Source organism: Myotis yumanensis, unplaced genomic scaffold (assembly GCF_028538775.1).
Source record: "Myotis yumanensis isolate MYYU_CA2020_CCGP unplaced genomic scaffold, mMyoYum1.0.hap1 SCAF_7, whole genome shotgun sequence".
In the NCBI taxonomy this organism is placed as follows: domain Eukaryota; kingdom Metazoa; phylum Chordata; class Mammalia; order Chiroptera; family Vespertilionidae; genus Myotis; species Myotis yumanensis.
This window is the reverse complement of record NW_027223758.1, coordinates 6,563,182-6,633,115: the sequence shown is the minus strand read 5'-3', so window position 1 is coordinate 6,633,115 and position 69,934 is coordinate 6,563,182. Positions and strand designations below refer to the sequence as shown.

Genomic DNA, 69,934 nt, shown 5'->3' with positions numbered 1-69,934 from the left:
GTGGTGGAAAGTGAGACCAGCCATAAAACCAGGAAACCACAAGGGTGCTTTTGTTTCCCTTTTATGTAAATCCGAAGAAACCCGTATCTCTATATGCACTGACGAGGTTAACTGTAAAGGCAGGGTGGTTGCGGGTGTGGAGGAAGATTGTGGAAAGGGCTATGGGTGAGCCCCGGTGGATGCTGGGAGGCGCCGTGCCGGGACCGGCCACCAGGTGGCTCCCGCTCACCAACCCGGGCGCTGGCCCACCTCCCCCTGGCCCCTCCGATTGAGGGGGGACCTCCCACCCATCATCTCCCCAGGGAAACCCGCGTCCATCTGGCACGACCTCGACCTCCGCTTCTCCCCCGTCCTCTCCTCCTCAGGCTCCTTAGCTCTTCCCAGGGTGCAAGCAGCAAGCCCAGGCCTTGACCCTGATGCCTGGCCTCTGGGGCTTGCCGGCCAGGCTGAGGGCGAGCTTCCTCCTGAGGGTCCAGTTGGCTTCTGGAAGGACCACTTGGGTTTCGGTGGCGACGGCTGGCCACCGGGCAGTGTTTGGATGGCCCTTCCTGTCCCCACTGCCCCATCCCGAAGCCACGTGTGGCCTCCGCCCTGGCTCTCTGCGTGGTCCCCGGAACCTGCGCAGGAGCCACTGGGAAAGGCCACGCGCCTGGGAGGTGCCGCCTGGACAAGGGTTCTGTCTCGCCTTCTTCTCCAGGGCAGGCCCTGCTTCTCGCTGTGGGTCAGGACCGCTCTGAGTCTTAGTTTCTTCAACTGTACAACAGAGATGATAAAGAAGAAGAAGCATGTCTATCTGATACTCAGTAGGTTCTCACAAGTTAGAAAATGTGCTGGATGCATCTCTACCATATAACTTTGGGCAAAAGAAAAAAAAGGCAATAGAGAGAGAGAGAAAGAAAAACAATTGAACATGGGTGGGTTCCAACTTCCCTAGCATTGTACAGCACGTCTAGAATTCATGGGTGCCATGAACCTGCTGTGAGCGTCTCACCACACTGAGTGGGATTCTCACTTTTGAAGATTTGGATTATCTTTTATTTCTCTTCTCAGTTTAAGAGATTTTCAAGGTAATTTTGATTTTAAAGATGGTCTTTAACCCAAATATTAGTGGCTTACCCCATCCAGACCCTTCTTTCTTTTTTTCTCCTCAAACAGTCTGATAGGTGGGCAGTCCAGGTTTGGTGTGGCACATCATGAGGTTAGGACCCAGGCCCCTTCTATCTTGTTGCTCTGCCATTTGTGGCCTCCATTCCAAGATTGGCCTTGAGTTCTAGAATGGCTGCTTAAGCTCCAGCCATCACATCTGCATTCCTTCCAGCAGGAAGAAGGAAGGGGAAGAAGGACATGTATCTCCCTTTGAAGATAACTTGCAAGTTGCACACACATTTCACTGACATCCCATTCAGTTCATGTCCTGGCAAGGGAGGCTGGGGGAAAATGGTCTTTATGCTGGGCCGCAATGCACCCAGCTAAAATTGGGGCTTCTAGTACTTAAAAATACGGGACAACAGATATTGGAGGATACCTAGCTATCCCTTCCATTGAGAGGCTCAGGTGTTCCTCCGTGGAAGGAGCGAAGGTACCTCCTCTGTGCCTTTAGGTGTGGCCATTCGTGGGGCCTATTTATTGATAGGTCCGAGTTCAAGGGCAGTTTCCACACTCTCAGAGCCTGCCGCCCAGGGTGGGAGGCAAAAGGGGAGAGGAAGGGAGACAGGGACACTGGTGCCCCCTTACCCCCCTAGGAAGGGCCTCAAAGGCCACAGGAGATCCCAGATGGCACCACAGACTGCTGGATCCCAAACCTCCTTTTGCCCTGAAAAGCAGACTCATTTTCTATGGCTTGTGTTTTTCTAGAAACTGTTGGGAACTCTCTGCCCAAAGCAGATGCTAATGACACGTTACTGATCTCGAGTCTTTAGATGTCTCCCTCGCTCTCTTTTCGAAGAGATATGTTTACCACACATCGTGTTGTTGAAACCCAGTCTCCTTTCTCCCGGGCAGCCTGGATGTTATCTTCACATTTCTCCTGTGCATTCATCTCAAGGGTCAGAAGACACCCAATGTGGGAAATGACATGTCTTTGGTCAAGGGCAAAGGTCAGAGAGCTGGAGGTGGCCAGAGGGGATTGCACAAGGTTCCAGGAGGTAGAGGAGGAGGGAGAGAAAGCTAGAACAAGCAAAGCTGCTGTATTGAAGGCTCTGTTCGCTGCCCTTCAAGACAGAGCTCGGTCACCCATGTCCCCAGAGTCAGGCAAACCTGGGGCTCTGGTCCTGGCACCCCCACCTTTTAGCTCTGTGCCCAGAGCAAGCCACTACTCGTTCTGAGCCTCAGTTGTGGGGTTGTTGTTCAATGAGATCATGGCCTGAAGGTGCTAGCAGAGCACTGAGTACGTAGCATGTGCTCATTACACAGGAGCCAGTTATGTCATTATAGGATTTGCAGCTGTCCCTCTCTCAGGTGACGGAGCAGTCCCATTTATTCAGCGGGTCATTCACCAAATGATTTCGTGCCTTCTTAATCCCAGGCCACACCTTGGGCCTGTCCCGGGAAGGGGGAGTGGAGAAAGTCCCCCTCACTGGTTCCTGGTTCCACTTCCCACTCTGGCTGCAGAAGAGGCCACATTGCCCAGTCCAGGGATTGACAGGTGGTTCAGTTTGAGTCCCAGGTCCTCCCATCCCCAACTCTCAGCAGTGATGGATAGGCAGGTGGATAGGCAGGTGGTACTGAGTTAGGGAGCTGGGCAGGGCAGGGAATAAGCTGTGGTAGTAACTTGAGATTTTTCCCAGGGGCAAAGGAAGGGGAACTGGAGGATTTTCACCTCAGGGGAGATGGGGATTTGGAAAGGTGTCCTAGGGCTGAAAGTGGGCAAGGGAGAGGGGTGTGGCCAGCACTGGGCTGCTCGGGCTCCTTCCTCTCCCACCAACTCTTTTCGGAAAGCCAACAAATATACTGGAATAAATTCACATCTTTTATTTTTATAATCAAACTAGAGGCCCATTGCATGAAGAGATTCATGCAATAGGCCTTCCTTCCCCTGGCTGCTGGCACCAATTTTCCTCCAGCACCCGGGACCCAGACCTTTGCTCTAGCCACAGCGGGGAAGGCAAGCCTCTTCAGTCTTCAGTCCAGCCTGAGCCTTCAGTCTTCGCTCCGCGCCTGCACATGCAAATTAACCACCATCTTTGTTAGGTTAATTTGCATACTCATCCTGATTGGCTGGTGGGCATAGCAGAGTGACACCAATTTGCATGTTTCTCTTTTATTAGTGTAGATGATTTCTAAAAATAATTTCATTTCCAAAATTATTTGCCTACAAGAAATTCATTTAATTACAATTAGCCACAAATTCTTCACTGAGTGTCCAGGAGTCTTGGGAATTCTCTCAAAGTGGGGCGACTTCACCTGTAAGTTTGTTTCAAACAATTAAGTGTAATGAAATTTTTTATGATGATTAAATGAAACAATTAGTGAACTTGACATGTTAGGTTTTCTAGGCTTTTAGTTAAACACGTATAGATCCCGAATGTGCAATGCTTCCCCCACCCCTATATTTTGCAGCTCAAACATTTTCAAAGGCGTCTGGAAGCCAGAGGTGCTAAGACTGCCACTCCCAGAATGGAAAATGAAGGAAATGGGGAGACACATCATAAGAGAGAGGAGTCCCTGGGGTTGTGGCCCGGGGTGAGTACTGGTGGTGGTTTCAGAGGGGCAGGATTAGAATCTGGATTAGATAGCCACAGCGCCAGCCAAATGGCTCCTATGCTTGATGGCTCCGCTGGCCACCCCTGTGAAGAGCAGGCTGGAGAAGCCGAACACCATGGATCTAAAACAATCCGGTTTTAAACTTGTTCACTCAATCAAGTTAGATGCTTTTAAAGACAAATTTAATTATTCTGAGCTCAATGAAAGCCTTTTAATAAGCTGAACACCATGATTTCAGTCTCTGCCCGCAGGGCCACCAGTCAAGGCAAGGAGGGAGCACAGAGGGGAGGGAGGGGAGCTGGTGGAGGGGATGTGGGAGGAAATGTGGGGGAGGGGCACAGGGTCCCAGCAGGAGGCCCTCATGCACACACACACACACACATGTGCACACACAGATGGGCATTTGTTTTAGAAATGTATTTGCACATTTAAACCCATCATTTGTTCCAAAGCATCTGATTGTGAAGCTTTTTATAATATTTTGTTTTATTTTTGGAAGCAGCTCTTTTTCTTCGGGACAACTGTACAGAGTGCGAAGGAAAACGCGAGCCGCTTGGCAGACGCCCTGTGTGCTCTGCCTCCCTTGCTGGCTCACACTTTCCTCGCGCTCTGAGCGTCCTGTCGATGCCTGCGACAGGAAGCCAGACACACATGCTGAAACAATTTCAACAAATACCAACTCAGAACCAACTCCCAGGGCTGGTGCAGGCGCTTCTGCCTCCCCGCTGGTGCGAAGGAGATAGCTCGGCTGCGCAGTGCGAGAGCTGCCCTGTTTATAAACAGCTTTCTTTTTCAGCATTAACGCATTCACTTGTCCAGTGTAATGGCCTCTGCTGTTTTTATTTTTAAGATATATTTTTATTGATTTCAGAGAGGGAGGAAGAGGAAGAGAGAGATAGAAACATCAATAATGAAAATCATCGATCGGCTGCCTCCTGCATGCCCCCTGCTAGGGATTGAGCCCAGAACCCAGGCATGAGCCCTGACCAGGAATCGAACTGTAACCTGGGTCATAGGTCAACACTCAACCCCTGAGCCATGCCAGCTGGGTGGCACTTGCTGTTTTTAGCTACTTAACACACAACCTCCTTCTTCTGGTAAAATTGCCCCAATTTTCCCTTTTTATTGATTGATTTTAGAGGGACAGAAGAAGGGAGAGAGGGGGGAGAGAGAAAGAGAGAGAGAAAAAGAGATAGAGAAACATTGATTTGTTATTCCACTTATTCATGCATTCATTGGTTGATTTTGTAGGTGCCCTGCCCAGGGACTGAACCCACAACCTTGGCATATGAGGATGACACTCTAACCAACTGAGCTGCCCTGCCAGGACTCTCAATTTTCCTTTTGAGAATCACTTCTCTCCCTTCTCAATCCATGTGGATGGAAGGGAGCTGACCCCACCTCCAGGTTCAGGACAGGGCATGTGACCCAAACCTGGCCAATCAGAGCACTTGCTTCTGTGGCTCAGTTTAGGGATGGGCATGTGATCTAAGCCAAGCCAATGGGATTTAATTCTGGGACTTTTGGTGGAAGAATTGGAAACCAATTTCTTCTCGTTTGATTTAGAGCTGTCAGAAATGAAGTGGGGAGAAGACGCCACCAGGACAGGAGAATCTGCTTGAAAGGAGAACCAGTAGACAGATGAGAAGCTTGATGGTGGGGGACCGACACCTTCCTAACGTTGCATGTGCACATCTGTACCTGGTGGTGTGTGATCTAGCCCAGCTCTGGCCTGTTGCTTTTCAGTTACAAAAGTCAACAATTCAGACCTAGTAAACACGTTCAATAGGGTTGCAGGATACAATATCCTATCTAAAGGATAAAGAGGGAATATGCAAACTGACCATTACACCATCACAGATATGGTGGCACCCACAGCCACAAGATGGCGGCGCCCAGTCCCCTCAGCCCCGCCGGAGTCCCCCAGTCCTTTCAAACCCGCTGAGGGGGTAGCAGGCGTGTGGTGCAGCTGGACCCACCCTCAGCCCCGCAGCCGCCCAGGGCCAGCCCGAGGTGCAGGCAAGCCTCGGATGTTGGCTGTCCAGCCACGCAGGGCCGCCTGAGGCTCAGGTAACCAGGGCCAGCTGAGGCTTGTGCAGTGGCAGCAGCAGAAGTGTGATGGGGGCGTCGCCTTCCCCTGATCACCAGGTCGCCTCCCACCCCTGAGGGCTCCCGGACTGTGAGAGGGGGCAGGCCGGGCTGAGGGACCACCCCTCCAGTGCATGAATTTTCATGTACCAGGCCTCTAATCATCAAATAAAAATCAACTGCATTCTTACAGACTAGCAGTGAAAGATTCAAAGTAAAATTTGAAAAAAAAATTCCATTTACCAAAGAATCAAAAAGAACAAATTACTTAGAAATAAATTTAGCAAAAACCCCCACCACCAACCGTTCAAGACTTATACTGAAAACAACAGACCATCACCGAAAGGAAGTTGAATAAATTCTACATAAGTGGAAAGGTCTCCTGCACTCATGAGTCGGAAGGCTTAATATCCGGAAGGCAGCCATAGTCCCTAAACTGACCTCTACAGGTTCAAGGTCATTCTTATTGATACCCCAGCTGGCTGTTGTGCAAAAACTGAAAAGCCAATCCTCAAATTCATAAGAATCCTGGGATATGCAAAATGATCTTGAAATATGAGAACAGAATTGGAGGATTCGTGAAAGTTCCTGCAAAGTTACCATAACAAGGATTGGGTAGAGCTGACATAAGAGACACAACTCAGTGAAATCGAATTGAGAGCCCAGAAATAAGCCCTACCACTGTGGTGGGTTGATTTTGACAAGGATGCTGAGACAACTGAACAGGGCAAAGAAGAGTCTTCAACAGATGATGCAAGGAAACCTGGACACCCATGTGCAGAAGAAAGGATTTGCACTCCTTATGCCAAGTGCAAAAATTAACTCAAAATAGATGGAAGACCTAAATAGAAGAGCTAACCCTAGAAACCTTAGAGGAAACAGGTGTAAATTTGCATAACCTTGAGTTTGGGCAATGGTTTCTTCAATATAACACCAAGAAACCAATCTATATAATGAAGAGCCAGGGTCATAACCACCCAAGGCTTGACCAGATCAGAAGTCAGTGCTGGGTCGCTTTGGGAGCCCCGACCCAGCACTGACTACCAAGGGGGCTGTGGATCAGGCCCAGAGAGAGGCCTGCAGAGAGAGAGGCAGGGTCTGATCCGTAGCCTCTGTGGCAGCTGTTGATCAGAACTTGCCTCTCTTTCTCTCCTGGCCTGGCCAACAGCCGTGTCTCCATTTCTCTCCAGGCCTCCACTGGGGCTGCTGATCAGCCCTGCTTTTCTGATCAGGCCCTGTTGATAGGCCCAGAGATGCTGACTGGCATAGAAACTGAAAAGTCAGAACCAAATCTGGGTGAATGTAAGTAGCCAATGGCTGCCTAGGAGGCTGAGCTTTTGACACTGACTGGCATAGAAACTGACCAATCAGAACCAAATATGGGTCAACTGTAAGGAGCCAATGGCTGCCTAGGAGGCTGAGCTTTTGACACTGACTGACATAGAAACTCACCAATCAGAACCAAATCTGGGTGAACTGTGAGGAGCCAATGGCTGCCTAGGAAGCAAAGCTATTGACGCTGACTGGCATGGAAACTGACCAATCAGAACCAAATCTTGGTCAACTGTGAGGAACCAATGGCTGCCTAAGAGGCAGAGCTTTTGATGCTGACTGGCATAGAAACTGACCAATCAGAACCAAATTGGCCATTAGAGGAGGGCAGTTGGGGCGAGATCAGGCTGGCAGGGGAGGGCAGTTGGGGACAAGATCAGGCTGGCAGGGGAGGGCAGTTAGGGGCAATCAGGCAGGCAGGCAGGTGAGTGGTTAGGAACCAGTAGTCCCAGATTGTGAGAGGGGTGTCCGACTAGTGGTCAGACATCCCCTGAGGGGTCCCCAATTGGAATGGATGCAGGCTGGGCTGAGGGAACCGCCTCCCCTCACTTGAATTTTGTGCACCGGGCCTCTAGTAAATAAATAAGTAAGCTGGACTTCATGAAAATTAAAAACTTTTGTGCTTCAAAGAACACTCTCAAGAAAGTAAAAAGAAAACACAAAGAATGGGAGAGTTTTCCTGCAAACTATATCTAGCAGGGATCTAGTATCCAGAATACAGACATATTACAATTCAACAATAGAAGACAGGTCACCCAAATAGAAAATGGGCAAAGGGCCCTGGTGTGGCTCAGTTGGTTGGAGTGTCATCCCTGTTGGGGCACATACAGGAGGCAACTGATCAATGTTTCTCTCTCACCTCCCTCTCCCTCTCCCTCTCCCTCTCCCTCTCCCTCTCCCTCTCCCTCTCCCTCTCCCTCTCCCTCTCCCTTTCCCTCTCCCTCTCCCTTTTCCTCTCTCTAGATTCAATTAAAAAAATGGGCAAAGTGTTTGAATAGTCGTTGCTCCAAAGAAGAAATACAAACATTCAATAATTAGGTCAGCGGTTCTCAACCTGTGGGTCGCAACCCCTTTGAGGGTCGAACGACCCTTTCACAGGGTCGCCTAAGACAGTGGTCGGCAAACTGTGGCTCGCGAGCCACATGTGGCTCTTTGGCCCCTTGAGTGTGGCCACAAAGTTTCAATTGCACTGTACGTGCGTGCCCTCACGTGGTATTTTGTGGAAGAGCCACACTCAAGGGGCCGCAGTTTGCCGACCACTGGCCTAAGACCATTGGAAAACACATATATAATTACATATTGTTTTTGTGATTAATCACTATGCTTTAATTATATTCAATTTGTACAATGAAATTGGGGGTCACCACAACATGAGGAACTGTATGAAAGGGTCACGGCATTAGGAAGGTTGAGAACCACTGAATTAGGTGAAAACATGCCCGCCATCGTTCATCCTCAGGGAAATGCAAGTCAAAACCACAATGAGATTCCACCTCACCCCCACCAGGATGGCCTTAAAAATAATACTTTTAAGAAGGGAAAGAGCAGATGCTGGTGAGGGTGTGGGAACTGGGGCCCTCATACATGCTGGTAGGATGCGAATTGGTGCCGCTGATGAGGAAGACGGTTTGGCAGATCTTCAAAAAGTTAAATATAAAACTGCCATGTGACCCAGCAGGCCAGTTCCTCTCTGAGGATGAGAAGTGGAACATATGTCCGTACAGAAACTCGTACATGAGTATTCAGAGCGGCATTACTCGGACTAGCCAAACGTAGAGACTACTCCAAGTTCATCAACTGAGCAATGGATAAACGACTGTAATAATCCACCCATACAACGGAATGGTATTCAACCGAGAAGTGTATTGATGCTTGCGACAGCATGAATGGGCCTTGGGAAACACTAGGCTAAGGAAAAGTAGCCAGACACAGAATATAAGGAAAAGATCACATATTGCATGACTCCACTTACAGGAAATGTTTGAAGTAGGCAAATCCGTGGAAACAGGAAGTGGATTGTGGCTGCCTGGAGCTGGGGAAGGACTGGAATGGAGTGAGGTTTTATTGGGGATGATGCGAACGTCCTGGAATTCGATCTGGGGATGGCTGAACAATGTTGTGCCTATACTAAGCCCACTGGATGTTAAAGGTGAATTTCAGAGTATGTAAATTTTATCGCAATTTCTAAAAAAAGAGAACTTTTTTTTACAGAGAACTTCTGTTTCCGGTTTGAGGTGCAAACAGCCTGGAAGTCATCACTCTTATTCTCACAAGAAGAAACAGGTGGACCAACTAAAAACCAACAACTTTTCTTTACCCACCAGAGAATGGAGGCCATGGGACAAGCCTCCACCTGAAATCTGCAGACGATTGAGTGCAGACGGTCACAGCTGAGCTGCGTCCGGGCGTTGGAGTGGGGCCCTGCTCATTGGACCGGCTCTGAGGGGAAGCTTCGGCCCTTTTCTCGGCCGCATTCTGATGGCCTGTGCCATGTTCCTAACCATTTCTCGGTGCCCCACTCCATACCAGGCCACACCCACCGCCCTCCCTGGTCCTTGTGCACGGTGAGGCTCAGCCTCCCCTCCAGGGCATCGCTTTGCCCGTCAGCGCCGCCCTGCCAAGCCCCCTGGCGTCCTGTGCTCACGCAGCCGCCTGGCTCACCCTCTCCCTCCTTTCCTTCCTCGTGCCTCTGAGCGCAATAATGCAGCCGTCGGCAACCTCCCTCTCGCTTCTGACAGCCCACTCTCGCCGTCTCAGAGTGGTGGTGTGGTCCCAGGTGAGTTCTTTGAGGTCTGGCGTTGGGCCTGATGCACTGGTACCCCAGGAGCCTCCTCAGCGCCCCAACGAGCAGCCACCTTCTGTCATGACTTAGCATTACGCTTGTAATCTAATAGATGCTCCCAAAACACCAGCTGTTCTGAGTTCAGTCATTATTCTGGACGGATACGGCTGCACTGCTTGGGCTGTTCTCAGAAGTGTGTGTGTGGGGTCTCCTTCCCATCGGAACCCAGGGCTCCCCTCCCCGCTGGGAAAGGCTCCTCTGTCCTGACTCCCTGGGGGAGGTGCTGCCTGTGTGCTCAGCCCAGGACCTACAAACCGGCCCAGAAGCTCCAGGGGACTGGGTTACAGGAAACCCTTCCTGGGAGCTTGTTAGTAATAAATGCGGCTCACATTTGCATGTGGCCGGCACCCTTCTGAGGACTTACCGTATCAGACACCAAGCGCGACCAGCTCACAGGTTCCGCCATCAACCCATTCTACAGATGAGGTGGCTGAGGGTCAGCAAGGGAGGCACTGGGGCTCCAGAGCCCCGCTGGGCACTGCGCTGCGATGCCCGCCGTGCTCCTAGTACTGAAGCATAAATAAGCTCTTAGGTTCCCCCCAGTCTTTGTGATCTGAGGTTTGTGTGCACCAGAGAGAGGGAGCAGGTAGTGCAGACACGTGCTGAGTTCTGTCCCCACGCAGTGGGCAGCTTTGTAAGCCTGTGGTCCAGAAGCTTAGGGAACCTTGGGGCTGAGACCAAACTGGTCATCGCTGCAGGTTATGGGCTGTTTAGGCTGATTAAACAACAACACTTAGACATGAAAGAGAAATAAACACGAGTTTCTGTCGTGGGCACTGTGGGGCTCTGTGATCCACTTCCTGACTCCCTGGTCTCCCCTGGGAGACAACCGTGATACATCCCTTCAGACAGGGGCCCGTCTGAGTTTACTGCTAGAAGAACCCTGCCTCAGACAGTTTCTTTCTTGCAGACCTTATCAGAGCTTTTGTCATGCGTTGGTGATTTAAAAATTTTCCCAGGAGGAAAGGTAGGTAATGTTTTGGAAATTCCTTTAACCCAAACACCACCTCTCTTGCTAAAACCACCCGCCCGAGCTCGCGTTAGCACTGGGCTCCCTGCCCTAAAGCAGAGGAGCAAGGAATTGGCCAAGGTCTCACGGCCCCTCAGCTCCGTGGGACCCTGGGGTTGTTGCCGAGGGCGGTGGGGGCAGGGGAACGACCAAAGAAACAAACCAGCCTCATTCCAAAGATTGTAAAATTTATTGTGTAAGTATTGCAGCTCTTCAGAACGTCATCCTTGCCACTAACGATTATTGATAACAACAAGCAATTTCATCAGGCCCGTGGACTGGCATCGAATACAACGGCTGCCGCAGCAGCGGTGTGAGCACGGCCCGAGTGACATGGACAGTTTGCAGTTTAACGAACTCGTGACACAGGGCGGCAAAGGCGAGCAGTTCCCGCGCCAGGGACACCAGTGGGTGCCGCCATCCGCACGCCACCACGGAGTCAGGCGGCAAGGGGAGCGCGTGGCCTTCGCAGCCCCACAGTCCCAGCAACATCTGAAATTCTTTCCTTGTCATCGGGATGTTCTATGGACCTGGAAGCTTTGCGCTGCGTGTAGGAAAAAGAAACCTCTGAAACGTAGAATTCACAGACAAGACAGACAAGGACAGGGGCGGCTTCGGTGCTCGCCTGGCCCTGGTGCACGCTGGACGGGGAAGAGGTCACTCTTAGCTCTTTGCACAAACACTGGGCTTTGAGGGAACATGGACGGCTCACGGTGGACTTTGCTAAGTCCGTGTGCGTGAACCGGGCTTTGTGGGAACAGGATTCGGGGGATGTGATGATTGACAAGCAGGAAAACAGTGAGCATTACAGACAGCTGAGCTCCACCGCCTTTTCTGAGCCCAACCTGGTTCCCCTCCAACCAGCCTCTTCTAAAGACCCCCAACTCTCTATGGCAACAGGGGCCTCCTGAGGGGTGCACAAAGGCTTTTCAAAGATAACAGCCTGACAGTCGGCACTTAGACCAGCGGTTCTCAACCTGTGGGTCGCGACCCCTTTGGGGGTCGAACGACCCTTTCACAGGGGTCGCCTAAGACCATCGGAAAACACATATATAATTACATATTGTTTTTGTGATTAATCACTATGCTTTAATTATGTTCAATTTGTAACAATGAAATTGGGGGTCACCACAACATGAGGAACTGTATGAAAGGGACGCGGCATTAGGAAGGTTGAGAACCGCTGACCTAGAGGAAATCATGCCCCCCGCACCCCTGCTCTGAGGTCCACAGAGAAACCCAGAGCTTAGCTACGGCGCCAACTTCTGGAAACACACACCGTTCTCTTGAGATGCACGCCCGCAGGGGTCACCTGCTGGGCACGAGCCCGGGGACAGGCCGCACGGCGACCTGGCCTGCAGCCCTGACTGGGGCTGATCAGGGGCGAGCTCTGCCCTCCAGCCGGCTGAGGTCGGTGGCCCGGCTTCCTCCTAACTTCGAACGTACAGCAGATCAGACTGCGCCACCAGCAACGAGGTTCAGAGGACGTGGGGGGCTGCGCACTGGCTTTTGGCTGACGCTGCTCACCCCAAGGAGGCCCACTTCCAGGTTCCCACCCAGGGGGGCAGTAAGCACAGTGCTGGCCAGGAAGGCTGGGGCAGGAGGGGTCGCCCGGCCCAGGGAGGACGTGCAGGGCGGAGGGCAGGTGGGCTGGGACGAGGGAGGACAAAGGGAGGTTTGAGAAGCAGCAGCCCTTTGCGGGCCAGGAGCGGGAGGCCGGTCCGGGCGAGCCAGGCACCGCCAGGAACACCAGCCCGGCGACCGAGCCCAGTGTTTCCTCAGTAAGGCACTAGGGAGACTCCGCGGAAAGGCTCCCTTTAAAACTGTTCCCTACAAATTGTCCCTGTCCTGTCAGCACAGACTGCAGGGGCTTCTCTGCTCGTCCTTTGAAAAGAACCCTCTCTGAGGGCAGCAAGTTTCAGGCTGAAGACCCACGGAGAGGCAGGTGCTGTGGTCAGGGCGGACACCTCTGCCAGGCTGGCCGAGGACGCAGTGGCCCCTGCCTGGTGCTCGCCTGTTTGTAAAATTTGTATATAAACAGAGTTCAAATGGTCAGAACTTCAAAACTGTTCCCAGGTTTTCATTTTTCAAGTAATAAAATAGTTGCTTAAAAACAATAGTTATTGCCTCCTATCTTTCTCTTATGTCAGTCGGCTAGTTGGCATTCTGCCGAAAATGAGGACATCTCCGTGGGGTGGGGGATGGGGGGCTGCTCTTCCGGCTGGGGGGTCACCCACCATGGAGATTAGCGAGTCCTCACCCGGAGAAAGGCCTCCAGCTCCAGCCACCGTCGGCGGCAGATGCCAAGGGACCCCCACTCCACTTCCTGCCACTCATCTCTACTCACACACACGTGTGCCCACGCACACCCACGAGGCGTCTCCCCACACACAAATCTACTCTGTGAAACCCCGGTGAACAGGAGTCGTGTCTGAGGAAGATGCTTATGGAAACACAGGGAAAGAAACACACGGACCAGGACTGTTTCCAGGAGGAACGGGGATGGAGAGAAGGCAGGGGTGGGGAACCTCTTTCCATTCACGGGCCGTACAGAATCACCACCTTAAAAACCGGCCGCTGTGTTCGGTCAGACATTGAACTCACTCACCCTATTGCCGTGGCAGGGCCAGAGCCAATGACTTCGCGGGGCTTACAGGGCCCCTGGGCCGACGTCCCCAGCCCTGGCCTAAAGCCTCGAGCTCGGGGTGTGACCGTCTTTCGTCTCAGCCCTTCCGCATGTCCTGGGAGTGTCGCTTTCACCTCTGGTCTTCTGTTTTTGGCCCATTAAGTGGGAATCATCCGTAGAGAGCAAGACAGGGACAGGGTCACAGTCCTAGGACTCTGGGCCTTTCCTGTAGCCAGCGGACCGCACTGACCTTAACCGACCAGCTCTGGAGCCACCATCGAATTCTGCACAACAAGCCGTCTCTACCCCTCGGCGTGTCAATAGCAGCACCTTCGCCCCTGCCTATGGGGACCTTCACGATTAAAAAAAAAATAGGAGGGAAAACTTAAATTCCTTCAGTAACAGTTTATTTTCAGTTGGGGAAGGCAAAGCCACCACCTGGAACTCGGTGCCTCTATGTCATGCGATTCAAAGGCTGTTCTGACCCCGAGGAGGAAACGTGTCCCCTTCGGGCGGGAATGTGTAAGGAGGGAAGAGCCTACCCCAGGCACAGCGCCCACTGCGGAGCGGAGAGCCTGTCCCAGCCTCTCCGCCCAGGCGGAGCCCCTCTGCCCCCCGCCGGGCTGGGCATCTCTCCCTTAGAGTCTCGACAAACATGATAAAAGTTTCCGTCAAACAAGCACTGACATATTTATATTAAAAAATAGTGCAAAAGCTCAACATTTATATAAATAACTCTAGACCCCTGCTCTGTCATTGCTTTCTTTACAAGGTAATACACACGTTCTGAGGTGGCACGCCAAAGGGGCCACTTTCTCTTCTAGCTCAGAAAACAACCTGTGTGTGTTTTAATAGGACTCTTCTAATACAAAAATACTCCTGCCCTCGCACATACAGTTTCTCTTACTTTATATATATTTTTATATATAATATTGCAGATCTTTAAACAAAGGTTTTGTGCAAATATGTTTTTAAAGTTAAGTGAAATCGTCATCAACAAACGAAAGGAAGCCTTCACGAAGCTCGACTAGCAACAGAAAAAACTAGGGGAGAACTGTTTTTTCTCTTTTGCCTTCAAGACACGGCTCAACAAAGAAACATGGGTTGTGTGTGTGTGTGTGTGTGTGTGTGTGTTCTGTTTTGCAAGCTTTCTTAGCTTGTGCATCCGGACCAGACAGACATGTAACTATTTTTATACACAGGGAGGGGGAGGGGAAGCGACGCGCGTGTCCGGCCCGGCCTCCTCTCTCTTCTTAGAAGTGCGGAGTGTTTTGCCTTTTCACCCACCACTGCCCTGGCCGCCGCCGGGACCCTAGAGAGGGTGTCCCTTCTGTTTCTCCTTCTCTTGGCTCCAGGCGGCGGCACTCTCCAGGGCCGCGAGGTGCGCGGGGTGCAGCCGGGCCCCCTCCAGCAGGGAGGCCGGCGCGCTGCTCTGCTGATGCTGGAAGGCGGCGGACCCGGGGTAGTGCCCGATGACCTCGCTGTAGGTGGGGGGCGGCCCCTCCATGCGCCCGCCGCCCCCGTAGCACGTGGCGCTGATGCCCGAGTTGCTGCTGGGGGGACAGGGGCCGCCCAGCATGGCGCTGTCCATCAGGTCGCTGTCGAAGATGGTCCTGTTTGGGGGCGCGCGCACCGACTCGCGGTTGAGCTCCAGCTGCTGCTCAGGGTCCCGCAGCTGGAGGGTGCAGGGGCCCTGGTAGGGCGGCGGCTCCTCCCCGTCTGACAGCGAGATGGTGGGCGGCAGGTCGATCTCATGCTGCAGGTAGGGGTAGGTGGGCTGGAAGCGGTGGAAGCGGTCCCGCTGGGCGAAGGGGGGCACGGCCAGGCGGTCCGTGGGCCTCGGTGGGGCGTAGACCTGAGGCTGGAGGGAGCAGAGCAGAGTGAGGGTCCCCAGAAGCAGGGCCCAAGCAAGGATGGCTGCGTGGGACTCTGCTCTCTGGGGAAAGGGAGGGAAGGGCAGTCGGGAGGCGAGCCTGGAGCCTGGCCTCCACCTGAGAACCGCCCCCTCCATCAGCACGGGCCTGGGATCATCACAGAGCTCAAGGGAGGCTGCCTTGGCTGGCCTGGGGCAGACACGGGGCGCTCCCTGGGGTAGGTGCATACTGTCCGGGCAGGGGGGACCAGCCACAGCACATTTCTTCTGAGAAGGGCAGCGTGTGAGCCTGTAGTAGCCAGCGGTTCAGGCCCGGGAAGGGCACTGCTGGGCTTGGGGGCTTCTGGGCCCACTAAAGCACTTGGGAGGGCAGGTACAGGGCAGGAGGGAAAGGGGGTGGGCAGGCACACTGGGGCTCACCTCTGGGATTCCACTGCCGGACACGGTGCTGTCTGAGGGCCAGAGGCATCCTTCCTGTGTGGGAGGAGAGAGGCAGGTCAGGGGATGAAGCACAGCTGAGAGCCAGGGTCCACCCGGTTCTGACCCTGGGACCTTCCATTTGGAATGAGATCTTGCACTCTCCACCTCTCTCCATCCCCACCGGGCCTGGACACCTCTCAGACACCCAGCTCTGGGCTCCCACTCTGTCCCTGAAAATGCACCCTCCACACTTTCTAAAACATGCAGCTGAATCTCCTTTCTCCGAACCCTCCAGCGCCTCTTATGGACCTTAGAATAAGTCCAAAGTAACCCATGGACTAGCTGCTAAGAAAGCCTGGCCAGAACCAGCCCTCCTGGCCTTAGCCACCCCTTCCTGGCTGTGCCACTGTGGGCGAGTGGCTGAATTCCAGCATTGAAGGAGTGGAGCGTGCAAACCGCTAGGTGTGCATGCGCCCTCTGCGAGCATATGAACACATCGGACGCCATCACCACGCTGTCTCCAGACCTGCTGAGTGCTATCTAGTGAGTCGAAATGCTAAGTGTGCACCTCAGGGCCTTTGCACTGGCCACCCCACTGCATGGCCAACTCCTTGTTTTTTTCTTCTTATCCTCACACGAGGGTACATGTATTGCTTTTAGAGACAGGAAGGGAGGGAGAGATGGAGGGAGGAGAGAGAGGGAGATGTGTGAGAGAGAAACATTGATCTGTTGCTTCCAGGTTGTGCCCTGACCGGGAATCAAATCCAAGACCCTTCTTGCACGGGACAATGCTCCAACCAACTGAGCCACCCAGCCAGGCTCCTTGCTTTGTAATCCCAGTGTCCCCTGCAGACTTCCTCTGACACCACACCTAGAGGGCCCTCACCCATTACAAATCCTGTCCTCCAGTGACTTCCCTCACAAGAACATCTTGTCTACTTGTTTACTTAGCTCTTGACTGTCTTGGCCTCCCATTGTGAGCCCAGGTTACAGGTGAAGAAATACAAGAGTTAATAAGGGAAGCCCCACCTAGCTGCTCTGCCACGACATGATTCAGTGAGTCAACAAATGTGGATGTGGCCCCACTTCTGTGCCAAGCTCCGGGCCAGGTGCCAGGCATGTCGCTGCCACCTCATGAGGCTTATGCCCTCTGCCCTGAAACTCTGGGTGGGGCCTGCAGCTCCCCTGGGGAATGGAGAGGGCTGGCTCTGGACTCCAGTCTGCGCATGGGCAGCCAGGCTGCACCGGCTCTGTGTGAGTTCCAGCCACATGCTGGCTCCCTCATACCTACTACCCGCTGCGGGCAGCGTCTGCCCTGCTCAGGCCACCCTGATCTTGGCCCGTCAGAGGTTAGTGAGTGAGCCCACCTCACAGAGGGGCCAGGGGACAGGAAACAGCATGCTCTGCAGACATCGGGGCCCTCAGCTCCCACCGAGCTGGAAACCCAGCCCGAGGTTCCCGGGACCTCTATCATCTGACGGAAGACCCCTCCCTCTGTACTGAGATTCCTGTTTCATGCGGAGAGACCCGAGGGCCAGGAAAGTGGGACCTCCACACCAGGATCAGTTCATCTGAGGGGCAAAAAAAATTAAAACTAGCTTTATTGAGATATACCTGACATATAATAAACTGTACATATTCAAAGTATATAACGTGGCTAAACTTTGGCTCATGTATATTCCAGGAACCCATCACCACAATCAGAATAACAAACTCATCCATCATCCCATTCATTTCACTGGGGGCACGTTTTCTGGAGGGCTCCCAGTTGAGGATTCCCTGGAGGGCTGCAATTTCCGACATGGCCACTAGGCGGCCCTGTGTCTCTCAAAACTGTCCCAACAGGAATGCACTGACTAAACCAGGAAGACTCATGGGGCCTAGTATGTTCCAGGTGTGGGGAAGCAGAGAGCAGACATACTGTTACTGTTAATGTGGTCGTCAATGCCCATTTTGGGACTAATATTAATAATGCCATATCAACTGCTGCCTTGGTGTCAGGCACTGTGATAAGCTCTTTCAAGCATCATTTCAATTCTCCCAGTCAACCAACCACCTGCTCCCAAGTGGAATCGGAGCCCTGGGGAGGGGTGCAAGCAGCCAAGGCATCTTAGATGAAATGTGACCCATACAAGCCCCTCTAAAAGTCTCCTGTGAGGCCCTCCAGACAAGCCCGGCAGGACGTGGCCGCCAACACCTCTTCCCCACCTCCACCCCCACCGGCGGAGCCCTAGCCCAGAGGTTCTCCACCTGGTTGCAAAGTAGCACCACCCAAGAAGGTTACGAAACACCTGTCAGCGCCTGGGTGCCCCACTGCAGACCCAGAACCACCCACCATCCCTGCCACTGACTACCTCCAACTCCTGCACCTGGAGGTCACCTCCTCCTTCAGGGAGTTCCAGGAACCAGCCACTGGGCCAGACGCCTGCCTGGAGGCTCCCACAGCAGCCCAGCTCCCCCCAGCCTGGCCCAGAACCCACTGCTAGGACAGCACTGCACTCAAGTAGAACCCCTGCCAAGAGGCCGGTTCTTCCTCGCCTTGTTCCCCAATTCAGTGAATGGCCCCAACATCTTTCCAGATCAAATGCCAGACCCCCAGGGTTGTTCCTGACAGCTCCTTCTTGCCCCGCTCCCATCCCTAGCACCCCAGGCTCCATCTGGCTCCTTTTCTTTCTAGAAGCTTCCTTGTGGTGAGCCCGTCCAGCCTGGCATGGCTTCCCCATGTAGAACCAGGGGTCTGCGAACTGTTTCCTAAAGGGCCAGAGAGTGAGCTAGTTCCTGCTTGGTGAGGCAGACGGTCGGTTACATCACTAACAACGTTGCTCTGGGGCAAGCACAGCCACCAGGGAAGATTCCATGGGAATGGGCTTGACTGCATGCCGGTGAGGAAACAAATACCGAGAAAGTCACCCCGAAAAGGGGCCACGGCAGGGCAGCCAGGCCGCTGGGCCCAGCCCCAGGCAGACTGTGGCAGGGTTTGGGTCTCTCTGGGAGGTTGCTGGGCCCGGAGACTCCTCAGACACGCCCTGTCTGGCAGGGGGTCCCCAGGGGAGCTGCCACAGGCCTAACAAGGCTGTGTTTACCCATCCAGGGGTCCCTGGGGACCTGTGCAGGTGGCTGGGTAGAGGGCAGGGGGGAGGGGTGCCTTTGTTTTAGCCCTGGGTCTCCTGAGTTCTAACCTCTGTCTGGGCGTGAAGTCCTAGGTGCTGCCACAGAGCTGCCTCCCTCCCTGGAAGCAGGCATGCCTCCCCCGGGAGCCTCTGCACCTCCACACTCTCGCTAACTTCATCCTCATAGGCTGGACCACATGGGGCAGCGGGAGAAAGGCCAGCTCCTCCCATTCCACAGATGCTCACTCGGGCTCGGAGGGAAGGGGACCCACTGGAGCAGGTCTATAGGGCTGGTGTATTCTCCTTTGTGCAAAAGGCCCTCACTTGCTCCAGCCCCGAGGGAGAACAAACGGGCTGTGGGCTCTTCAAACCTCTCAAACCGCCACTTAAAAGCTGTGAGGCCTCAGGCTAGTGTTCCCACCTCTCTGAGCCTGTTCTCTGTAAAACGGGTAAGTGAAGACCAGACTGTGCATTGCAGCTGGTGGCCCGTCGCTAGGGAAACAGCAACGACCAAGCACACAGGCGAGCCCTGGTTGCAGAAGCCTGGATCCCTTCCGAGCAGCCGTGCCCTCTGCATACACGGGGGCTCGGGCTGAGCACCCAGTGCTCCCGCCGAAGGGACCAGAGCGGCCGCTCCTTGCCCTGGCAACCTGGTGACACACTGAGGCTGTGCCTGACGCAAGCAGAGAGGCCCGGACCTGCCAGGACAGGCCTGCCTGCGGGCTTGGCTCAGCCCGAGACCCGGGAACCGGGAGGCCACACCCAGCACCGCCTCCTGTCCTGTCGCTGTCCTCCCGGTGCCCAAAGAACACGGACTCAGAGATGTGCGCCGCCCGCAGTCTCGGGGCTGCCAGGTGCCACCTTCCCCGATTCCCAGCTGCCCCTCAGACCCAGCGCCTGCCCCCAGCTTTCACACAAGTGGGACTGAAGCCCCGTTTCATGAAGGAGGGACTGGTCTGAGGGCACACGGCCGGGACCGGTGGAGCTGGGATTAAACTCGGCCCCGAGAAGGGCCCTTCCCCGGGTGGCCTGCTGCCGCCAAGAGTCCCTGCCCGACGCCCGGAGGCGCTGGCTGAGAGGAAGGGCTCGCCCGTGTCTGGGTCACCGCAGGGCTCGGCACCGGAGCCACCACCCGTCTGCCCGGCCTCTGCCTGAACCCGGAGCTCTGTCCCCTGCAGTTCCTGGGAGGCCCCGCCTTGGGGCACCCCGCCACGTCCCGAGGGCGGCACTTACTGAGGACAGGGCGTGGTCTCTCCTCCTGCCCTGGCTGTGCCGGCCGATGAAGGAGCGCGCGGACAGCTTGTAGTGGCTGAGCAGGCACGTGATCACCACCACCATCACCATCACCACCACCACGATGATGGTGATCTCCACGAACTCCAGCTCCGCTGCAAGAGCAAGGGGACGCGTGAGACCCGGGAGCCCGACACGGCCCCCCACACCCGGCCCATCAACGCCACGGCTCCTGCGGACGCCCCAACTCACAGAGACGACACAAACAATCACACCACACGCGCCACCCTCTGGCCAAGAGGCCCAGAACAACCAGTCCCCGTGGCCGCAGACACTGCAGTTCCCATTTCTTATTTCTGGTTATGTTTCGTTTCCCCTCGAAGACAGAAAACCTCTCAAGTGCTGGGAAAGGAAGGGTATTCTGATCTGCTGACTTAGCGAGTCCCTGTTGAGGGGCTCGGCAGGTGGCCAAGGTTGGTGCCAGCAGAGCCCTTACCCCCGCACCCCCTACCCCCGCCCCCAGCAGGTGATGCCGGTGCCGGTCCTGCCGGGACTGGGTGCTGACATGCAGAGGGGCCACCAGCCAGCAGGTGTCAGCCTCCCAGCCCGCTGGGCAGAACGCCCTGTCCAACAAGCAGGGGATAGTGCCTCCTGACCCCGATGGACAGGGAGACCACAACGCCCCAGGCACTCCAGAGCCACTCGCTCAGCGATCCCAGGGCAGGTTCAAGCTCACGGCCACTTGGCTCAGCTTTTTCTCCTCCAAGACAAAGGAGTGGAGTGGGCGGGGTGGCACGGGCTGCAGGTGAGGAGAGGCTGTGGCTGTAGGTGAGGTGTGGCTGGCTGTGGCTGCAGGTGAGGCGTGGCTGTGGCTGCAGGTGAGGAGAGGCTGTGGCTATAGGTGAGGTGTGGCTGTGGCTGTGGCTGTGGCTGCAGGTGAGGTGTGGCTGTGGCTGCAGGTGAGGAGAGGCTGTGGCTGTGAGGAGTGGCTGTGGCTGCAGGTGAGGTGTGGCTGTGGGTGAGGTGTGGCTGTGGCTGTGAGGTGTGGCTGTGGCTGCAGGTGAGGCGTGGCTGTAGGTGAGGTGTGGCTGTGGTTGCAGGTGAGGCGTGGCTGTGGCTGCAGGTGAGGTGTGGCTGTGGCTGTGAGGTGTGGCTGTGGCTGCAGGTAAGGTGTGGCTGTAGCTGCAGGTGAGGCGTGGCTGTAGCTGCAGGTGAGGCGTGGCTGTGGCTGCAGGTGAGGTGTGGCTATAGCTGCAGGTGAGGCGTGGCTGTAGCTGCAGGTGAGGCATGGCTGTGGCTGCAGGTGAGGCGTGGCTGTGGCTGCAGGTGAGGTGTGGCTGTGGCTGTAGGTGAGGTATGGCTGTGTTAGCGCTCTGCCCCCAACTGGGTCCACCCAAACTCCAAGCCCTGCAGGGCCAGTCCCTCTTGACTCTGGTCTGTTTTCCGGAGGATTCTAGCATTGAACATTACTTTGGTCCAACCACGGAAGCCTCTCCACACTGAGCCACATCCTCCGGGAGCCCTGGCCCCTTCATCGGGTTTCCAGGATGCCCACCTTCTCCTTATATATCTGCCCACTGGCACCATTAGTAAGTCAGGCAAGTCTGCCCCCCAGGGGACAGGTGGCAATATCTGGGGACAGGAGTGAAGGTCACAACAGGGGACATGTGTTGGGCAGGCAACCTTTCATGTACAGAATGCCCAGCGACAGGAACAGTGGCACGGGCATCCTGTGTGGGGCCGAGAACAGCCCAGGCCACTTTCATCAGCCATCTCAGAGGTGGGGTGACAGACTCCTGTAGCCCAAGGGTCCAGAATTGGTGGCTCCTCCCACGGTCATTGACCCAGGATTTAACTGGAGTTTGGGCCTCGGCTCTGGCCCGTGGGTGGGACTGTGTCTCCTGTTCGCTCTGGAGGGGCCAGGCGGGAGGATGGCCGGGGCTTTGGTGAGACACGGAGCCGTGAGAAGGCTGGGGCCCCGCCAGGCAGAGACTCGGCAGCCGCCACCACCCTCCGGACACCCTGAGTTCTTGCCAGGAGGGCGGGCCTGGCTTGGGCAAAGGCCAGGCGTCTGGCCTCAACCCAGGAACTGTGGCCACACCTCTTGCCTCCCAGACAGGCTGGTCCCGGGCCTGGCAGCCTGGCTTGATTCCATGGGCCAGGTCCTGGCGGTTAGGACCCAGGATAAAGCCACCCATTCAGGGACACACAGGCCAGCTGTGTGCAACACCGAGGCCTCCCCCTAGGGGCCTGCGACTCCCCGCCCCCCGCCTGGCCCACTCTGCACCCAGCCGGGCAGCAGCAGTGGGCACCCGTCTCCCCTCCCCCGCTGTCTCTAGGGGCCCTGCCCACGCTGGGCCTGGAGGGGGGTGTGGGCTGCCTTTGTCCCTGCCCAGGCGGCTCGCAGGACCCAGGCCAGGCTCTGCCCTCCTGCTGGGGTCGCCAGGCCCAGATGGCGACAGTGGCTGCAGCACAGGGCTGCCGGCCCCCAGGCCCATGGGGCCTCGCAGAGCGAGTGGGTGTGAAGCTCCACGGACAGCCAAGAGGGGCCCAGAGGACCTGGTTTCTGGGGTCCAGAAATGAGCACAGCTCCTGATAGCACTGCTGTACCCACCCAGGTGCCAGCCACGACCCCACGAAGGCACAGGCCACAAAACCCCTGTGGCAGGGGAGGGAGAAACTCAGAAAAAGAAAGTACAGCTGGTTTGGGGTCATATTCTGGAAGCGAAGCTGTGGGGTCTGGGCCCAGGGCAGGGAGGAGACTGGCCAGGGTCCCCGGGCCTCTGTGTGGCCCAGGCCCGCAAGGCCGCTGTGCCCTGACGTGGCTCAGTCCATCCCTGCTGCCCAAGCCAAGGAGGGAATGAGGGCAGCTGCCCGGGAAGCCTGTGGCTGGTGATGTGCTGCACACAGGGAGCGCGCCCTTAAGGCAGCGGATCTCAACCTGTGGGTCCGACCCCTTTGGGGGTTGAACGACCCTTTCACAGGGGTCGCCTAAGACCATCGGAAAACACATATATAATTACATGTTGTTTTTGTGATTAATCACTATGCTTTAATTATGTTCAATTTGTAACAATGAAAATACATCCTGCATATCAGATATTTACATTACGATTCATAACAGTAGCAAAATTACAGTCAAGAAGTAGCAACGAAAATAATTTTATGGGTGGGGGTCACCACAACATGAGGAACTGTATGAAAGGGTCGCGGCATTAGGAAGGTTGAGAACCACTGCCTTAAGGTGACCGTGGTTACTGGGGGCTCACCAGCACCCCAGCGACAGCAAAACAAGGGCAGCCCAAACCCATTAGCCCAAAGAGAAAGGGGTAACCTGGATGCCAGGCCACGCCCACCACAAAGGCTCGGGGGGCACTGAGTGGGCAGGAGCCCAGCAGCGGACTCCCAGGGCCAGGAGAGAACGCCCTGGGTGGGGGCTGGCCTTGGCTGTGGGGTGAGGGGACTCTGGTCCTGCTGACAGCACCCCCATGCACTCTCACAAGCAGAGGACATGAACCCCTTCTCTGGGACGTGCACCCTGAAAGCACCTGCTGGGAAAGGTTGCACACTGGAGGCCTGAGGACATCTGCACCCACAGTCCCCGAAACAGGTGGGCGGCCACCCTCTACACAGGCTGTGCCATCGCTCGGCCCAAGCCCCTCCCAGGTCTGTCACTGGCCTGGCCCCTTGGGTAGCTGGGGCCTCAGCACCGTGTGACCCCCACTCACGCTCCCAAAGGGGGGGGAGCACTCACAGCATGAGCCCCTCTCCCCAGGCCACACACCCCTCTGGAAGGCGCTGCTGCTGGAACCCCATGGGCCAAAGGGGACAGTGCCCAGGCGGCTCTCCAGTGGGCCCACCTCCCTATCTCCCCAGAACCTAGGGACCCCCCGGGAGGCCCGCCTCTAATGCCAGCAACTCACCAAGAGCTTTAAAGGCACTGGGAGGCCAAGCACAGGGTGGGCGGCTTCAGACCTCCAGCCAAGGCGGAGTCCCAGGCCACTCAGCTGCCAATGGTAGGTGCAGGGCCCTGCCTCAGTTTCCCCAACCCGACAGACCTCCCTTTACCTGGACAGGAGGCCAAGTGGCCTGGACGGTACATGCAGAGGTGGGACCTCCCACTGACCCCCGACCTTAAGTCCCCAAATCTCCTGTGACCACAGGACTCAATGCCAGAGCCTGGTCGTCACAAAGGGGACAGAGCGAGATGGGGTGGGCGGGCTGGTCCACAGCCCCACTCGCGGTGCTCATGGTAACTACTTGCTGTAACCATGGTGACGGTGCTAACAGCCGCAGCATGTGCTGGCCCAGCGTTGAGCTCTGTTTCCCCGAGTGATGAGGTGGGTGCCATCCCCATCCCCAGTTTGCAGACCAGCAAACTGAGGCTCAGGGAGCAGCTGCCTTGGGCCAAACCTAGAAAAAGCAGGGCCAGGTCCTGAACCCAGAGCTTCCCTGAGAGCTGAAACGGGAAAGGGCCGTGTTCTGCTCAGTTCTCCCAACTCCCACACCCCGAGCGCCTCTGAGGACACCTGCGTCTGCCAGCTACGAGGTGTGACCACAGCTTGGGCACATGCACCGCTGTGAGCCCCAGTTACAACCTGGAAAGAGCTCAGAGGACTCAGGTGCTCCGCGGTCACCGTCATCACGACCCCCGACACCCCTGTGGGGACCAATGGCACCCCTCCCCCGGGCTGGCGCCCTGGAAATGCTGGCTGTCCCAGGGTTCAGGGTTTGGGCAAGGTCATCCAAAAGGCCGCCCAGGCTGGCAGCTGGGTCCGAGGCCACCAGGGACTATGGCCCTTGTCCCTGCTCCGGGGACCCGGCTGAGACGGAGCCCTCGGGAAAGACACGGCACTTCCCTCACTGTGTTCGGGCATCAGGTCTGCTCCGTGGGTGGGCGAGAGCAGCTGTCCTTGCACTCTGTACCCTCCTTGGGGTGGGGGCGCATGTGGCAGGCTCCGGGGGTGACCGGGCCCTTCTCCCACGTTCAGAGTAAGGCCACTCTAGTTTAATTTAGCGTCCTCTTTCCTTGTGAATAATTCCACACGAACAGGTCCCTCCGCCGCCCGGGAGTGGTCGGACGCCCCTGCTTTTGTCTTCTCTGCCACAGACAGACGCGGTCGCTGTGAGGTCACACACACCTCGGATCCCCTGGGTGTCCGGTGCGGCCCGAATCCTACGGACATCACTTTATGGGATCCTCACTGTCATTCTGTGACCTCCCTCCCCCTTGACAGATGAGGACACGGAGGCTGAGAGGTGAGGGCTGGCTGAAGGCACACAGCCCACGGGCCCCGGGGAGGCCGACTGCCCACACCCAGGCCTGAGTCCCAAGGCTCCAGGGTCACAAACAGCCCGGTTCAGGCAAAGGCCTCGTGTTAACGGGACGGGCCACCTGGCTGGAGCGTCACCCACCACGAGGTCCTGGAAGCCAGTGTCTGTGGCCAGTGGTGCCCATCTCTCTCCGCCAACACGGAGGAGACTGAGGACAGTGAGGAAGGAACCTCTTGCCAGGCACAGGGAGCTGTGGGCACCGCCCAGGGCATTTCGCAGACACGAGCAGCTGCCCTCGCCTTTGCCACCGTCTGGGTGCCAAGCGCCTCGCCAGGACAGGATTCCCGCTTTAGCTCCCACGACCACCCGGGTGCATGCCAGCCCCTCACAGCCGGGAGCCGAGGCCAGGAGCGTCCCGAAGCCACGGCTGCCAGGATGCTCTCTCAGAACCTGGTTGTTAAGATTCCATTAAATCGTGGCTTAAAAAGAAATCAATTATTTCATATAGTTATGAAACACTCAACCAGATCTGTGACACGGGAAGAATATGCAGGGTTACATTTTCGACGCGATTGCATGAAATTGGGCCTGGCAGGTTTCAATGGGTTTCGGACCCGTGCTCCCCACTGACCACAGCGCGGGTGTGGTTGGCACCGCTGTGGTCTGGAGCACGTGTCCCCAAGGGGGGAGTGGAGGGAAAGATGTGATTCTTTTGAGTCCGAGTTTATGGCCCCCTGTTCTTGGTGACAGAGCTGCCACCTGAATTATGGGCAGGAACCTGGGCCACTTCCCAGCTGTAAACGGGGAGGGGCTGGTGTAGGATTTGCTAATCTGTGCCAAGAGCAGGCCTGGCCGTGCAAGTATCTACACTAACAAAAGCCTAGGTGGCCCTCGGGTGACGTTGTCACAAGATGGCCATGCGCACAGTGGAGGCGGGGACCGGCAGCCGCTCTGTGCTGTGAGGCCTGGGGGTCCCGTGGCTCCATGTAGCGCGGAGGAGGCAGGTTGCGGCAGGGGAAGGCAGTTAAGGGTGATCAGGCTGGCAGGGGAGTGGTTAGGGGGCAATCAGGCAGGCAGGCAGAGGGGTTAGGGGCAATCAGGCAGGCGAGCGGTTAGAAGATAGCTGTCCTGGATTGTGAGAGCATAGTGGGACATCACCCGAGGGGTCCCAGATTGGAGAGAGGGTGCAAGGCAGGCTGAGGGGACCTCCCCACCATGCACGAATTTTGTGCACCGGGCCACTGGTTATATATAAGTGGGTGTGATGGCCACTGAGATTCTGGGGAATCATTTGAGTGGAAGTGGGGTACTGGGCTCATTTTTCTCTCCTCAGCTGGGGAGCCAGGCCAGAGTTCGCTGGCTCCTGCCAGCCCACGGGAGCTTCCAGACCAGACGAGACGACCCCCCACCACCCGTGTCTGCTCCGGGCGGAGGGGCAGCCCGCACGCTTCCTGGTTGACAAGCAGCCCGTGCAGCTGCCCCTGTCTGGCCTCCCGGCAGCACACTGAGGAATTAGAAACTGGCGCTGTCTGAAACTTATGAAAATCTAATCTTGTTAGGCCTGCCTGGGTAAGACCCACCAGGGAAGGCCTCATTGTCATTCCACGGCACCCCAGCCTGCCTGGGTTCCAGCCACTTCATTTACTGTCCCTCCTCCCTCCCCTCCCCCCACTGCATTTGAATAAAAACCCAGCCCACCTCCCACCCCCCACCCCCAACTTTCAAATAAAATCAAACCAGACATCAAAGGAACAACTTTCTGATCTCTCCTGGAACCTTTTCTTTTCTTTCTTCCTTTCTTTATTGAATTTATTGGGGTGACATTGGTTAAGAAAATTATGTAAGTTTCAGGTGTACAATTCTTTAACACGCAATCTGTATGCTCCTGGTGCCAAACACTCAAACACCTCCACGGCACGATAATCTCTTGGGTGCGATCATTTATAGTTTACAAAAAAATGCGTATCTTCCTCTTGAGGTTTGGGGGTGAGCAACAAACCTGGCCAGTTTTCTTGTTTTTTTAAAACAAAATGTACCAGCCCTGGCCAGTGTTTCTCGGTGATCAGAGCGGCCCACACACCGAAGGGTCTTGGTTCGATTCCCAGCCAAGGGCAAATAAACACCTCAGCTGCAGGTTCGATTCCCGGTCCTGGTTAGGGTGCGTTAGGGAGGCAACTCATCGATGTGTCTCTCTCACGTTGATGTCTCTCTCTCTCTCTCCTTCCTCCTCCCTTCCTCTCTTCCACTCTCTCTTAAAAAAAAAAAGCAATGGAAAAAATATCCTTGGGTAAGGATTAAAAAAGAAATCCTATATAATAAAAGAGTAATATGCAAATTGCCCTGATGGCAGAACAACCAGAATGACCACTCGACCAGTCACTATGAGGCGCACTGACCACCTCTTGGTCCCGGCCAGCAGGCTCCGATCACCCGATGGCGAATGGGGAACCTGGGTGGGTGGGTGGGGTGGGGCCGGAGGGCTGGCTGCGGGCAGCCAGGGAAGATGGCCTTGATCGCAGGCCAGGCCTAGGGACCGTACCGATGCACAAAATTCGTGTGCCAGGCCTCTAGTAATAATAATGAAAAAACAGACTGTTCTGTGTATCGAGTGCTCACTTGGCGCCGAGCACGCAGCTGTGTGTTGGGCCCCCATAGCCTGAATACGCAGCCTGAGACACTGCCTGGTGTGCCGGTGTCGGGGAGGGAACAAGTCCATGCCTGCTGGACCGTGCCTGGCACCAGGGCCCGAGGCTCCCTGCCCTGCTGCTCATGGCAGAACTGAGGGTTCAGGTCAGAGCATGAGGTTTGCCCCCAAGGTCCATGAGTCTGAATCCCAGCTTTGCCACTTCCTGTGACTTCAGGCAAATCGCGACTAGGGGGGGAATGGAGGGCTGACCCAGTCCCCACTTCACGCCGCTGTGCAAGAAACACGCGAGCTCCTTTGGAGTCAGTATCTCTGGGAAGGAGCCCCAGACGCCTGAATCCGCGTGGCTGGAGAAGGCCCACAGAGTGGTGTCCTCTGCCAGGGCCAGGGCTAACGGGCAGCGTGAGCTGGGGCTCGTACCTCTGCAGAGCAAAACAACTCCTGGAACCTTTCAAGTGTGAGCCTTGACCAGGGAAAGCAACTTCTGGGCTTCCCCTCCACGTGCATTTCTCCTGGAATTCTCTCCCTTCGCCCCACGCTCTCTGTGACAGGACCTGGGGCCTTTGCCTGTGCCCTTCCTTCCCCTGGAAGGACCTTTCCCCACACCCAAGTGCTCACTGCCGCCTCCCCCTCAGCCTCTGTCCCAGCGTCACTTCCCCAGGACGTGTCCCTGACGGTCCCCACCCCAGGACCTGCGTCCTGTGCCTGCCCCTTGCCTTCTGTGGCACTAACCTGGAACACCATCTGTGACCGGCTAACCCAGCCGTGGGCAAACTATGGCCCGAGGGCCGGATCCGGCCCGTTTGAAATGAATAAAACTAAAAAAAAAAAAAAAAAAAAAAAAAAGACCGTACCCTTTTATGTAATGATGTTTACTTTGAATTTATATTAGTTCACACAAACACTCCATCCATGCTTTTGTTCCGGCCCTCCGGTCCAGTTTAAGAACCCATTGTGGCCCTCGAGTCAAAAAGTTTGCCCACCCCTGGGCTAACCGCTCACTTCCTGCCGCTCCTCCTAGAGCATCCGTTTCACCTGGAGTGACTCAGTCTCTGCGTCCCCAGCACCTAGGACAGCGCCTCCCCAGGGGCACGTACACAGCATAAACTGAATAAATGACCAGCTGTTCTCTCGAGCACCTGAGTGTCCACAAGGCCCACGAGGCCCACGCAGGTCTGCATGGAAGGTCAAAATCACCGAGAGCCACATCAACGTCCGGGGGGGGGGCGGTGGTGGGGGTGGTGGGCAGCCAGGGAGACCGTGTGCACCAACTCGAAAACCGCCCGGATATGAGAAAGAAGCCACCAAATAGGATGAGCCCGTTTTTGTTTAAGAAAGTCTAAATATATATATATTAACATACAAGTGAATGTTACACACCTACGTCTATGGGTGTGTACGGACTGGGGGCCAGTGGGCACCACCCCTCCACGTGGCACCCATGCTGCATGTGCATACAATTCCACCGGAAGTAAAAGAGACAAGATGTGAGCAGCACCTGTCAGTGTCCAGAACAGACAGAGGCCTCCCACGTACGCTTCCCAGCGGATGGGGCAAAGCTCAGACATCAGGTGTCCCTGCCTGGGGAGCCTGAGGTGACATCCAGGTGCCAGGCGGTCCCTGGGACCTGCCCCCTCACTGGAGGGGAGACACGTGTGGCCAGACATGCAGCTTGCTGCGAGGCAGTGACGCAGTCTCCTCAGCCTGGACTGACTGGCGGCTACACGGGAGGCGGTGTCCTTCCACTGCGTGTTCCTGGAGAGCAAATGTGACAACCGGAGACGGCCCAGCACACCCCATTCCCTCCACCCCGAGGCCCCTCCTAGCCTCTCCTCGCCCGGCCGGCCACCTTTGCCCCTCCTGCCTCCCTGGTCAAACACACGTGTGCGCACATGCACACAATGTACTTCCCTGTGGGCTTGCCCCTCCCCCGGGCTCCAAGCACGTGGGTACCACACTGAATTCTAACTCGTCTCCCTCTTGGTTCTGGCGTCTCGGGATGGGCACCCAGGACTCAGCTCTGTACTCCCGAGGCCACTAAGAGGGAAGGTGCCACACGAGGCTGCCCCAGCTCAGGCGGAAGCCCAAGGGTCCACACACAGTCAAGGTGAGTGATCAGCCGACAATGTGGGTCCCCGTTTAAAGGACTCTGACGGTAAACCATTCCCTCCACCTGTGCTGCCTGCCGCGCCTCCTCCCACTGGTGGGCACCTTCCTCGGTGGGGCGGGACACCCAGAACTGCTGCCGACGCCCACGTGGCAGCCGTGCGGAGCCTCCCTCCTCGGGGCTTCGCCCGCTCGTCCCAGGTTATCTTTCGGGAGGGGCCTCGGAGGGGGCAGAGGGGTGGATGTGGGTCCGAAAGCACTTGTGGGAACTGGCTGGTGGGCTCGAGGGACCGCAAAGGGCTATGTAATCATTTTAGAACCTCATGATTAAAAGCTCCTTCAACAGGAAAGACAAAGCAGTGCTTTTATCTTTCTTGCTATTATCCAAATGGAAAGAACTAATGGGATTTTTTTTCTATTGTCACCGACATCGAACATCTTTAAACACCCACTGTCAGCAGGATATCACTCACCGAGCGGGAGCTATCGGCAGAATGGAGTGAACTTGCAGAGACACCTGGTTCCGTCAATGGACCCGCTGGGGGTGCAATGGAAAGTTACTTAAAATGCACCAGACAGCCCAGCCGCGTGGCTCAGGGGTTGAGCATCGACCTATGAACCAGCAGGTCAGTTTGATTCCCGGTCAGGCATATGCCCAGTTGCAGCCCCATCCCCAATGTGGGGTGTGCAGGAGGCAGCCAATCAATGATTCTCTCTCATCACTGATGTTTCTATCCCTCTCTCTCCCTTCCTCTTTGAAATCAATTAAAAAACATTTTTTAAAAATAAAATAAAATAAATCAAATGCATTTTAATTCAGGAGAGTAGGGAACAAATGGGAGGGGGTGGGTATTGGTGGGGGAGCTGTCTGCCGTTGGCCATAATAATCTTCTCTGGCAGTACCTACCAAAATCGCCCTGGCCAGGTGGCTCAGTGGGTTGGAGCATCGCCCGGTACACCAACAGTTTGCAGGGTTGATTCCTGGTCAGGGCACACACCTAGGTTGCAAGTTCCATCCCCAGTTGGGGCACATGTGGGATGTTTCTCTCTCCCTCTTCTCTCTCTGAAATCAGTAAGAACATATCTTTGGGTGAGGATTAAACATTTTTTAAAAATGCATGCTACCTTTCTAACCCAGTGAATTTAACTTCCACGACTGTATCTAACAGAAAACTCACAGCTGGGCTGGGAAGCATGGGTGCATGAGGCCACCATGCAGCGTTTCTTAAGTGAACAACCAGAGGCCACCTCCATCCCACTAAACACACAGTCATCACGTTCTGGAATATGATGGGGCCACGAAGAACAGACACAAATCCACAGCAGGGCTCCGCAGCCTGGGCTCTGCTGACCTAGGGGCTGGGTCACTCTCCACTGGGGAGCCGCCCTGTGCATCACAGGGTGCTTGGCAACACCCTGCTCTCTGCCCACCGGGGCCAGGAGCACATCACCCCCAAGGTATGACAACCCACGTTGTCTCTAGACGTCGCCCAGTGTCCCTGGCTGAGAATCACCCCGGCTGGGACCCGTGGTCCATAGGGTGGTGGTAGATGTGCTAGAAATTACTGTTGGGCAGAAGTGATGAGACTGGAACAGTGTATGTCATACAGACCCATTTCTACAGCAAACATGATGATAAACAGCAAACTGTTAACAATGGCTACTTCTGGAAGAGGGGGACTATACTTCTTACTCTCTGTATGTCTATAGTTTGCATATTTTTGGTCACTTTGGTTTTTTAAAAAAATCTTAATTAGCATCCCAGAAAGACCCAGGGTGCACGTGCCTGTGTGTGAGCTCCGAGTGCGGCCGACGGTGCAAGGCACGCTCCCTGCAAACCAGCAGATGTTCCTCTCTCTCAATGACCCTTTCCAAGAGCTGGTGTTTCCCAACATGAGTCAGGAGAGTGGAGGTGGACCGGCTGCGGCTCCAAGCCTCTCGACACAAAGCAAGCGCCACTCTGAGTCGGGGGCACAATGCGGTCCCTACTCAGTCCCTTTTCAATAGCTCCTCAATCACCCGGCCACGTGCTGGGTGCCTCCGGGGTCGGCCAGGCGGCCACCATCTGCAGGGGCCTCCCCACTGCCCTGGGGCTGCCCTTCCCTTTCAGGACTGAGAGGGGCCCAGTGATTTGGGTCTGAGCCAGGGCAGAAGCCGGGAGGTGGACTGATGGCCAAGGTCATAGGTCAGAAGGCAGGAGAAGGTGGGGAACAGGCTCCCTGGGCCCCAGGAACTGAATTCAATTCTGTACACACAGGGCAGGGTAGTGGGGCCCCAGAGTGGCCTGCCGGGACCCAACCCCAGCTCTGCCGGGACCCAGCAGGCGGGAAGCGAATGTCCACCTGCCTGTCTGAGCCCGGTCTGTCCCAGGGCATCTGTGTGTGTCTCCCATCTGCCCATGAGCGTGTCTCCTTCTCTCTCGGGGTCTGTTTTTCTGGTGTCTCCGTGTATGCCCGTCTGGGTTCTTTTCCTTACACCCTGTTCGAGTCTCTTCCTCTTCCTTTTCCAGGTGACAGGCAACGCGAAATACCCAGAGGGCAGTTACACGCCTCCCGCCCTGGTGCCTCTCCTGGTCGTCCGCCCCCCACCCTCCCAAGGCTGAGACTTCCAGCCTCGGTATCACTTCCTTTGGACACAGCAACTTCCAGAGGCAGGAGAGCATTTTCCAGGCCAAGTGCTGGTAGCCCCGCCTCCCACGCCCCCGGTTCCATCAACCACCAACCTCTTCCCGGAGAGAAACAGCAGCTCGAGGGGGAGCTCCGAGAAGGGGACGCTGCAAAGCTGTGGGCCGGAGTGACCCGGCTCCGGATTCAAATCCTGCTGTGAGACCATGGCGCCCCTGCCTTAGTTCCCCATCGTAAAGCATGGGCCCCCCACAGTATAACCCCCAGGACTGCCGAGCAGCCTCTGAGCTGGTGCACAGCAAGGGCGGAGCAGGCGGCGGCCACCGCACGCTAAAGGCAGGCACGGGCCACAGGACACCAGCAGACTCTCATTCAGGATTGATCGGAGCGGCTGGTGCCACGCAGGGAGTTCCATTCCTATGCGAACCGGTGTGGGCAGAGGGAGAAGAGCGAGGAGGCAAGACAAGTCGAGAAACCAGGAAACCCATCGGGAGACAGAGCTACTTGGGAATACAGCAACTCAGGGGCCCCAGCCACAGAGAGACCTCATCCTGGACTCTGCTCCAAAGGGACCCAGACGTGTCCCCAGGCTGAGGCAGGGCAGACGTAGGAGTCACCCTCAAGAGCAAAAGATTTACGGACAGCCGAAACCAGTTTGGCTCAGTGGATAGAGCGTCGGCCTGCGGACTGGGAGGTCCCGGGTTCGATTCCGGTCAGGGGCGTGTGCCTGGGTTGCGGGCACATCCCCAGTGGGAGTGTGCGGGAGGCAGCTGATCGATGTTTCTCTCATCGATGTTTCTAACTCTCTATCTCTCTCCCTTCCTCTCTGTAAAAAATCAATAAAATATATTTAAAAAAAAAAAAGATTTACGGACACAGACAATAGGGTGGTGAAGGCCTGGGGGGAGGGGAGATGGGTGGAGGATGGGAGGTAAGGGGGGACATCTGTAATACTCTCAACAATAAAGATTTTTAAAAAAATATATTTTATTGATTCTTCACAGAGAGGAAGGGCGAGGGACAGAGAGCCAGAAACATCGATGAGAGAGAAACATCGATCAGCTGCCTCCTGCACACCACCCACTGGGGAAGTGCCCGCAACCAAGGCACACGCCCCTGACCGGAATCGAACCCGGGACCCTTCAGTCCGCAGGCCGACGCTCCATCCACTGAGCCAAACCGCTCTGGGCTAAAGATTTTTTTTTTTTAAAAAGAGCAAAAGTTTTGCCTACGTGTCCTCCCTCATCTTCTGATTCCTCCCTGCATACTGGCTCCCCTCCCCCATCTATTCTACACCTAGCAGCCACAGCATTTTTTGTTAAACATCTATTGAATTACTGACTCATGCTCAGATTAAAACTCTACAAGGCCCACTCAACCTCATTTTTGTATCTTCCACCTCCTTCCCTTGCTCACCACTCTCTGGTGATGCTTGCCTTTTTCCTATTCCTACCCCAGGACCTTTGCACATGCAGTTTTGTCCTGGTATCGTTGCATGGCCCATCTCAGGGATGCCTCCTGGTCATCCCATCCCAAACGTACTCGCCTCTCACCTCACTGCATCTCCTGCTCACCTGTCTTGGCCACAAGGGACAACACTGTATTCAGTGAGAAGCCTGGACTGTGCTGGCTCTGTATTCTGGCTTTCAACACCTCTGCTTTTTTATCTGCGCCATGGTGAAAATGTTAGCCCCATCTCAATGGCCTGGTTGAGGACTTAAAGTACCTAGGAAGTGCTGGAGTATAGGAAAGCACTGTGTACCTATTGGCTACTCTGAGAAACTTAATTTTCTTGCCTGTTTATTACCGACTTTACCTCTCCAGTGAGAAAATTCCATGTTTCTCCTGTTCTCACTGCCTCTCAGGTAGTTAGCACCACCCCTGACACAATATGCTGCCCTCAGTTAATATGTGAAGGCAGACGAAATCCAAGCCCCAGATCCACTCACCAGGACTCACATCTCTACTCAGAGGACAGAGGACACAGCAGTGTTGACAAGTGAAGGGTCTTTCACAAAATCAAACATGCAATGGCCACCTGACCCAGCCACTGCATACCTGGGCTTCATCCCAGAGAAACGAGACTTACATCCACAGAAACCCGTGTGCGCGCCCACGGCAGCTTCATCCGTGAGAGCCCCAGCCGGAAGCAGCCTGGGCTCGTCAACAGGTGAATAGGCAAGCTGACGGCACGTCCGCATCACAGCGTGCTGCCTCCCACGGGAGGAATGAACAACCTGGTGGGATCGTCAGTTATGCTGAGAGTAAAAGCCCATCTGAAAAGCTTGCACAGCCTATGATTCCATGTATGCAATGTGTTTGAAATGACAAAATTTTATAGAGATGCCGGTCGCCAGGGGTTAGGGAGGGAGTGGGAAGGAGATGGGTGTGGACAGAAAGGAGGGAACCTTGTAATGGGCTGTTGTGTGTCTAGACTGTGGTGGCGTCACATAAACCTGCATGTGATGAAACTGCACAGAACTAAACATACGCACACACTTACACACTCAGTGGGTGCAGTGAAGGGGAAGCCTGAGGGGAGGGGTGCAGCGAACGTCAATTTGCTGGCTGTCTGGGGAACATGTGACCACTGGGGAGGCTGAGTGATGTGCACAAAAACTCTTACAACTGCATGCAATGCCACAATCATCTGAAAATAAAGGTGGATTTTGTTGTTTTTTTTAAAAACAAAAGTAAAGAGTCTGGAGGGCCCTGTCCCTTGGGGGCCTCGAATCACGCTGGCAGAGGGCACCGCCAGCAGCTTCAAGCGATCCGTGGGGTGCAGCCCAGACCCGGCACTGGGAGGATGGCTTACAGCAGGGGGAGGGAAGAGCTGGGACAGAAGCCACCCCCCGCCCCCCCGAGCCAGCCTCCCCCAGCTCCCGCTCCAGCAGCTGCCACCTGGCCACGCAGCCACGCAGCCAGCCAAATGAAACCATCTCTCGGCTGTCATCTCTCAACTTGCTGGTCTGGCTCCCAGGTTTGAAAACTAAACATGCCATTTAAAACTTAGAAACGACGAAGGGAGACTTGAGGTGACCTCTAAACATGGGCTCCCATTGGCTCCCCTTTAGCAGAGAACCTACGGCTTCTTTCCCAAGGGCAGGAAGAGCAGCTTGGGTTCCCCAATATAAGGTATCATTACATCCCGATACAATCAAATATCCAATACAATGTACCAACGTGTCTTTATATCCCCGATACAATCAAACACCCCGGCGCATCCAAGTGTCCTTGTGTCCCCAACACAATCAAACATCCCAATACAATGTCCTTATATCATCGTCAAGTATCAATGTGCCGCCAATGGTAAAGTGCCCACACATACTGCTGCCAGTGGCCACCGCAGGCCCAGCAGTCAGGAGCCGCACGGGCAACTGAAGACACCTGAGCATCCTCCACTTATACACGTACCGCTCACCTGCCTTCTCAGGAAACCTGGGCTGAGCTGGATTTGGTCTGTGATGGGCACTAGTCCCTCTGCATCTGGGGGTCCATGCCAGGGCCTGTGCTAGCTCGGGGGGCACTAACCCTAGGAAATACACAAATAAGCACTAAGTACCAGTAGCTCTCACGCTGGAAAGGTGATGCCAGAGGAGCTAAGCGGAGTGCTGTGTGGGAGGGCTCCTCAGTGGGCTGTCAGGGTTGGCATGTCTGAGGAGGTACAGTCCTGCCAAATGAATGGCCAGTGCAAATGTCCTGAGGTAGGAATGTCGGCCACATTCAAGGGCAAGAAAGAAGACTGATGCCCCGGGATGAGGAATGAGGGTATGATGAGGAGTTAGCCGCTTCTGGGCAAGTGTACATCCGACTCCTGGGTGCCTGTGTGCGGGCATGCCAGCAGAGGCTGTGCAGAAAAGGTGAGTTTGAAAACGGTCCAGGTATCACTTTCCAGTGTGATTTCCAAACAAGGCCACTATCAGAATCGCTGCGGCAGCTCCTTAAACACAGCACACTGAGCCCAAGGCCTCTGCATCCAACAGACTGGCGACATCTGTCAGTGGCCGGGCCAGGGACCTGCCGGATCTGGTATTTTTTGCAAGCGGCCCGCTGTGGATTAAATGATCTCTAGCAAGCTTTCACTCCTTTAGTGGAGAAATAAACTCTTCCGCGCCTAGCCACTTTGGCTCAGTAGATAGAGCATCAGCCTGTGGACTGAAGAGTCCTGGGTTCGATTCTGATCAAGGGCATGTACCTTGGTTGCAAACTCGATCCCGGCTCTGTCAGGCATGTATGGGAGGCAACCAATTGATGTGTCTCTCCCACATCGATGCTTCTCTCTATCAGTCTCTCCCCCTCCCTTCCATTCTCTCTAAAAATCAATGGAAAAATATCCTCCAGTGAGGATTAACAACAAAAAGAGGCAAATAAACTCTTATGCTGCAGCCCCAGACATAAAAGCAAATGCTGGAGTCTAACATTTAAACTCATTCGGTGGAAGGGAGAGGTGGTGGTGGACGCCAGGCTCCTCCAGTGGCTCAGGGATCCCTGCAGTGACTGGGCTCCCGAATGAACCTGGGAAAACAAGCCGACTGGGTGCTGGGTGTCTGGGGGAGGCAGCAACTTGGAAATCCCCTGACATGGATCAGATGCAAAAGGGATGGGACCAGAGAGGGAAAGACAGTGGCTCAGAACTAGATAGCCAAGGCCAGCCTCTAGTCTCCTGGGTATGGGCCTCCCACCCTGGAGTACCTAGTCAGGTCAGGGCGAGAGCCTTTGCAAGGTGGGTCTGGTCTGTGGCGTGGAGCCTGGCTCATGCTCACCTAAAGCCCCAGGAACCCTGGGTGGACAAGTGAATGCAGGAGCGACTTCTGCCCCTCAGACCTCAGCGGGGAGCGTTTCGGCCGCTGTGGCTCAGCCGGGCTGTGCTAAGAGCTCTGAGTGCATCCTATCACTCAAGGCTCCCGACCAGCCACGGTGGGGAGTCCTGTCATCACACACATCTGACAGATGAAGGGGCTGCCAGCCTGCCCACACTCACAGCTAAGTCAAAGGCAGACCTGTGGGGTTAGAGCAGTGTCCTCACTGGGGGCGATTCTGCCCACCAGGGGACAGCCAACAGTGTCTGGAGACATCTGTGGTTGCCCCACCTGGGCGAGGGCTTGACATCGGCTGCCTGTTCCTCCCCTCCCCCCACTAGAGTCTGGGCTCCGTGTAGGCCGGCCCGGGCCTCTCCTTTACCACCATCCATCTCAGCTCCCTGTGGCACAACGCAGGAGCGTAACTAGTTGATGGACAAACAGGTGATGGCCAAGTCCCCGAACGCCCAGGACATCTCCTTCCCTGCATAACTGCAAGTCCCTATTTGCAAGGCTGCACGCGGCTGAAGAGTGCAGCCAGGCAGGTGCCGCTGGGACCGAAGGCTTGAGCAGAACCTGCCGGTCGGGGTCCTTTCTGGGTCCTGCTTCCAAGGCAGAAGACCAGCCCTGCCATCAAGTCATCGCATGACCTTGGGGCAAGGTGTTTCTCTTTGAGCCTCGGTTTCTCATCCATAAAATGGGGCAATGGCCCCCAGTTCCCTTGCAAACCAAAGCGCAAACACCCCACTGATGAGGGGCCCAGGTCCTGGGTCTTCCTGGAGAGTCAGGGGTGCTACCTGCCTGCCCAGCGGGGTTCCCCCAAGTTCACCCTCCACCTGCCCCTCCTGGCAAAGAGGTGTTAACACGATGGGAAAACAGGGGTCTCTGGCCAGCACCCCACACACTCGGAAGATGAGAAGATCCGCTGAGAGGTGAAGCCAGGAACCCCATTTCTCCAGTAAAAAGACTTTTCAGCCCCCTGCAACAGCGCCCGCTGCCTATCAAAGTTCACGTTCCTGTCCTCACAGCAAGCGGCTCCTCCTGGACAGAGGGAAGTGCAATCGACGAGCTATAAATATTTCTGCTAACTGCTGCGGGCCGGGCTTTCCACATGAGCGGGCCCCACTGAAAGGCAAGGCGGCTCACCAGATTTGTTTCGTATTATGGAAATAGATGTTGTCTCCTGGCCACATCTGTTTTGTCTGACAAACGAGCAGCAATTTGCCTCCTAAAAAAGGCAGCACACCAAGGCCGTCTTGAAAGTCTGGCTTCTCCGACTCTTCAGAAGAGAAAAGCAAGGAGTCCAGGCTCCCAGATGGGAGCTTAGGAAGGAGACATTTCCCTGCCCCACTGCTGAGGCCGCGGGGGCAGCTGTGCTGTGCCCATCCTTGGCGGCTTCAAAGTCACATCTTCCCGGGGAAACTGAAGCCACTGGATTAGAGGAAACGGGGGGGGGGGGGGGGGTCCCCACTGCTCTCTCGAAAGAAAAAGAACACCAGGAGATATACAATCAATTATTTTAAAAAGAAAAAGTCTCCCAAACTCAAGCTAAGAGCGCGTTTTTTATGTGCTGAGAAAGGCCAGCTTTCGGAAGGAAAAATCAATCCTGGTGCCACTGATTTCTCTGCGCCACATTGGCTTGGTGACGGGTCCCTGTCACCATTTCCTTTAATTACTCCAAGACAGACCAATTACGGCGAAGCCCGCAGCCCGAGGCGCCACTACTCAGGGCCCGTCGCTCCTGCCTGGAACTTGCTAACGGGGCTGGGCCAGCACGTGCCCCATTCAAACTTGGCGATGCTGTTTTGGTCTCTTTTTTTTTTTAAATGTATTTTTTATTGATTTTAGAGAGAAGGTGAGGGAGGGATAGAGAGATAGAAACATCAGTGAGAGAGAAACATCGCTCGGCTGCCTCCTGCACGTCCCTTACTGGGGATCTAGTCTGCAACCCAAGCATGTGCCCTCGCCAGGAATCAGACTGTGACCTCCTGGGTCACAGGCCACACCAGCTGGGCTCTCTCTCCCTCTTTTTAAAAAAGGTCCTTACCTCCAAATGCTACATTTAGGGTTTTTCTCCTTAAACATGGGCATTACAGAAATGGGGGGAGGGAGAAACCTTAATGACTGTGTAACTCAAAGTATTACAGACTCAGTCACCGACTTCTCCCTTCGCAGGCCAGGAATTGCAGGTTTTCGGGCTAAAACGATGAAAAGGCTCAGAGCCCCACAGGACCCAGCTCTCGGCCTCAGCTCCGTGCTGAGCTGCCTGCACGAAGCCGGTCCTAAGCCTGTGCCCGCATACAGGAGGGAGGTGCAGGGTTCAGATGGCTCTGCCGGTGGGTCTGGACTGTTTTGGGGGGAGAAACCAAAGGATGAGGCCAAGAAAGCTTCTTCTGTCTCCTACTTGTGCAGATGAAATGTCCGGTCCCTCCCGCCTCCAGGAAAGCCGACCGATGTGCCGGGTTTGCTTGGTCGGGCAGAAATAAGATGCAGTGTGGGGATCCCAGGCGACATCTGGGCCACCTGTCCCAACCTCCTCCCCCTCCCCTTCTGTGCCCCCTGCCACGTAAAACCCCGGAGGGCAGATTGATGACTTGGGCGGGGGAGGAGGGAAGTGTTGGGCTTTGCAGCCGGGTCAACAGCAATGGCTCTGGTGTTCAAGCGGGTGGGAGGGGTCTGGCTGGGGGCAGCAGGCCCGGCCACCTCTCCAGCCTGCAGCTCCCGCTCCAGAAGGCGCTCTGGCGGGGCTGACACCCCCAAGACAGGAACAAGTCCCTTCCCTGCTCCCAGGGGAAGGGGAGGGAGACTCCCACACACTGCAGAGCGGAGGGGGGAGCCCAAAGCGGTCCCTTTCCTGGTCACTGGCAGGACAGTGCCTACTTGAGGTATCTACTTCAGTGGTTCTCAGCCTTCCAAATGCCGCGACCCTTTCATACAGTTCCTCATGTTGTGGTGACCCCCAATTTCATTGTTACAAATTGAACGTAATTAAAGCATAGTGATTAATCACAAAAACAATATGTAATTATATATGTGTTTTCCGATGGTCTTAGGCGACCCCTGTGAAAGGATCGTTCGACCCCCAAAGGGGTTGCGACCCACAGGTTGAGAACCGCTGATCTCCTTGGAATAACACAAACCTCAGACCCATTCAGGTGGCCCCAATATTTTCATCTTTAAAAAGCCAACCTCTGGTGCTTTATTAGTCTATGTTCGCCACCAAAATAAAAAAATAAAAAGATTGCAAAAGAGTGACAAAAAGGGGGTAAGTTTGCGGAGGGCATGAGGGGTGTCCTTCAGACGAGGGCCTGGGAGGGCACTTTCTCTCTTTGTTGGTGGGAGGCGGCTGCCAGGAGGGGAAGGGACTTAACTGAAGGGCGGGACAGTTTGGGGAGGGGGAGGGTGGTCTAATGGCTGGAGGGGCAGCGTCTGCGCCTCCGCACTGTGTCCCTCCGCACTGTGTCCCGTCGGACGGGAGAGCCCCTGAGAACGCACATCTGCGGGGTGTCTGGACCAGCATAAAGAGGACAATTAGAGAAGAAAGCTGCAAGCCCCAGTCACCCCGCGTCTGCTCCTCGCAGGGTGCCTGGCTGCAAGCCGCCGGACGAGAGGAGAAAGGCCAGGGTGGGCTGGGGGAGGCCAGGGCGTCTGGGCCGCACAGTTTATGAGCGAGTGTTTTGAAATTCTGCTTTAAATACGCCGGTAAATGAATTCAACCTTGTCAGAGCTTTCTCCTTCGCGCAGACCAAATATCCCGCTGGCGTGCTGTCTAGACACAGATAACAAAGGACTTTTTACAGCGCCCAGAGACTCGCTGACAAAGTAGCCATTTAAAGACGCAGTATTGCTCTCTCCGTCTAGAATGATTTGTCAGATGGACTTAAATGAAAATGCTAAGTTATCGGTCTGGTTTGGGGGCTGCCGGAGGAAGGGGCGGGTGGGGGTGTCGAGGGGCTGGCTGCTGGGGAGACATAGAAAACAGATCATCTTTGATTGGGCCGCACTCCAAGTTGTTCTTAAAATAGGACTGTGCGTGGCTGACCTGCAGATAATTCTCGCTCTTCTTGTTCTAAGAGGTCGGCTGTTAAAATGTTTCTCACACCTCGTGTAGCTTCAGGGTGGCACCGTTCAATTTTAAAGGGGCTAAACTAAAATCCTCGGGGATGAGATGTCTCCACCTGCGGGGGGTGGGGCGGGGGCACCGAGAGAAATAAGTGGGCGAGCAGGAATTTTGTGCCACCTCCAACTGTGCACTGGCAGGAGGGGGCCCTGCTCACAACGGCACGCTGCAAAATGGGCCGTTCTCCCTGGGGGGGGCTGGTTTCAGGGGTGCACCCTGGGACATATTCACTGTGACCCCAAACATGCCCTGAACAGGGGCTGTGCCTCTACTCAGCGTGGTCAGGCCAAACGGAGGAGGAAACACATCCGTGAGCTCGTGGGCCGCCCCTTGGCCAGGTCACAACCTGGAGAGGCTGACAGGGACGGGCCCCTCAAAGGGGGTCTCTGTTCTCTCCATTTGGGGTTGCCAAGGCCTGATGAGCGCCCACCGGGGTCATTCTTTCCACCCACCTTCACTGCCCGCTCTGCCAGGGTGCGGCCTACACCACCTCCTCTCCACGCCCGCCCCCTCCCCGGCCCCTCCCCCAATGCTGCGCAGTCTGACTCTGGAGCCAGACACAGATCACACTCCAGCTCCACCCCTTCCAGGCACCCAAGGAAACTGAGCGTCAGTTTCCCCAACTGTGAAGGGGGTCCCGGCCACTTGCCCTGAGGAGCTGTGGTGAGGAGTCAATGCCTGGGTGGGTCCACCGCAGGCTGGGCATCTTGCAGCCCCCCTCCGGGCCTCCCTGCCTCATCCGTGAATGGGCAGCGGCAACAGCTCACGGGGCAGAGCTGAGCTCGGGCAAACACCAGAGCGGGCAGGACACACACCGTCTGCACCTCCTCAGGGAGGTCATCCTGACGACACGACCTGTCAGAGCCCTCGTTTCAAGGACCCCAAGCCACTCAAGCAGAGGGAGGCTATGGACCTGTCAGGACCAAGGACTCGAGCGCTCCCCCGTGTTCCTTTGCGGTTTCCGCGCTTCATTTTTAGTAGCCGTGGGTAAAAGGCCGCTCCTCCCGCGGCCACGGCTCCAGTCTGGGCACAGCCTCTGGCTTCCCCCAGACACACGCGCGTCTGGTTCTGGGAGACAGCGGCCGCGGCACCCGGATTTAGAAGTGTTCTCCGGCCAAGGGGTTCCACAGGCGATGGAAATAGTCCTGCAGGGTCCCCTGCGCCCGGGGCAGGGCCGGGAGTGGACTGTGAGATGCTAGAGCCGCAGAGGCCAGCTGGGCCAGCGCTGCCTCCTACCAGCCGCCCCAGGCCAGAGGGGTGCACTTGCCGGTGACCCAGCAGGAGTGGGAAGCACCCACTGGTGATGGCCTCCGCACACCTGAGGCCGCTCTGCCTGGCAGCCGGCGGGCCCACTCACCCAGCGCAGGCTCCCCACCAGCCAGGGGGCGACTGCCCATCAAAGGAGCGAAACTTTTTCTTGCCCACTCTTCCCCAAACATAGTCGTGAGGCTCTGACTGGAGAGGAAGTGAGCAGAGAGGAGCCTGAGGAGGGTACAGAAGTCCTGCAGACACGGTCGGGGGCCTCGGGTCGCAATGGAAGGGCTGGCTCCGGGGCCGTCCCCAACATCCACAACCACGTCCAGCCACCCACACCCTTCCCCACCCAGGACCCCACCCTGCCTGCCTTTCTGGGTCCTGTTCTGCTTTCCCAAACTCACCCCAACCCACAGGGCCTCCCGGACGGCCCAGCTCCGCAGTGTGAGAAGCTCGCTCCGCTCAGGGTCTCTGCCGGTCCCTCCTCAGGCTCCGACGGCCTCTGGCCCTGGTCTTTCCTGCGTTCCGTGTCTGTCTATCTTCCTTCTCACTGTGAGCGCTGTGAGGTCAGGTCCATTGGTCCAGGTCCTACTCAACCTGTCTTCACAACCTTGAACCCACCTTCCCTTCCGCCTGATCTAGTGCAATCACAGTACCCCGGACCCTGGCAGGGTCACCCCTTACTGCTCTCCCTGCCTCCAGCCCCATCTCCATAGTGTCAATCGGGCCCTGATCCCCCTCCCCTGCTCTACACCCTCACAAGGCTCCCCAGTACCCCAGCACCAACTCCAAACGCCTCCACACCCGGCAGCTGTCTCTGCCGGCCATACCTCACCCATCAGTGGCAGCCACTGGCGCTTCGATGGCCCGGAGGCACTGCCCGCTCCCTCTGCCTCCGGGAAGTCTCCAGCCCTGAGATGCATGCTGCCTCTCCTCCCGCAAGGCTGGGCCGCAGGCACAGAGGCCTGGTAAGTGCCATAAAGCACCCCATTCTGGGGGCTTTCCCCAGGACAGAACGGGGAGGGTCTTCTGGTAGGAACGGCCATTCATAGAGGGCGAGCGACTGGCCACATCGCACAGCAAGTCCTGGGCAGGTCCCCGCCCGGCTGTCCCTGCACTGGCTGCGGCCCGTGCTCTCCACCGCACTCCGCAGGGAGGGGCGTCTGCCTGTTCCTTTCCTGTCCCAGACCAAACAATGCCAGGTGTCCACACCAGGAGGGGGGCACTACCTGTGCCAAGCGGGATGGTGACTAGCTCAGGAAATCACCCCAGTCATCCCCACAAGGATTTCCTGTCGCCATTAATGTTCCCATTTCACAGATGTGGTGACCGAGGCTCTGAAAGGTGACAGACCTGGAAGCAGAGTGTCCCGGACGGTGCACAGTCTGCATCTCTCCTTGGTCAGTGCCAGCTCCCAGGCGTGACACCAACGGCCAGGGGACAGGGTGATTTGGGGGTCTCCCGTAGGGACGTTTGTCTGCCTGCCCTTTACAAAGCACTGGGACATGGCAGGGATCCCTGGGCGCTGGGATGGGGGATGTGGCACAGCTGCACCCCCTCGCACAGGGTTTCCTGGGCTCCGGCCTGGCTGGGCGCTGCCGCTGGCCCAGACCACTGGCACGGGCGGCAGGTTTTATTTAGACGTGTCAGCTGAGCAGCTCTGGGCACAGGCCTGTGTGGGCGTCAGCTGGATTGGGTTTCACCGGCATTTCTGTCCGGAGCTGCCCGGTCATTACAATCAGCACAGGCTTTGCTGGTCGGGCTGGCCATTGGCCGCCTCCTTTGAGACTGGTGTCCTTTCGCCCACCCCCACCCCATTCTTCTCTCGGGGAGATTTCTTCCTGCTGGGGCCCCAATCCCACTCTCTGGGGCCACTCCCCAACCCCTGACCCTCCAGCACAAAAGGGAGCGTGAGCGTCTAGACCGCCCGTCTGAACGTGAGAGGGGGCATTGTGTGCGGACCGAGGCCTGGCCTCCCGGGTGGGGAGGTCAGGTGCAGGGGTGGGAGCTGGAGGCGCTGGCTGGGCCCACCACCCGGTGCCCTGCACTTCCTGTCCCTCTTGGGACAGACGTGACCAGCCCAGCACCCAGAATCCAGCCTGGGCCACAAAGCTGGGCACATGGTCCCCAATGAAATCTGGGGGCTCCTGAGCCACCACCACAGGAACGGATGCACAGGAAGCCCTCCGGACGTCCCGGACGCCAGGACCCAGGCGCATCCGTGAACTCGGCTGTTTCCTTGTGACAATCGGTTTAGAAGGTTCATTTTAGAAGGTTCGTGTGTGTTTCCGGTTGATGGGTGTGTGTGTGTGTGTGTGTGTGTGTGTGTGTGTGTATGCGCGCGCGCACACACACAACAAAGCTAAGGCCCTGCTCAAGTGGGTGGCACATTCCCGGACACAGGACTGGCTGCTGGCTGTGTGGCCCAGGCCCTGCTCACCCTCTCTGGTCTCAGGGCCCCGTCTGTGAAGAGCGGCTGATCATATCTGTGGTTTTCAGACCTGTTTTACCAGCAGAAGCTTTCGACGTTGAATGAAATTCGGATTTAGGAGCTCAATATATCAAATGGATGACAGAGCAGCCCTGCCAGGGCTGATACGGCCAGAGGTCGCGGCACGTGTGTGGGCTGGGGGGAGGTTTGCACCCATCTCCCTAACCACTGTGGGGCCTCTATCAGCCTTCAGCTCAGAAACCTGCAGACAGGCCTGCGGGAGTGATCAGCCGAATACCCGACCTCCCGGGAGGACTGCCGGCATTTTGACTTCTGTCTTTGCCATTTATCAAATTCTTTGAATTTTGATTAAATAAGGAGCATCTATCACTTCTTACAATCAGAAGAGTCGCACTGTTTTCATTGTGACACAGAGGCTAAAATGCTAATGGTCTCTTTAATAGGAGTAGTGGCTGGGCCCCTGGGCGTGCTGCGGGGCCCCTGTTAGTCCTGGGGTCCCCGGGCTGGGAACCCACTCTCAGAAACAGAGGCCAGGCTTCCAGGGCACCCCCAGGACCATCGCATTGCGGGAGCCCCAGCCGACAGGACCCAGGAGCTGGAGCTCTTGAATCCGTTTCTCCTACAAGAAAACTGCAGAAATGCAGCCCCTGGCCCACCAGGTCCAGGGGTCAGCCTCGTGGAGGAAGCCGAGGGGCCGCCCTGCAGGTGCGCATCCAGCTCAGAGCTGCGGCACCTGGTGAATCCCATGCAGCCACAGCTGGGACCCGGCTCGTTTACAAGGAGCTCCCTGAGAAAGGGCGTCCTGCCACCTCTCCCCACTGTGTGCCTGTCTTTCTCATGGCTGCACTTCCAGAACCCGAGGCCCAGCACAGAGTAGGTGCTTCATGAATGTCATGAGCTCACGAGTGAAGGAGGGAAATATGGAGGAAAACTGTCCATCAGTGAGGTCCCCGAAGCAGCACGAACGTACACGGCCCGCCCAGCCTTCCAGCCCCACGTCAGTACGGGACGGAGACCCCCTTCCCTGGCTCATCTTCCTCCACAGCAGGTGTCCAGGGGGCTGGGCTGGGGGCCCTGGGCAGGCAGGGAGGGGAAGGGTGCTCAGGGGAGGCCCAAGGGGATGGCAGCAGCTCCCACCCCAGAACTCCTGGTCACTCGGAGTGGGGTGGGGCGAACTTCTCCCCAAGAGAAACCACTGCCCCGCTGTGGGAAATTCAGCAGGTTGAGTGGAGAGGGGCAGGAGCCTCCACTCAGCCTCCCAGAGCAGGGGAGGGACGCCGGGGTCGCCTGGGCTGGAGCCCTGCTCACCGTCTCCTGGTCTCGACTTGGTCCATGGCACCTGTACCCCCCTCCGGTGCCCTCAGCCTCCGTCAGCTGCCCCACCATCTGGGAATGGGGAGAACAGACCCGGCATGTGATGGGGAGGGGCTGGTACCTGTAACCTCACTCGGCAACCTCTCCCTCCGGGGCAGAACTCCTGCTCTAGCCTCAAGGCCCAGCTCCCGTTCCCCCAGGAGCCAGGGGCCCCAGCCCTCCTCCCCGCTGTCTCCCAGGAGGTCCCCTCCCAGGAGGTCCCCGGCTTCCGGAGTTGTGGCTCCCTCCCTCGGACCACGTCTTTGTAGCAGAACAGGTGGCATTTCCTGAGCATGTCCGAGGCAGCTGGCAGGGAGCCAGGCTCTATTCTCTCATTCGATCCTCACTCTGAGCTATGAAGCAGCTGATTCTCAGGACGTCCAGCTGACAGACGAGGCAGCAGGCTCAGAGGGGAAGCAGCCCCAAGGACACTCTCCTGGGGCAGGGGGCGGTCTGGCTGCTCGGCTCACGCCCGCCTGCCTACTGCCATCCCCTCTGGGTCCAGGTCCTCAGCGCCCGCTCACTCCCTGCACACAGGGGCTGCCTCTCGGAGGGTGCCACAGGCTGGGCTGGATCCCCATCAGGGCACCCATGAAACCATGGGGTGGGGCAGGGGCAGGAAACCACCGACGGACAGGAGCGGGGAGGGAGCTCCTGGGCTCACTGTCCTGGTGCCTGGTTGTCCCTGGGCCTGGTCCTCTTCCCCAAACCCTCTGCTCTGCTCAGCCCTGTTCCTTCCCAGGAGCCGGATCTCTGGCTGCAGCCACAGGGGACACACGGTCGCTCTTGACCCAAGGAGGAATTCCTTGAGGGCAAAGGCTGTCAGATGGAGAAGAGGCAGAGCGGCCTGGCGGGCCCGCTGGCCCAGCACCCACCAGCAGGGTGGCCTGCAGAAGCAGGAGTCAGTCTGTGGCCCGGGGCCCTCTGTCCACCCCACCTCACCAGAACACGCAGGGTGAGCATCCCCTCTCCCAGGGACAGACAGCTGACTGGCAAGGCGGATCAGACCCGTAAGGGACCGTAACTGTCCCTGCCAAGTCCACAGCCCACACTCATAAATCAGGGAGTCGGGCAGCCCTCCTCCCGGGGTGGGAGTCTGGGCTCTGTCACAACAGCCATGAGACCAAGGCAAGCGCCTTCTGAACCTCAGTGTGCACATCTGTACAATGGGACCGACTGTAGTAAGTACCACCAGGGGAGGGGTACCGAGGACTCCATACCATGGGGAGGTCAGTGACACAATGGGGCTGCCTAGGAGCTCTTACCCCCAGGACCACTTTTCTGGCTTTCACACCTCATCATATCAACTGTTGATTCAGTCCCTGCTGTGGGCCAAGGTCTCCGGGAAGTGGCCAAACCCAAATCTAACCAGAACCAACCAGGCAGAATTAAACACAAAGCCCAGACAGTCCCAAAGCAGCGGAACCATGGCCACCTGCTGGGCCAGGATCCTTCACATTCCAGCGGGGCTGCAAGGCCTCTGTGGGCTGCAATAAAAATTCCCAGACAGGTAGTCAGGCAGGAGGCAGGCCCGGTGAGCTGTGCTCTCCCTTACCCCACAGGGAAGGCCAGTGGGTGGAGGGAGGTACCTCCTGCCCTTTCCTCTCAGTTCCGTAGGACCAGCCCCAGACCAGGATCTGCGGCCCAGGAAGTTCTATGAGTCAGCCAGGCCGGCCTCACAGGCTGGGTCCCCCAGGGAGCTCTGCCCCCTCTCAGAGGTTCCATTCCAGTCTCACCATGGGGTCTTCAAACAGCTCTTCCACCCCCCCCCCCCCCCCCCGACCCCTACCCCCATCTCGCGGAAACCATTCTGAAAATAGTAGAAGTAAGCACAGTTCTGCCAACCCCCATGCCAGACAGGTGGCCCGCACTGCCCCCGTGCGCGCAGCCCACGCCCACACCGGGGACATTCCCCAGCAGGACCATCGACGGTGGGGAGCCATCAGGAGGCCTGGAGCTGGAACACACCTTTGCTCACTCACTTCCCACCGTGTCCCCTCTCCCCAGAGCCAAAAGGTACATTAGGAAGCCGGCTAATAAATCACAGATCTATTCTGCGAAATATCAAACCATGTCAGGCACTGAGGCAATTAAATAAAGGAGATTTTTTTCCATTACAAAAAAAGAACGCAGAGATTTTGGTTAAAACACAGAGCCGAGCTCTCGCCGATTGACTCAGGGGATAGAGCGCAGACCTGCAGACGGAAGGGTCCCGGGTTTGATTCTGGTCAAGGGCACGTACCTCAGTTGCAGGCTTGATGGATCCCTGGCCCTGGCTGGGGCGTGTGGGAGGCAACCAATCAATGTGTCTTTCTCACATCGAAGTTTCTCTCTCTCTGTGTCCCTCCCCCTCCCTTCCACTCTCTCTAAAAATCAATGGGAAAAGATCCTCGGATGAAAAAGAAACCACACACAGAACCCAGACGACACACAGCTGTGACCGGGCAGGTCACAGACACTCCGAGCCTCAGCAGGGGGCAAAGGGCTGGCGCCTCCATCATCAGCACATCCTGAGAATGAAGCTGGGCCCCATCACCTGCGGGAAGCTGCTCTGGGCTGAGTGACTGGAGGAAGCACGGGAGATCCTGCTCCACCCGTAACTGCCACCCATGGACTTTCCCCTTGGGCTCCAGGGGGTGACAGGGTCCCATGACCTTGATGTCATTAGAATCGAGTTGACCCTGACCTTCCACGGCTAGGTGACCTAAGAAGGCCAAAGAGTGAAGTGCCTCCATGCCGCAGGAGCTGCGATTGCTCACTCAGGCCCCTGAGGGCCCCGTGGAGGCGCATTAGACGCTGCTGCCAACCAGCCTTCCCAATGCTGCCATTTCCAAACCCCCACAAAAGGAATTACAACTCCTCAATATGTTCATTTTAAATTTTCAATAAATATTCCATCAACTCACTTTGACTACTGAGCTCTGTCTTAAACAATAACATTCAGGAAATCAATGAGGTGCCTGTTCTGTTTTTTCCTAATGTACATTTAACACTCGAGTGCGGGACTATTAAATGTGAAAGGCCCATGCAGGGGCCCTCCAGAACTTCCTCACGGGCTACAGTTTGCTTTGGGTCACTTGATGCCTCCAAACCTACAAGGTAAGGTAGTTATAGTGCAGGTGCCAGCTCAGCCAATTACCACTCACGTGCCCTTGGGCGAGTGACTTCTGTCCTCTGAGCCTCAGTTTGCCCATCTGAAAAATGGGCTTGATACAGTAGCTCCCGCAGGGCTGGCGCACAGCAGGCATTCAGCAAGAGCAGTGAACCCTATGTTGTCTCATAACCTTCCAAAGAAGTCAGAACACATGGTAATATCTCCATTTTATAGATGCAGAAGTGAGGACTGGGGACCACAGAGCTGGGAAGCGAAGGAGCCAGGATTCCAGACTGCCACCTGGCTCCGCAGCCATCTGGCTATCGTGTGTTTTCCAGAGAATTCTAGAGTCGAGGGAACCGGGGCCACAGCCTGCCAGCTCCTTGCGTCCCAGAGGCAGGCCCCAACCCCCAGGACACACAGCTCCCTTCTGAGGTCCAAGTCGACCGTCAGCCCCAGGAACTCGGCCCCGAGCTCACTGCCTGTGAGTAACCACCTCCCCCAGACATGATTCATACCTGTCTGGAGTCACCCACATCCTCATTCCCCGAAAAGGAATGCAGGCCAGGTGAGGCGAGCAGGCGGTGGGCATGAGCAGCTGGCGGGGCCCCGGCCGTGGGCTCTGCCACCACCCTGAGACTCCCAGCTGGGGCTGGACAGATGTCCAGGTCTCGAGTACCTGTGTTTGGGCCCAGAGTCAGGTTACAAAACCTTTCCCCAGAGAAGCGCCTGGATTCCCACCATGAGACAGTCATTCCTCGGGGCCCAGCCCAGTCTGGCCGTGTCACACACTGTCCCTCGGCCCCTGTGAAAACTCAGAAATGAAAAGGGCCACCACTGGCACGCGGCACGGGTGGACCTGAGTCGGAGACTGCACGGCAGTGGCCAGACAGGAGGGAGCACAGGGCGACCCCACTTACACAACATCTCCCCCAGGAAATGTGGTCTCTGGTGGGAGGCTCAGGCGCAGGGGCGGACGGAGAGGGGCGGGGGCACATCTGGGCACAGTTGCCCCCCACACAGGCTTGCCACAACCCGTTACAGTACTTATGTCTGCGCACTGCGACTGCAAATTACACCTCAACACACCATCACAGCGAGGAAGCACAGGTCCCGAGAGGACGGCTAACGACTGAAGGGGAGAGAGGGACAGCTGTGAGGCCTTCCTTCTTCTCCCAAGAGCCCTGGGTACAATTAGGCCCATTTCACAGAGAAGAAAGTTAGGAGGGGGTGATGGTGAGGGAGACAGAGAGGAGCATGGGCTCGTCGGGGACAAGAAAGCCTTGTGTTCTGACCATTCCGCCTCCCGCCAGCCCTGCTCTTGCCTCTGGGAGTCCCCCTCCGCCCCTGTGCCAAGAAAACCTGTGCCCTAGCCGGTTTGGCTCAGTGGATAGAGCGTCAGCCTGCAAACTGAAAGGTCCCAGGTTCGATTCCGGTCAAGGGCATATGCCCGGGTTGCGGGCTCGATCCCCAGTGGGGGACTTGCAGGAGGCAGCCGATTCATGATTCTCACTCATCATGGATGTTTCTATCTCTCTCTCCCTCTCCCTCCCCCTCCCTCTCTGAAATCAATAAAAATATATTTAAAAAAAAAGAAACCCTGCAAGCAGCGGTGAGCCTCCCGGTGGAGCAGAGAGCCAGCGAGGTTGCCGAGAACCCCACGGTGGGGGCAGCTCCAACAAAGGGCCCGATTCAGGGCCGGGTCCTGCCAGCCACCGGGAGCAGAGCAGGAGGCCAGCATCCAAGTCCGGTCCAGTCCTGGTGGAGCCGTGTGCCCACCCAGGCTGTCCCTGCCGTAACAGAACTAAAGACTGAAACCTACAGCCCAGGCTGCCGCCTGCCCACCAACCCCAGGTTTCCCCCACCCCACGCTGGCCTGGGGCCCTCCTTCCCCTCGAGCCCTCCTTCTGTCCGTGGGCCTCACTCCGCCAAACCTTGGGATCACTAGTGAGTTTTAATTAGTGCGGCTGCCCTGCCCCATGCCCAGGACTGGCCCAGGTGCAGCCTGAGTGTTAGGGTTCCCGGTCAGCCAGACTGAGGAGGGGCTGCAGAGGGCTAATGTTCTCAGGGCTCCCCTCACCCCTCTCCGGAGGCACCTCTCGGGGAGCCCAGCCCCCCACAGGTCACGGTGACCCCTTTCTCCCCTCAGTTGCAACCCGATGCTGGACACATTCTTGCTCTCTGCAGCTTAAGCCTCAGGACCACAGCCAGGTGACCCTTCCAAGAAGGGGAGTGTGGAGGAGGGACTGGACAGGACACAGGCCCAGCTGGAAAAGCCAGAGGGCAAAGGCGCAGAGGCCTGACAGCGGCCACAGCCTCACCTGGGGGACAGGTGGTTCTGAGGCTCAGGGGACGGTGGGCAAAGCACAGGCCTTGGGGCCCCACAGCCCGAGTTCGAATCCTGCTCTGCTCCTGGCAGGGTGATCTCCGCAGCCACATGCGGTGCCTTAGCTCTGCTCCGTGTGCACGAGGCTGCCACGAGACCGACAGGAGGATCCGCTGGGATTCGAAAGGCCTCGCTGTCACCAGCAAACACCCAGAAAGCGGTAAGTAAGCAAAAGTGCTGGGTGCTCGTGCCTCTCAGCGTCTCCCTTTCTTCTTCTTCCCGAACCCCACCCCCACTTGCCTGAGCCTGTTCTGGGGAAAGGGTCCGGATCTCATTCTCACTAGAGTGTAAAGGAATGCTATACTGGGCTTAGGTAGGGCTCAAGACATCAGGAAAGAGATTGCAAGGTGAAATGGGGGCTTCTGTGGCATTTGAGTTGCTGACCGTGATTCTAAAGACAAATGAAGTACTGTCGGGGGCTGACTGTAGTAGGTGGGGTCTCATTGCCGATCTCCCCACGCACAAGCCCAGCAGTCCGAGGGGGGACCAGGCCTGCCAGCTGAAGGCAGGGTTGGGTCCCTCAAGGTGCTGGCATGCCCTTGAACTCACAGAATGAGCTGTCCCTGGCCATGACAGGAGAAGTGGCAGACAGGGAGTCCTGGTGGCTGCAAGCAGGAACCGTTTCTCTCCTCCCAGGAGTCCCACAGCCCGCCCTCCCTCGGCGAAGGCCCAGCGTTCCCGGTGAGGACCACCTACACTGTGATTTCACCGCTGGAGTCCACCCTGGCCCGGCTGGGAGTGGACGAGGGCGCACCACCTCGGAGGGAACGGGAGCCCAGCAGGAGTGTGCGCGGGACGGATGGGCAATGTCTGTCTCAGGCAGGAAGGGATGTGCTGGGCCGAATGCCATGCATTCATTCCTGCTCCACACCTTAAAGTCACAAAGCTCAAGAAATCTTGGCTGGATGTTCCCCCGACTAACGGTTTACAGGAGCCAAGGCCTCACGCAAATGGGAGCCAGACCCCCGTTCAGTGATGCTGAGGGCAGGACACCTCGGAGCTCGTTCTACAGACGGAGAACCACCCGGAGGCGACGGCAGGGAGAAGTGGCCGCAGGTGGAAACATTCTTCAACTGAACACCAGCACCTCTGGCCTGTGATTTGCAGGCCGGGCCTAGATTTACAAGGGATTGGAAGTTGGGCTCATAATTACACCTCGGCCATGCAGCAAGCACTACTAATTACCTCTAGATCGGAGGACGGGGACAATTTTATTTAGAGTCCAAAGTAACTAATAAAATTAGGTAAAACCAGCAGCTCCACGTGTGAGCAAATGAGAGGGGCAAGGGGAGCGGCCCCTGACCCCGAAGCAGAGACATTTAAACTGTTGCAAGGGGGACGCAGTTGGTAGACTTTTTAAAAAGGCAACATCCCTGCATCAGTGGCTGCCGACCTGAAACTCTGCCCCAGGTTAGACAGGGCATCCCTGCACGCAGCCTGCTCGGAGATCGGGATCCGTCGGCACGGCGAGATGCAGCTGATAGGGGCGTGTTTAGCTGTGGTCTATCTTAACGATCTACAGCAGTAAATGGAGTGGTGTTTAAAGGGCTGGTTGGTGTTATTTAATCGGTTATATTCACTAATGTAATTGACACCCTCTCCATCATCTCAATACACCCACCTCTTTCTCCCATACCATAAATAGATTAGAAAAAAACCGCTTCCTCCGATGGTCATGACCCCACGGGCTGCTGAGCCCAGCCCGGGATGAATCACGCCTGGCTCACCGCGACGGCATCCTGAAATGACTGAATGATGGCGGGGCGGCGCAGACACCAATAAATGAATCATGCCTCCTGCAAGCCCAAACCTTTGGCTTTTACAGACACCAATTACCAAGTAGAAAAAAAAAGAACAAAGAAATTACTCAGGGTGTTTGTGCAAAGTCGATTCATAGGTTTACAGAATTAGTACTGGCCACATCGTTTTTAGGAAGGCAGTTCGAGTTAGACCTGTGAGCGGCTACTGCACAACAGCCGGGTGGTTTGGGAATTTGCAAACTGGGGCGGGGCAGCCACCAAATTCCTGCAGGGCTCCCGGGGCCTGCACGGACCCTCCCACAAACCTTCACTTTCTGCTTTGCTCCAGATGGTTAAGACCTTCATGAAGTCCTTCTAATGTGTAGCCACGTGAGCAGTGTAAAGGGAGTAAGCATGGATACACAGTTCTGGCGACAGTCTTGGACGAGAACCAGACTCTCACACCACCTTTCCACGGACATCAACTGCAGGTATAGCATCAGATCGAGGCTATTTCACCTGCTTTAACTTCGGCTGATGAGGAAGGAGCGTTTGCTGTGGCCACACACAAATTCTGAGCCTCCCTCATGGCAGCGTGGCGGCTGGGATGGATCACCCCCCAGGGCAGGGGCTGACCCCTGTCGGGCAGTGCTAGCAAAGGCTGGGAGCGTCCCTGTCAGGGACGGCCAACCCTCGTGGGCAAGCGCAATAGGCGAGCCTACACCTGGCGTTCGCTCTCGGGCAGCGGGCCCATGGCCATTCGCTGCCTGCACAGCCTCCGGCAACGCAAGGCAGGCGGGGTGCACAGCAGTCAGGGTGTCCACAGAGGGGAGCGGTGGGCGACCAGACTGCTGGGGCCGAACACTTCTTTGGGGAAAGGGCAGTGGGCTTGCCCCAAACTTTGTTGAAACTGACTCAGTTCCTCACTTATCTTGCTTCTGAGGACAGAGCCTGGGAACCCTGGTGTCACCTTCTTCCAGGAGCCCAGGGCAAAGCTGGGGGAGGGGGAGGGGGGCGTGGTTCCCGCTTAGTCGGTCACATCAGCAGGATGCCAGCCTTGGGGAGTGGAATGCACACACTTAAAAATAGTCTACACATTGGATAATAAAATACATCTTTATGTTTTATATACACAGATATATGTGGTTTTATATATAAAAGCACAGATTTCTATATTCCTAATTGTTGGCCATGATCGGACTTGCCCTCACCTCCCAGCGTGGATGGAAACCTCGCTCCTGGACACCCTCAGGACCAACAGCGACGCTCCCACCCTTGATGCCCCCGTGACCCACACACCAGGAATCGGTGACTCCCCAGCAGAGAAGATAAAGGGTGGCAGCCACCCGGACAGACCCCATCCCGTGCCAGCAGTTCGCAGAACATCACTGCAAGCTCCGCTTTTTACCCTCACCTCCCAAGCCACGGGGGAAACCAAGGCACATCATAAACCCTCTTTCACCAACTGTGTCGATGTTTATTGAGCATCTACTCTGTGCCAAGATCATGCAAAAGTTCTATGGATCCCAACCAGGATCCTAACGCTGCTCCTCCCCCATCACCACCAAAGCCCATACTAGGGACAATGGCTGTGCAACAATGTCTCCAATTCAGACTTAGGCTGTGTCTGTCTAGCCTGGGGGAGCCCAGCACTGAGCCCTGGAGCCCCAGGAGGCGTTTCTAGGATTGGCTGGTAGAGTCCAGAGGCAAACGGTTTCCCAATGACCTGGCATCCCAGCAAGCTTGTTGCAGGCGAGGAGTCTAAGCCAAGCCACCCAGCCCTTCTCCACCCGCTACCCCGATGGAAAACACAGGCATCGAGATCCCATCGCCGCCCGATACCGCTAAAGGTGAGTCCCGTGGCTGCCTAACCCCTTTCAGCATGTGGCGTCTCACCATCACGTCGGAGCAAATGCCAGCTCCACCCACGGGTGTCAGAGAGGAAGCGAACGACACTCCAAGTCCAGGGCAAGTGTGTGAGGAACAGAATCACCAGAAACTCTCCCTGTGGGGTGAGGACAGGCCCTGGCAGTGCCTTTTGGTTACTATGATGCTCTTACCAACACTGCAGCGATCCTGAGAAGCTGGACCTCTTCCTGCCTACGGGGCTGTGGGCATCTCTGTGCCACCCCTCAGAGCGCCCGCCTCCCGCGGGGCTCAGGCACAGCTTCCTGCCCGAGGAGTGGGGCAGCCACACAATCCTGTGCCCAGGTGCTCTCGGTGCTCAGGCTCCTGGCCCGCAACCTGTGAGGACCAGTGCACAGAGGGGCAGTGGAGGCCCGGAGGGACCCTCATCCAAACCCAAAAAAGGTCGGTTTTCGGAGTCTGTATCTTCACTACCTCCTCTTCTTCTGGAATCTTCTATGAGCCCATCAGTCTGCCCTGCCCACTTTCTCCCCTCCACCTACACATACGAGTTATCTACCAGGCTGGGGGCATCCCTCTAGGTGACCAGAGGGAACGGACATGGCACACTAATCACACTGTGCGACAGGTCCCACAGAGAGGCTCACGGGGGCTTCGGCGGCCCGAACAGGATGGCCAGTCTGGGAGCTGGGGGTCTCAGCCCCTCCCTGAAACGAGCTCATGTCTTCTGTGTCCTCACCGAACGGCAGCCCTGGGCCTGCAGGGCTTTGCCGCCGATGCCCCCGGACGTCCCGGAGCACCTAGAACAGCACGTGAAATAGCCAGTGTGGCCTCAGAGGCAACCTCGAGCTCTGTTACTGTTCCTCCCTGCGGGCAGGCCCAACATGGGTTTTGGTCTTAGGCCGAAATCGAAAATACCACTGCAATGTCAAGTCTGACAAAGAAAACGCTGGGGCTCGGGGAGGCAGTGTGGCCTCATGGGAAAGACGTCCTGGGAGTAGGGAGCTTAATCGCAACAGAGCATCAGTTCCTGGCTGTGTGACCTGCAGCAAGTGTCTTACCCTCTCTGATCCTGTTTTTGCATCTGCAAATTGGTGCTAGCAATAGCTCACTCACAGAGGTGTTTTGAAGCTGGAGAAAAATGCTTCACTAGTACCTGGCACATAATAAGCTCTCTGTATCCAACTAGGAAAGGGAGTGGAAGCAAAAACCCATCAGTCACCCTGGAAACAGAAGAGAGAAGCCGTTCTGTGGCGCCCCGAAAGCTTGGCGATGCCCCAAACAGTTCGAGGCACAACCCAGGGTCTGAAGCCCCCGCTCTGTGGGCAATCCATTCCAGAACTTTCCCAGCTTGACAGGCACTTCTTGCCAGAGGCTGACAAGGCCCCGATGAGAGCCCAAGGTGTCAGGGTTTAGCTTGGTAGTGTCACCAAAAAGGGAAGGCGAGGCTGACTGTCAATGCTCGGTTGTCATGACTTCGCAGGGGGGTGTGGCCAGCCCTGAGGGGGAAGAGCAGCAGTGCAGACACGGGCGCCCTGAGGCCTGCATACTCACAGCACCCAGCACCCCAGACACGGGCGCCTTGAGGCCTGCATACTCACAGCACCCAGCACCCCAGACGCAGGCACCCAGAGGCCTGCATACTCACAACACCCAGCACCCCAGACACGGGCGCCTTGAGGCCTGCATACTCACAGCACCCAGCACCCCAGACACAGGCACCCAGAGGCCTGCATACTCACAACACCCAGCACCCCAGACACGGGCGCCTTGAGGCCTGCATACTCACAGCACCCAGCACCCCAGACACGGGCGCCCAGAGGCCTACATATTCACAGCACCCAGCACCCCAGACACAGGCGCCCAGAGGCCTGCATACTCACAACACCCAGCACCCCAGACACGGGCGTCCAGAGGCCTGCATGTTCACAGCACCCCAGCACCCGGGCTGCTGCTATCCCACTTTACAGACTGGACAAGTGACAGCGTAAAGTGATGCAGCCAGTGAGTTTTGGAACTGAGTTGGGCCTTGATCCCACTGGCCCTGGGTCACACTCTTAATTGACTAAGCACATGGGCTTCACCGGGTGTGCGGGACAGGCGTGGGCCGTCGTAGTGAGAAAACTAGGCTATTGCCAGTACTTAAAACCCCAGTTTTACATCAAAATCTAGCTGTCCAGGCCCCTCGAACCAAAAGATCTGGCCACACGAGGCCCAGATGGCAATGGTAAGCCAAGCAGCAGGCCCCTGGGGGCAGACCCCGTCCTCTGCAGCCACCCCAGAGAAAACGGCTGGCACGGGAACATGCTCCCGGCTCGGCTCGGGGAGCCCTGGGCGCACACGCTGTGCCCCGCTGCTCCACAGGCACACACAGGGCAGAGGGCACACCAGCACAGCCCCACGTGTGTTCCTCAATATGTGTGTGCACACACACGCACATACACACATGCACATACGTGTGCGTGCACACGACATCTTTTAAAAAGCACAAAATGGGCCCTCAGCTTTGCTCTCCTTCCCTCCGCAGTACACACAGCTCCCAAATCCAGTGTGAAACGGCGGCTTCTCTTGGGGCAGGATCCCCACTGCCAAGCTGCCCGCAAACTTATCTCTGGGAGACAGTACCTGAGACAAAAAGTCGCCCGGACCCTCTGGTTTGGGCCCCACCACCAGGACCCTCCTCTCAAACCCTTTCTTAGGTTTGAACAAACCATAACGTTTAAAACCCCGGGGCGGGGCAGCCACCTGGGTGCACCTGAGCGGCAGCTCGGGCACTGGGGCACGTGCATCCTCCTGCGCTAAAGGCCAGCGGCCCCCCCCCCCCCCCCCCCCCCGCAAGGACCTCCCAGCAGCCTCCTCTCCGGGTGGCTCCTCATGTCACTCATTCCCCTTTCTCTCGAAGGGAGAGTGCATACAATGGCAAACTCTCAGGGGAGCTGTGTGTGCACTTTCTCCCCATTTCTTTTACTACATGCCCAGGAGAAGTAACCATCCGCACCCAAACAGAAGCTGGCAGGAAAGGCCGAGGAGTGTGCATGTGTTTGGGTGCAGGCACATGGATATGTGCACACACAGGTATGCATGCATATGTGGGCGGGCACGTGGGGGCACTTGTACAGCAGGAGCAATTAGATCTTCTGTCTTAATAAACACTAAGCCCTCCCTGACCCAGGGCCTCGCGGGGCAGTGCTGCTGGCTTAACCCAGACCTCCTGCCCAATCTGAGGTCCCGCCAAAACTCAACCCCTAATCGCACCTCAAGCTAAGATCAGGCGTAAAATGCTGTGGGTTGAAAAGCCCTGCTGAGGGCACAGCGGGCACAGCGGGCCCTCGGCGTCAAGATGAACCCAAATCCTGAAATACCCACTTGCCACAGATGCCGGAGCCTCTCCTCCCAAGAAATGCAAACCCAGGATGGGAATGGGACCTTCACCCAGAGGGAGCCCAGCCTTTCCCGCACAACCGGCGCCCCACTGGGGAGCCACGCAGTCTTCACAGGGACTGACTTCTGAGGGGACAGGGGATCTGGCAACTCAGATCTGCCCTCCTGCCCCCAAGCCCCGCAGAAACCAAGACCAACTAGAGCCTGGGTCTCAGCCAGGGGCCCTGTCCGAGGGCATTGGGCAAAGTCTACAGATAGTTGGGTTGTTAAAACTTGGCGGGGGGAGCAGAAGCTACTCTTCCTGGCATCCAGTGGGGACGGGCCAGGGATGCTGCTGGCCCTCAGCACAGAGGCCCCCCTCCCCCCTCCCGACGGGAATCACCTGGCCCAGGGCGTCCCAGTGCGAGGCTGACACACCGGGATGTCAGTGTTCAGCGGTACAGCGTGTCAGGAGAACCACCAGAACCCCGGGCGTCCTGAGTTCTGAGAGCTGTGTTGGACTCCTGGTTTGGAACCAGCTGGAGAAGAGGAATCAGAGGCTCAAAGACTCCGATGGTGTTAAAAACCCAAACTGCCGAGCAGACACTGCTCGCAGGGGTGAGGGGCACCTCCCAGGGCCCCCAAGAAATGTTGTCACAAGAGCCAGCAGCTGTAAGCAGACAATTCAGTCCGCCCAGAGGGCAGTCAGCTTCTACCTGCCCCTCAGAGCAGAAGCGGGTGGAGAAAGACGGGTCATTTCTAAGAGACGCAGAAAAGAGGTCAACAAGAATGCCAAGAAAAATTCGTACCCGGAGAAATCCTTTTCTCAAAGGCAGCGGAGCGAGCCCCCTCCCTGGCTGCCATCTTGGTGGGTTGTCCCTTGAGCCTGCGGTTTTTAACCTCAAGACCCCCGCCTTTGAAAGAGTGGCGCGTTTTTCTGTGGAGTGTGTTTTGGGAACAGCGAACTGCCATCAGACTCTCCACTCTCAGAAAAGATGGAGCGTCTTGTTAAAGTCAAGTCAAGCCCATTCCAGATGTCTGGCCTCAGAGACCCCCCTCCCCCTCCCCCCTCCCTCCATGCTGCAAAAGGGATGCCGCAGATTCCTTCCAGCCCCCCAAGTTCAAGGTGGGCCTACTCTGGAGCCCAAGTTCCAAATTCAAGGGACAGTGTGTGCCCTCCATGAGAAATAAGCCTGGCCGGGGTCTAGCGCGGGTGGGGGGCCTGGGGCGAAGCTGTCCGTCGCCACCTCCCCTCATCTAGAAAATGATGGCATGGGCCCTGAGCGGGCAACGGCTCCTCCCAGGTCTGAAAATGGGGCCGCTGCAGACCCCACAGAGGACCCAGGACTGCTGGAGCAGGGCCACTTCTCACACGGAAGCCGCTAGCCAGGGTCTGGAGGGCAGAGGCCCCATCTTGAAAGACGGTAGAATTTCAACCTCATGGTCACTTTTATCAGGTGAGGAAACTGAGGCCCAGGTGGCTCAAAGGCCCGAACAAGGGCAATCCCCTCTCATCGCCGAGCCACCTGAATGCTGCCTGGCAGCCCCCCTCCGGACGCATCTGCGCTATTGTGTGAACTACCAGGTGGCCACTGCTCAGTTTCCTCCCTCCCTCCCACCCTTCCTTCCCCCCTCCCTTCCTTCCTTCCTCCCTTCTTTCTTTCCTTCTTTCCTTCCTCCCTCCCTCCCTTCTTTCCCCCCTTCCTTCCTCCCTCCCTCCCTCCCTCCCTCCCTCCCTCCCTTCCTTCCTTCCTTCCTTCCTTCCTTCCTTCCTTCCTTCCTTCCTCCCTTCCTTCCATCTTTTTGAATAAAGAGACTCCAGACCCTTGGGCTTCCTCAGCAGACCCTTTACTGAAATCTGATTAGCACTTGCAACAAACTGTTACATTATACCTGGGTTTTAAAGCTGCTTGTTCCTGCCCTGGGCTTTCTCCCAGGAAGTAGGGGGCCCTGTATAAAAAGTATAGGTGAGTAATGGGCCACCCGGGGCCAGCTCAGTGCCACAGGCCAGGGTTCTGGATGCTACCCTCAAGGGTCCCTGCAGGCAATGGGTTTACTGACACCTTAGTGTCAGTTGAAATATTAGCCAAAGAAGGGACAGAAATGAGAATGAGTGTTCTTTAAGTCCTGTACCCAAAGGATGGACAAGAGCAGAAGGTCAGCCAGAGCCCAGCCCTCAAGGTGACAAGTTCAACACAACGTGGATCCCTTGGGCGGGAGGTCCCCCAAGCAGCTTTACAGAAGGAGGGGGTAAAAACAAGGCACGGAGGGGACGTCAGCAGCAATCCATCTAGCACCGGGAGACTCTCTCCAAACATGTGCAAACACATTTTAATAATATCCTCGTGCATTTCATTAGCCTCCTGAGTTCACAAAGGGCCTTTGGGAAGCAATCTGGTTTAAATGCAACTCAATTCCGAAAACGCTGGCTCTGGGCAGGTCCTCCTGGCACCTAGCTGGCCTGGCGCAAGGCAGCTGGGGGAGGGGGAGCAAGGCTTGCAATTGACTGGAGGGAGTGGGGGGAGGTGAATGGAAGGACCCACCACCCAAGCCCGCCAACCTGCCCCAGCAGGGCCGGTCATGGGTTATTTTTACCTCTTGAGCCTCACTGTACAGGCTCAGGGGCCGAAAGCCGTGGCAGCCGCCTTCGGAAACTGGCTTATGAGTCACCTAGTGACTGCCCTGGCTCGGTGGCAGCTGCCTCTTGGCTCCTGGTCCCAGCTGGAAGGCTGGCCATGCAGAGGGCTGTGTGCCCCCTCGCCTGAGGTGTCCAGGGGCGAAGATGGGGAAAATGAAGTTCAGTGAGGCAGGAGGTCCTCAAAAGGATGGCTGGGGGAGGGGGTGTTGGCTAGAAAACAGGCCCCAGGGGGTGGCTATCAATTCCCCATCCAACCCTGCCTCCACCTGGGTGGGCTATGGGAGGGAAGTGCAGGGCAAATCAGGCTGAGCATCCAACACCCCCCTCCCTACCCTCCTCTACCTCCCCCTGTCAGGGCAAGGCAGTCCCAAATACAAACAGCCCCAAACTTTGACTCATTTGTAACCATCGTCCCAGTCTGACTGAGCCAAGCTGTCCAGACAGGATATTTATAGGTACGTCGGGGACAGACACTCACACAATGACACACATACTTGGGATCCACCGCTGGGCCAGACCCGCCAGCGCGAGCCCTGGTTCCAGACACCTGGACACAAACGGTCCCCAGACCCCCGAGAGAGGCACCAAGCCCCAGACACAGACCTCAGAAGACTCGCAAACACGTACTCCTGGGACAGACCGCGACTCAGACACACAGACACGCACACCCCATAAACGCACAGAAACCCACTTACAGAGACCGAGACACACAGTGCCACGCACACTCCAGACACAGCCGCTCGGAGCCCCAGACACCTCGCAGGCCAGACAGTGTCTCACACGCCCGCCACCCCCTCCCAGCCAAAGTTGATATAGAGCCGGCCTAATTGCTCCAACGCGACTGCCCCTTAGGGAAATAAAATGGAAACTTCACGCATCCACCCCAGCTATCTCTCGCCCGGCGCCCCGCCGCCCTCCACCACTCGGTCCCGGGTCCGAGTCCCTGCGGGCAGGGCGCGGGCAGCGGGGGCCGTGCCAGGCTCGCAGCGCCGCGGGACAAAGCCGGGCCGGCCGCCAGCTGCCGGGAGCCGAGAGGGCGCGCCCGGGGCGCGGCGGGCGCAGCCGGGGCGCAGGGCTCACGGCCCGAGGGGGCGCGCACAGCCCGGGTCCCCGCCCGCAGCGGCGCCTTGACTCGGGGTCTGAGCCCGATGGGGCCTCCGGGGAGGGGGGCGCGGGGTCACTTACTGATCTCCATGCTCTGGAACAAAGAGCGTTTGCAGTTGCACGTGCAGGAGACATTGGGCTGCCCAGCGGCGGCGGCGGTGGCGGTGCTGTTGACCCCCATCAAGCGGTGCATGGACGGCGTGGCGGCGCGGCGCGGGGTGCGAGGGGCGCGGGGGCGGCCGGGGGGGGCTCCGGCCGACGCCCGGTGCTCGGGCCCCGCATGCAGGAGGCGTGCGGCGGGGAAGGCGCGCCCCGGCTCGCCGGGCTCGGGACGCCGCCAAGTTTCCGGGGCGCCGCGGGACTCAGTGCGCGGGGCCGCGGTCCCCTGCACCCCCCGGCCGCCCCTCCGCAGTCCCGGGAGCGTCGACAGTGCCCGCGGGTGGCGTCCGGGAAATGGGCTGGCAGCCGGGGCGCGCGCTGCCGCCGGGGCTGAGCCTCTGCTGCTGGCTTCCCCCAGCCGAGCGCCTCCTTCGCCGCCGCCGCCTCCTCCTCATTCAAGTCCAAGGAGATCGGGTTTCGCTCCGAGACCGCGGTCGGAGGCAGGCAGACGGTCTGACGTCAGCGCTAGACGGGGCTGCCGGTTCCCACCGCGCGGGGGCCGGGGAGGGGGCGCGCGCTGCGCCAATCCCCGCCGAGGTTCCCCCGCATCCCCTCCCCGGGCCGCGGGGCGGGGTGACGGGGAAGGGGGCGGGTTCTTAAAGGGCCAGAGTGAGGCGGCCCGCAAAGAACCGGGACCCGCGCAGCTGAGGGGCGTTCGGCCCCCTTTCCTACTGGGTCAGTTGGAGACCCCTGCCCCGCACACCCCGGCCCGGGGAGAGGGAGACTCGGTTCAGCCGCACTGCCGGGCGCATTCCCCGCCCCCTCGGCCCCGCGGGTTCTTGACTTGGAGTTTGGGAGGAAGCCTGGGTCCCCCAAAGGAGCATGAGGTTCCTGGGGCTCAGGGCAGGGCAATTCGAGAAGGGGGAGCACTCCAGACCACCCACTACCTGATTTCGCAGGAAACTACCACCTCCAGGTTTGCAGCCCCACGAGGCCCCCCGCCCACTTCGCCCCCGGCGCACTTTAACCCGATCCCAGGGAGGTCGGCTGGGAAACGGGATCCCGTAGACACGCCCCGGGCGGCTCCGGTAAATGCCCCACCGCCCTTGTCAGGTAAATACGAGTCGGGGACGGCGTGAAGTGCCCGCCCGCAGGGGCCCGGGCGAATCCACACCCATTGTCTGCCGCCCCGGGGGCCGCCGGCTGTGGGGAGGCCCTGCAGAGACCAAGAGGTACTTCTGTTTCATTAAGTTTTAATTACTCAAGCGCCAGGAACACCTCCTGGTGTAAAAAGATGTTGAAATATTATGTAAGAGGCCCCCCCACACCTTTTGGCAATTTGGGGTGACCTCTCCTAGACGCTTCCCTAAGTCTGTATTTTACATGGAGGGCCTACCCCGTGCCAGAAACGTACCCAATATGAACTCAACCTGGCACTTTCTGGGGAGGCAGGGCTGTTATCATCCCATTTCACAGACCCGAAACTGACCTGGAGTCCGTGGCTTAATTTAAACTCACACAATGGTGGAGCCTGAGCTGGACCCAGGCCCTGGGGCACCTGCCCCCTCACCTCCCACCCAAACTTTTCCCCCCACCGCCCCTCCCCGCCCCAAACACACACACACACACACACACACACACACACACACACCTAATTCTTTAAATAGCCACTCGCCCCTGTAATGCCTGGAGTGTCAGTAATGAGCAGAGATTATTTTTGTGTTGTGGGGTGGAAGGGGGAAAGGGTTCTAAAAGTTATTTCCTTTCCACAGACTGGAACCAACAGTGTTGCAGAGAAAGAGGCCGGGGAAGTGGGCGAGTTCTCTCCCTGCACTGCTCCCCAGGATGCCTCTTGCTCTCTTATCAGGGTGAGCAGGAAACTTTGGAGGGTGATGGACTGGCGGGAGCTTTCTAGGGGAGCCGCAAGTGCCGGTACAGCAGAGGTCAAAGGCACTGACCATCACTGGTTTGGAGAAGTCCAAGCCCAAGGCCAGGATGGGGAGAGCACTGAGGGTAGACTCAGCCCCCACCTTGAGGAGGGGTCAACTTCACCTGCTGGTCCACAGAGGGGCAGGGGATAGGTTTGCTGCAGTTTGGCCTCTGCAGCTTGGAGAAAAGCTGAAAGAGGGAGGACCCTGCAAATGTTGGCTGGGCCTGGGGCTGACCTTGGACCCCACTCATTTCTGAGGCCAAAGGAGACCACCACCACGGCCCCTCCTTTCAGCCATTCTTCCATTCATTCAATCAACAAACGTTCCCTGAGCTCAGCCCTGAGTGCTGGGAACTCAGCCATGCCAGGCAAAACCCCTGCCCTCCTCCGAGTCCCTCGCAGACATCTGTCCTGTCTGGTAAGCGGAAACACACACACATCGATTGTCTGGGAAATGAGGCAATCCAGGTTAAACTGCCAGCAGGCAAAAATAACCAGTGAATGTAGTAGATTAAAACACACACACACACACACACACACACACACACACACACACACACCAAAAAAAACCCTACCCACATGGAGCTCTGGTCGATGGGCCTGGGAAGAGCACTGGCCATATTTATTGGGTACCTACAATGTGACACCACTGTTCTGATGGTGGCACCTGAAACTGGTTAGTGGTCTCAGCCCTGGTTCCAAAGTTGGTTCTGCCCGGAGGCCTAACACAAGGTGTCAGGCATGGTGGTCACAACTGTATCTCCAAAGACGTGTGCCAGGCACCGCCCTGTGTGGTGCTAGGGATCAGCGATGCAGGGGCACACCCACCGTCAGGCCGGGCACACGAGGAGGTGTTACTGGCCCCGATGGGAGAGCCTCACTCTAAGGGGGTTGGGGGGTTGGGGAAGTACGGGTGTTGGCCCACCTCTGCTGAGCCAGCCTGAGCCCATATGGGAGGGAGGCCACAAATCAGAAAAAGAAGTTTCCTTCATTCTGTCAGTAAATATTATGCTCCCCATTCAGGGCCAGGTTTCGTGCTGGACACTGGGCACCCTGTCCTCATGTGGCAAACTGATAGCTACACTAGGTCACTTCAGATATGGCGACGATGAGCTGGGGGGTGGGGATCAGGAAACACCTGAAGAGGTGTTTTATTCCACTCATATTTACTGAGCATCTGTCTGGGGCAGGACAGTTCCCTGCCCTCCTGGGACTCATTCTTGTGGGTCTGTAAACACGTAAGTCCAAGTGATGGCTTCAGGGAGGGACGAGAGCTGGGAAGAATACAAAGGGCCCTGGCAGGACCCAGCTGGAGCCCACGGGGTCAGGGTGGCCTCTCTGGGGAGGTGGGACAGCTGAGAGGGAGTCTCATGCCAGGAGGCACAGGTGCCCAGGACAAAGCCCTTGGTGGAGGAGGAATGAAGGAATCCTCAGGGTCCCAGGAAGTCTGGGATTGGGGACACATTGCCCAACCGGGTTGGTTACGGGTCATGGGATTGTGAAAAGCGCATGTGTCCCCAGACGACTGCTGGGGACACGCCTTTCTGGGCCTCCAGACAGCACGTGCCCTGTCTGCCCTGAGTGTGGGTTGGATCTGCCACCGGGGGGCCTTTAGAGAGAGAAAGTCCAGTCTCAGCCAGTCAGGAGGCCTTGCTGGGCTGGGGGCAAGGCCAGCTGGTGCAGGTACTGTGCCCTGTGCTCTGTTTAATGCTCTACTGTCACCATCTTGAAATTCTTAATAATTAATCATTTTTTAACAAAGGGACTTGCAGATCCTGTAGTCAGTCCTACTGGGATGCCGGCCCTCGTTGGCAGCCTGGCAGCCGGCGGGAAGCTGGGGACGCCAGCATGGGCTTTGGCCCCTGCTGGGGGTGGCTGGCCACATCGGACTGCGCCTGCTGGGCACTGTGGAAAGTGCTGGGCTGAGTCAACAAAGGGCAGCAGTGGGACAAAGCAGATCCCAGCCTCCTCAGGGCCAGCCATGTCCCCTCACCTCCTGCAGCCCAGGCCTGAGGACAGAACTGCTGTTTCAGAAGCAATCCCAGCCCTAGGGTTTAGGGACCTCTCCTGCTGACTTCCCAGCGCTGGAAATCTGGCCAGCTGACTCATTTCCCCCACCCAAGTCCTGCCTGTGGTTTAATCGGCCTGTCAGCATTCCCAGATTTGCATCCTTGGACTTCATGTTTTATTTTTTTTTTGTCTTGTTTTGCTTTTAATCAGTAACAAGAGCTAATGTTCATTGGATACTGCCTGGGTGGCAGGCCCTGCCCTAGGCCCTGCATATTTGCATATTGGTCAGCTTCATCATTCAACATATATGCCTCGGGTTCTGTCGCCAGTCCGCAGTACCTCAGTGCAGCCCCACCACAGCCCATGTGATAGATGGGGACACTGAGGCATGAGTGACGTGGAGTGGCAGGTGACTGCTGGTACTTTTTCTGTCCTCACCTCTGCTGGGGTCTGCTGGCCTCAGGCAACACTGGCCCTGGGCTTCCTGGAGGTTCCCAGCTGACCTTTGCAGGGAGGGGTCAGGTGGAAGTGGGCTCAGGTAGAGACCAACTCAGAGAGGAAACTGGTATCAGAACCTTGCGTGAGTGACTTTAGCCGGTCACTTTGCCTGGACAATCCTGAATCTCCTCCATGCCAAATGGGGGTGGAAACAGAATTGCACAGTGTGTGTGTGTGTGTGTGTGTGTGTGTGTGCGCGCGCGTGTTCGCTGTCTGTCTGCCCTTTATTGGCAACCCCAAGGGCCAAGACAGCCTGGCTTGTCCCAATGCATCCCAGTGGGTGGGATGATCGGGGGCTGCTGTACCGTGGGTGCTCGGCAAACCTCGGGGGAGTAAATGAGCAGCACCCACTCACATGAGCATTTGGGGCTACCTTAATTGCTGATAATTCTGTCTTCCTTGCTTGCTCACTCCCTCCACCCCCATACATCTCCTTTTGTCCTGTCCCTTGAATACCCCCCTAATGACAAGCTTCTAAGAAAGTATTGGCAAGCCAGGCACCTGGGCCAGCACCTACCAAGAACAGGTACTTGCCTGGTACCAGAGCAGAGCCAGACAGACTTAACCATGACATTGATTCGTGTGTGTGTGTGTGTGTGTGTGTGTGTATGTGTATGTGTGTGTACTCTGTGTGTTGAGGGTCCATGGGTGCCCATATGTGTGTTGCATATATATATGGGGTGTATATGTACTCGTGCTGTGGGGGGTATATGTGCATTGTGTGTTTTGTTGGTTGTCTCTGCGTGTTTAGGTGTTGACACAGCTTAGCTCTTGGACAAAGGCCACATGGTTGAGCTCTCCAGCAGTACCAGACAAGCTCTGCCACACGGTCACAGGTCCATACCCTCGCCCTCCCACGGGAGCCATCTTCTCTCCCCTCCAGCTTCTCATTTCCAGCAGGGAACTGGTTTCCACAGAGAACACAGGCCTTTGGGACCGAGGCAGGGAGATGAGGGGTAAGCAGAAGGAGAGGACAGTGGAAACATTAGAGCCAAATCCTGTCTTCTGACAGATGGGTAGACTGAGGCCCAGTCAGGGACAAGGCTTAGCCAAGGTCAAGCTGCTGGTGAAGGCAGAGTTGAGCTAGAAGCCCGTTCCTGACTCTCAGCCCAGGCCCCGCAGGGCACCACGATGCCCCATCAGTCCCTACAAGGGAGTGGCACCAGAAAACACCCTTGCCATCATGTTCAGTCCCCAGCCAGAGTTAGAGATATGGCCCCCTCCCCTCTGCACAGGGCGCCCGGTGCCCTTATGGGGCTTGGGAACACATGTCCAGGAGCCAACCTCAAAGGTGATGAAATGTCACTGCCCCGTCCAAAGGGCCCTGGGGACCCACAGCTCAGGAGCATTAGCGGCTCAGTGCACATCTGCTGAAGGAATGCAGGACCATTTTGCAGTGGGAATGAGTCCCTTAAAGTATGAGTGTCCTCACCCTCTAGTTCCCTTTCTACAACACATTTTCAGGAAATAATGAGAACTGAGTATTAAGGACAAAAATATTGATCCTATCTTCATTTTTGAAAGCAAAAAGGCAATAAAATTAATGAAGGGGGGGGGGGTAAACAAAGAAGGTCAAAGATAATCCAGCTGTTAAAAAAGGATGTTTTCACAGATTATTAGGTGATAGAGAGAAAAGTCCTTTATAAAGTTTAAAATAGGTTCAGACTTGATCCCAATTTTGTACAAATAAAATTATATTTAAAAAGACTGAAATGATATATGCCAAAATGTTAACAGTAGTTAGTTTTGTGGAATGTACCTTTCTCTTATACTGTTTGCTGTATTTTCTGCAATGAACGTTAATTTAAAATTTTTAAAGGTTACTGAAAAGCGCCTCTGAAGCGACACCCGCCCACGTCTTCCCTGTGGTTCCTTTAACTCCAGTCAAGACACAGCGGGGCGGGGGTGCCAGACACGTCTGACATCACGGGCAGCCCGAAATGACACAGCGGACCGGCCAATCCCAAGTTCGGATTCCGGGAGCCGCGATTTGATTGGACACAAGTGCGGGCGGCTTCGCCCAATGACGGGAGAGGGGCAGGAGCCCGGGGGCAGCGTGGGTTTTAAATCCACGTGGTGGCGGGAGGGCGTGGCCGCGGCGGCACCGCTTCTGGGCTGGCGTCCGCTCTCCGCAGATGTGCAGGTGTGCGAGCCGCCATCCTCCACGCCTCCTGCCGTCGGGGGCCTGTTTGTATCGGCAGGTGTCTTACAGGATCTTCTGATGATGGAACCCGTCCATTCGCCGGACGTTCACTGAGCATCTACTCTGTGCCAGGCAGGGTCCGGTGGGATAACAGAATCCAGGACAGACGCCGTGAATGCCACCCTTCTATCTGAGTAACCACGGGC

At 56.7% G+C, this 69,934-nt stretch overlaps 1 protein-coding gene across 1 annotated transcript; it reads right to left on the bottom strand.

Moving 5' to 3' along the window:
• Positions 1-13,984: 13,984 nt before the first annotated feature.
• PMEPA1 (prostate transmembrane protein, androgen induced 1) lies at positions 13,985-63,633 on the bottom strand. Its single transcript, XM_070419711.1, has 4 exons — positions 63,130-63,633; positions 20,236-20,390; positions 15,893-15,946; positions 13,985-15,460 (listed from the first exon to the last, which is right to left on the bottom strand). The coding sequence occupies exons 1-4, from the start codon at positions 63,239-63,241 to the stop codon at positions 14,912-14,914; spliced, it is 870 nt and encodes a 289-aa protein (XP_070275812.1). The 5' UTR covers positions 63,242-63,633; the 3' UTR covers positions 13,985-14,911.
• Between the last annotated feature and the right edge of the window lie 6,301 nt (positions 63,634-69,934).

Bases quoted from the DNA above. Each gene is read 5' to 3' on its own strand.
- PMEPA1 (XM_070419711.1), bottom strand. From the start codon at position 63,241: ATGCACCGCTTGATGGGGGTCAACAGCACCGCCACCGCCGCCGCCGCT. The intron at 20,391-63,129 runs GTAAGTGACCCC...TTGCTCTTGCAG, and splicing joins GTTCCAGAGCATGGAGATCA to CGGAGCTGGAGTTCGTGGAG. The intron at 15,947-20,235 runs GTAAGTGCCGCC...CCTCCCACACAG, and splicing joins GAGACCACGCCCTGTCCTCA to GAAGGATGCCTCTGGCCCTC.